The sequence below is a fragment of the Argentina silus genome (genome assembly GCF_951799395.1).
Source record: "Argentina silus genome assembly, chromosome: 6".
Lineage (NCBI taxonomy): Eukaryota > Metazoa > Chordata > Actinopteri > Argentiniformes > Argentinidae > Argentina > Argentina silus.
In genome coordinates, this window is record NC_139660.1 from 6,656,491 (window position 1) to 6,727,425 (window position 70,935).

Below are 70,935 nucleotides of genomic sequence, written 5' to 3' on the forward strand. Positions count from 1 at the left end.
TTTTCCATTTTCTGAAAAATTCTTATGAGACAGTGGCTGTGGTAAAAATCGTTCAGGAATTCCTAGACAGCCAACATGGAGTTGACTCTAGGGGAATGGATAGGTCCTCTCAGACTGTTTTAAAAACATACTGTACCTAGGGGCAACCGGGCGGACGCACACAAGAGCAAGACCCTTTGGTTCACCACTTTGTTTTTCTTTCCATTTCCAAAAAACATAATGTGCTAAGTTGTATAATTTCACACATTTCTCTAAGGCAGGCTATGTTTTTCTAAATCATTTAAGAAATTAACCACTCCACCCTCCACTGGTTTTCAGGTCCGCTTGAATAAACCAGACTGACTGTAAAGTGTTGCTGAAAGATGAAATGACATCACAGTGTTACAATGTTTATACAAATTACTCTTTCAGTGAAGGGTGCTTCCATTCATTCTCCAACGGCCCAATGGTAATGAGTGAATAAGGCTCTAGTCATATGTGTCATGTGTCTCAATGAGATCAAGCAACCTTTATTGTCAAATACAAACATAGCAAAAACACAAACATAGAAAATTGTTCAACCACTTTCCTCAATACTTCTCATTCCATGACTTCATACAAAAAAAAACAATATAATAACATATCATTTGTAGTGACACTGTTTGACAGCAGTTCACGGTCTTATATCTGCCCACTTTAGCAATATGATTCTATAAAATAATAGGGTACATAAAATCATACAGTACAGTACATATATCATACATACAGTTATGCATACATAGGAATATTTGGTATATTTAATGTCATAAATACAGTACATACAGATGGCTCCTTTCCTACAGCCTGAAAAGAGACAGGAGTACCATTGACTTGAAATAAGCACCGTCTGAGACATAGAACTCAATGTTGGATTTGACATGGCCTTTCTGAGACTTGTGTGTTATGTCTACATCCACAGCTCTGTAATCAACATTTAAAAGCTTAGTCTTAGGCTACCCTATAGTGTCCTATGCTGTATACACCTGACACCACTGCCCTAATGCATCATACAAAACACAACATAATAAATCATTTAAAAATTGGATAACCCATCCATTAAATACTTCCTGTAGCTAAATACATCATAGTGTACCATTGAGAACATCTGAATAGACCTTACAAGTGCTGAAGGAAAGCAGTTTCTACATTGATTTCAACAAAGAATATTGGTACATACATATTCACCTGTCTTCGTGACGATGGGCAGACGTACGTGGTGGCAGAAAATTGTCCCCTCAGTCGAAAGCTTTTTAGGTTAACTCCTGTGGAATCACGGTCACACATCAATGACAAACTACAGTAGCACATTCACTTTAACAGAATATTTTCAAACGAGCAATTCAACTGAAATATGTCCAGTCTACACTGAATCATATGTTTCTCTATGACTTACGCTGTGATCCTGCAGTTCCTTGCCTGGACGTAAGCCCCTGTGTATCTGATGTCACACCTCACTACGTTGTTTGAGAAGTCAGATTCCTGTACTTGCATAGTTGGGTTCACTGTTACCTGAGGTGTTGCATGAGAGAGGACGGGTCAGAGGTATGGTAGTAGTGTTCGACAAATTATAAACGCTGTGTTGGATTCATATCTGCTCTCCTAGTTCAAATAGCTAGTGCTACGCTACCTTGAGAATGTAATTTCCTGGTGGCACGTCCGTGATGTCAATCCACTGGCAGTCAATGTTGGCATTGTACGTATCGTAGCAACCAGGACCCAATCCCTGAATCAAACACATGTCAAAGCTGATGTACTGTGATATAACAACAATGATATAACTGTAAATTAAATATATGCCATTTAGCTGACGCTTTTATCCAAAGCGACTTACATTGCAGTGAGTGCATACATTTCAGTATATATGGTCCCAGCGGGAATCAAACCCCCAACCTAAGCATTGTTAGCGCCATGCTCTACCAATTGAGCCACAGAGGACCACAAAATAAAAGTAAATAAATAAAATCAATTTATTTATCCTTGAATCTATGTGTGTGCCGTGCCGGGTATAATAGATGCGATACGTAGATGACTGTATACAGTACTAACCTGTGTGTGTGCAGTGCAGGCAAAGCGCCGGCGTACTCCGGGGTCACAGCTGGTGTCCTCCAGACAGAAGCTAGCCTTGTGACCCTCCGCCACCTTCCTACCCGTAGTCACGTCCAGCAGGTCGTAGTTACTGAAGGCCTCCATGCTGTGGTAGTGTCTGAGAAAGAGAAACTATTTGGGTAAACTTTTACTATTCACTATGAATTGGATGAGATACAGTAAACAGGTAATAGAATAAGAATAACAGAGCTTGTACAGGTGAACAGTCACTATTCACTATTCACTACTGTAGGTGCTACTGCATCTGTGCACACATTCCATCTGTGGAAAATGGACCAGATTTATTTTGTGACAGATCTTATCTGGATGAGACAATTTGATGAATAAAGGTAAACATGTGTGTGTGTCAGTGTGTCTTACAGAGGGATTCCACCCCAGACTTCCCAGCTGTTGTGCTGTGACAGCAGCCAGACATACTGTACTGTAAGAGCTTTCTGGGGCATGAATGAACTCACTGGTGGCAGCTGTGCCACTCCCACTGGTGTCTGGGTTTCACGGGGAGGAAGTCTGCTGTTCCTTGGTTCTTCACCCTCTGAGGGAACCTCAGTAGAACCCTGTAGTCAATGTCTCTGACACCTGGTTGGTATGCTGACCTGGAAGGAATGACACATAAAAATAACATACATTATGACTGATAACTAGTTAACTAACTTATTTAGTTTTGTATTTAGGTAAATATTGTTATTGTTGTTGTTTCTTTATTTTTATTATTTACACTTCTTATTGCACTGTTGGAGGAGCCCAAGACTTAAGAATTTCATTGCCAGCGATTGCTCTGTAACTGTTGTGCATATGACAATAAAACCATCTTGAATCTTGAATCTTGAACTGTGTAACGGAGTCGTCCCCTGCTTATTTAGCCGTCGGCTTTATCATCCAGTGCACTGATGTTATGCAGAATACATGCATTGCCTTGTGAGATTGGGTTGCAGCCATCATATGCACAGAGGCGGCCATTTTAATGATCAATTCAATAACAACGCTTTCGAAGTCACTGGGGAGGAGGCTTTAGGCGTGTTTTCAACAGTTAAACTGTTCACCTCAGGAATCCACAGCCTTTCATTTAGAGCTTATTTTACTTGGCACAGCAGTGTGACCAGGAGAGAGAAACTAGGTTGTTTGCCAGGTTGTATGCTCTCCTCTCATAGTAGCGTAGCCTCCAAATGGACCAGTGCCAACTAAGGAAGTCTGGTCCGCACAAGCTGGTCTGACGTCTACGGATGGCTTTTCCATTTATCAAGTAAATAAATAAAATAAAAGCTAAAGATTTCCTATTTTCCATTTGGATGATGATGACATATTGACCTCATGATAACGTGTGGTTTGTTCTGCTGAACGTGATCGCATCATGGTTGGATAGTGAATGCACATAATGAAGCCACAGGTGGGCCTATGTAGACTATAGAGTACCTGGTCAGACAGTTCTCCTCTGCTGCACATCTTAGGGCATACATCTGCACATGCTGGATATAAGAGGCTGCTTGGATATAGTAGGGGTCAGGAACGAGGTCTGGAAGACCTGAGGAAGACACATCATCATAATCAATGTATATCTTAGTTGTATTTTTGTATTTTTGTTTTGATGTATATGTTTGCTTATTGTTCAATGTGCCTTCACTGAATATGTGTGTATTTTGTGGTTGAAAAACAATTAATCACAAAAATGTGTATGCATGAAGTTATCATAAAATAAGCCGTTGAAATATAGGCTCTCTAGTATCATTATCATTTCACCTACTCCCTTACCATTATGGAAGAATCTGGTGCCATAGCCTGTTCCAGGCGGTTGGCGCACGGGCGCCCTGGTTCTCCCACCTGGCGGGGCCATGTTATAGAACACAGAATTTCTGTGGTTCTTGTTGGGGTTCGTGGGATCATCCCCTATCATATTATTATTCACGATCCTAGTCTCCTGGGGCTGCCAGCTTGGGAAGTGTGTCTCCACGGCATTGTTAGAAAGCGCAGTGCGGGATACATTCGATTCTGGAATGACCCTGGGGGATGAGGGAATGGATTCTGCTGCTCGGGCAGTGTGGGTGTCATCCGAGCTAGCGTGCCGCTGGGTAGGTAGTCTGTTGTCCCTAGCTGTAGTTGCCTCGGTGGTTGCTTCAGGGCTCTCCAGTTGCATCTGACTCCTGCCGCGACCGTGCGTAAAATCATCGGATCTTGCCGGTGACGCGGTAGGCCTAATCTGTTGTGGAGCCGGCAATCTGCCGTCATCCCGAGCAGGATTCCGTCCACCTCTCGGGATTCCACTGCCTGAAAACTCCTGAAGAACCCTATTGTTAGATGAGGAACGGGTGCCTTCGGGTAGTCGGCGAGTGCCCGCTTGTCGCGCCACCGTCGTCTCTCTTGGAGGTGTGACGCGTGCCTGATTCCTCGCACTGGTGGATAGGGGGCCGGTGGCAAGCATGTAGTGACCACCATCGGAACCCAGGACAGAGGCATCCGATTCACTGCGTGCTCTGCCTTCAGAATACACTGCGCTCCGATCGAATGTGCTCCGCGAGTCCTGCAGATCCAATGCTCTCATTCTGGAGGATATGCTTGACACAGTAGGTGGATGCTGCCTGTTTAAATCCCTCTTTGTGGTCAGATATAGCTGAGTCTGCCTCCTCCTCTGTACCGGTGTGTGATATTCAGACCCCGTGCTGAATAAACTATACACCCGGCCGTTGTTCTCCCATTGAATTCGTTGCTTCCATGGTTCAACAGGCGCGCGTAAATGGTGCTGTCCAGTGCTTAAACGAACCAGAAGCTGAAGTAGACAGAAAAGTATAAAAGCAAACTTCTCCATTGCAAGACTCATGTGTATCTGAAGAACATAAAGCAAGAAAACATGAACTCCAAGTGATGGACTGCAGGTGATGTTTTGTACACAGACTTGATCTGTCATCCAGTTACGCACCACATCACCATAGTAAACGTTAGGTGAGGCTATAAGCTACTTGGAGGGTGGAAATGTAGGCGCTAACTTTCATAAGATTAGCTTGTCTACGCATGCACATACAGTCAGGAGCAAGGAACTTCTTTTAAGAGGATCGTGTTTGGTTTAACCGCTTCGTCACCATCGAGCTGCTTATACAATTATTTGTTCAGTATAAGTACATTTTACGCATAGGTGGTAACCCTCTCCAAGCGTATAGGTTTACGTTGAGTCTATTTGAACTGGCAAGATATTTATAGGTACGACATACTTTTATATGTTAGTGATTTAAAGTAAAACAATGGTTAATTTTATTGCAGTTCCTTTCTGGCCTATTCCATTTGTAATGACGCACTAAGAATAATTTGGAAACTTTCATTGCATCTGACTGATTTAGTCCAGCCATTTGGAAAATAATATAATCATTTCACAGAACACCTAAATATTACGGGAACAGTAAAATTGTCTAGTAATAGTAAAACATATGTCATAATAAGAGCTTTTTGCATAATGAGAATAAGCACACACGGGCAGGTGGCGCACGCTACCTCTGTGTGGCGCTCGAGACCCGTTTACATTAACGGCAAATGCCTACCTGGAAAAGCACACCGTCAGCCCTGCGTTACGTTGACCCAGACTGCTCCTCTGAAATAATATGGGGCATAGCATTACCGTAGGGAATAAGAATAGAGCTGCTTTATCGAGTTCTTAATATGTTTTTCTTAGCCTACTCTCGGGACCCTCGACAGTAACATCTGTTTGCCACATGATGGCGGTGGACCACTAAGTGAAGTAGCCTTCTTATGCAAAAGAAGGGTCCAAGATATCTCTAGGAGAGAGACGTACACTGCAGGTTAAGGTGAATTTAGCCCGTGAATAGACATAGACAAATTACCCCTCTGGCAGTTAACACAGACATGGACTCGTTGTTACATAAGTAAGTCCCCGAGTGAAACAGACCTGTACCACTCCATAGCTGCGATGATTTGACATAATGAGGTTCTTGGCTGCTGTCAACCCGGTTGAACTTTCCTGCATCATATCTGTTACAGAAAGTCATAGAATAGTTTGCAGCCAGTCTGCTCTAGTTGGCCCTCAGCCACAGTATGTGACAGTACAGTTATAGTATGTGTGTTTGTGTATACTGTATCTAGATGTTATGAATAGCAAGATGAAAAGCACAGTTTTAGCAGTACTGATATCATTCATTCATATCCTTATTGTATACCCCTATTTCTTTGTGGTGATTTTAGACCAGGGTTGTGAGCAAGAGGGCCCTGACATTGGACCTCTTTGGACAAAAAAACGTGCTCACCTTTACACAACTCTCCGTCTCTACTCTGCCAGAGGCTTTCAGGGACTGCAGGTACCAGGAGAAGAAGGCACGCAGACAGGAGTTTTAAAAAAAAATATTTTGTCTCTCTCTGTTTCCACTCATTACCTACGTGATGAAGAGGGTGCAGGAGTGGATGGAGAGAGAGAGAGAGAGAGAGAGAGAGAGGCCCTCACCTTTCCCCTGTTTCATCCCTCCCCCCTAGCTCTGATGTACTGTGCTCTGTGGCTGGACGTGAGGCTGGGAGGGTAGAGCTGCCAGTCAGCAGGCTACGGGCACTGCGCCAGTCATGCTGTGGATTAGAGAGGGTGACCATCTTTATAAAAGCCCCATATCTTCTCCTCCCCGACACTGCAAGAATCCCAGCTAAAAATAAACACACACAGCCTGCCTATGTCCACAAGCACTCAGAGCCTGTCAGCAATGTCAGAGAGGGGCGGCTGACTTCCAGGGGGCAGCCATTATGGGGCTGGTTGCACTGGCTGCAACCAGACCCATAGATACGACAGGCCAACTTGATGCATGTCAGCGGGTGGTAACCACGTAGGCTTTCCTACAGGTCCCTCTCACTGCCATGGCCCCCCTGTCAACACGTTTATTTAAGGTCACGAGCCTCAACATGGCACAGGTACTGTAGCATAGCAGACAGTGTTATAGTTCGTGTGTTTCTGGAAAAGCTGATGATCAGATCTAGGTTACTGTTATAGGCTGCGTGAGGACATTTTGTATTCCTCCCTTTCAGCAAGTCAAGCCAGGTCAAACATCATCATCATTAGTAAAGATACAGAAATGTCATCAAAACACAACATGATACATGGACATCATAATAACAAGTAAACACACAGAAAAATGTCATGAGAATTTGTAAACATACAGAAATAAACTGTTTAAACTCTAATGGCGATATTGTGGATCAATAAAGTGTTCTATAGATCATTGGACTGTAGTGCTGATGTGCTCCTCCTCGGTGAGCAGTGAAGAAATATGCTTTCAGTGTCCATGTAGCCTGGCCAGTAAGACATACCTGTACTATAACCATTGCTAGCTCACCATATGGTCTAGTGCACCAAGCCCAGTCCAGTCCACACAGCGAGCGACGTGTTCACCTGTCACAACTATCACTGCCACACCCCATTATCAACAGGTTACACAACGCTGTGACAAGACACTTGGCACACAATGCCATCAGTAAAAACAACACACGTCTACAGGTTGCAATGTTTTTATTGTTATTTACAAATGAAATCAGTGTTGTAGACAGTAACACATCATTCAGAAACCTGACAGATATGCAAATGCTGTAGGTTTGTGTGTTTCGCCAGAACCATAACAACACATCAACATATGCAACTGTACAGTAAGTTTGACTTGGTAATTTTTCCTGCTCAACCCTCAGCATTTCCACTAGAGAGACGACCTGTCTGGGGTTATTCCGGTTGCCTGGCAACAGCACCTCAAGTTTCACTTACGAGGACACCTCAGCTCCCTGACCCATTGTTACATCTGAGCAACATTCCTTTGGGCCAGTCACCCCAATATTCAGTAACCAAACACACACGCTAAGGAAAGCTATTCCATAGTATTAACATGTCACAAGCCCTACAGTATCTGTATACACTGTTAGCGTTTCACAGCCTTCTCTTTCTACAAATAGCCCCATGAAACAGGTTTATGCCTTGCCTTGCTAGTGTCAAGCCTACAAGCTCAACCAAATTTAATATACGGGGTGTTACTCCTGTCTATAAAAGGCTCATATCAAAGTGGATCACATCACTATTTAGTGTGATGTGACTGACTCATACCAGAATTAACACCTATATCCCTACTGTAAGCAGTTCCAATGACTGACATTGAATTGAACTAAATTATGATCATCTAACATTTAACTGACACAGTGGCTATAATTTCAGCTCCAAAGTGCCTACTTACTATCCATGATGGTGGATAGTATACACCAGTTATCCTAGTTCTTTCATGTCATTGCTCCACGAGGATCATGACCACCAATACCAACTACTTAATAACAGCATTCATCTTTTTATGGTCCTCTATGGCTCAGTTGGTAGAGAATGGCGCTAGCAACGCTTAGGTTGTGGGTTTGATTCCCACTGGGACCATACATACTGAAAAATATATGCACTCACTGCAATGTAAGTTGCTTTGGATAAAAGCATCAGCTAAATGGCATATGTATTATGTTTTACTAGGGAATCACACATACTTAAATACTCTGGATAACAACGCTCACGTACGAGGCTGTCAGTCACACTGCAGACACTGGAAACTAAAAAAGAAAGACTCGGACACACAAGTAACATTTAAGAATTCTTAAAATAGGGACAAACTAATTTAATTGGAAATGAGGAGTCTGGCAAGTTAAATGGTCCAAGTACATACTGTACTAACTAGTCAGTGCATTCACATACAGTAACAGAAACATATTTGACGAAGAGAAACACAAACACAGGAGGAAAACTTCAGGAAACATTCGGTCATAATATTTACAAACTTAAAAAACTTTTTTTTTTAAATCCTTAAAGAAAAAAAAAGAAAAAGTCTTCTTTCATTCTTGACGCTATTTACAACTCTATACAGGTCTGGAGATGGTGTTCCACTTGCTGCTATAGGAGACAAACAGGAAGTTCATGTTTAGATTATTTGCATTCTGCGTCCCAATTCTCTACTCTTTTCGCTAAAGTGTACACCCCATCATATTCAGCAAAGGACTGGTGTAAGCATGTGTTGGGGAAGGTTTCCACCACCTCTTACATCTTAAAGGTCCCTCCTAAAGACCTCTTCACCCCCACTACAAGTTTCTGTTATTAATAAAAAAATAAAAAATAAAAAATCCTTCTTCTAGCATTGTAACTGCTTATGGCCCCTGGTCTGAGCACTGATCACTTTATCTTATGATGAAATGTATTTGTTGTAAGTCCCTTTTGATAAAGGAGTCTGCTAAATGCCATAAATGTAAAAATGTAAATGTTACACCAGTCCATTCCTTTTCAAATCCAAGTGAGAGGAGAGCATACTCCAAAGAGAAGTGTAGATATAGAATTGGGATGCATTCATTGTTTAACATCATTACTCAAACAAAGCCATCACCTGTATCACCTCTCCTCTCAGTCCTCACCTATAAACGATTTAACAAGTTGTTCTGGATGTCCTCATACACCTTGTTGAAGATCTCTTCTTTAGACCTCAAACCATCCAGATAGCCTGTAACAGAAGTTACAGAACATTGGTCAAGGAATTGACCTAGAGGAGCTAAAACGATGTTTCCCCTGACACAGATCAAGCCAAGTTCTGGGCTAAATCACACATTCAGTAGAGCATCTCCACTGAAGATGCTTTTTAGTCTGGGGGAAGGCTTAACCAGTGTATGAAACCAGCCCAGTGTCTGCAAGTATAGATAACAGCAGCAGTTTGGTACATACTAATATCTGAGCAGCTGTCCTCCATCTCTCTCCTGTGCTTCAAGTACATGGGCCACACGTGACCGTCAAACAGACCAGGGGGGTCAGGGACCGTGTAATTTCTCGTACTAAAAAGAAATAACAGAATTAGCACACTTAGCACACACATTTTACGCATTTCTACATAGCCAAAATAGCCACAGTAGCCACCATACTTCAGCTATTATTGGGATTGCATGGTAGGTGCAGGGATCACACTGTAAAGATCTATAGGAAAACTAGGGGCATAGCTACGGATCAGAAACGTGTGGTGCATGCAAACACTAGTAAAGTGCTGTGGGAGATGACTGATGCCAGCTAAGGCCAATGGCTATGCGCCGTCCGTTTTCAATGCTCTTTCTATTGGCTTAGCGGCGGCCAAAATTGACATTTCGCTCATTTGGGCAGTGGGGTCTGGGAACGAGACTAATACTGTACATGACGTTCCCGGCTCACCTTCTCCTCCTTTTGCACTCCTCGTACGGAATGGAGATGTAGTAGCACTTGTTGTACACGTCCATAAGGGGCCTAGAAGGGGGAAATCGCACAAGGACAAGACAGGGTCACTTCTACGGAACCTCAACTCTAACATAGATACAGTTCTGAGGTTATTTACACAAGAACACGGTGACAAGTCTATATCTGCATTGAGCCTGCAGTCTTGGAGTCTTGTGGTGCTGATACCACAGAAGGACTCTGTGTCCAACCAATAGACAGCCTCATTAGAGAAACAGCCCCAAGTGCCTCATTCAGTCAACACCCTTTCCTTATCTCGGTCACCGCAGGACCAGCCAAGCTCTACTCACAGCAGACGTTCTGCTGCATGTTACTAGTGAGAAATGCAGGCTCTTGTACATACACAGGCCTACATGTAACATTACTGCCCCGGCCCCCCAAATATGGGTGGTCATACAATTCTCAGAATCTAAAGACTGCTTGCACCCTTTCCCATAACCACTTAAATCTGTATGACCTTTATAATGCAGCTTAGCTTAAGTACAACATTCTTAACCCTTTTAAATTAGCCAACATTCAGTTAGCTGGGCCCATTGCACCGAACGTTGCAGAAATATAGAAATACAGGGTGGAACCCTAACTCAAGGTCTGTGTAACTTGAATTTTAATTTACGCAAATGTCCTGTTGACATCAATGCATGATTTAAATTAATGAGTTATGCTTACAGATCTAGAGTTAGGATTCCACCCAGTTTATAGAGCAACAGACATTATTCCTTACTCTACCTTTAAGAGAGGCATGTCTGTTCTACACACTATATTTCAACCTGCAACCTCTATTTGAACGCTTGACAACGCTGTGAATACAGCCAATGTAACTCACTTGTAGTTGTAGAGGAGGAAGCCCTCTACGATCAAGATGTGGATCTGTTGCTCTGGATCAGCCACCTCCGTGGCAGGGGTCACGTTGACACCGTGGGAGCGGGCAAACTTCACAGGGTTCTCTGCCCAGCCTCGTACTGTGTTGGCCATGGCCTCCATGTCCATGGCTGTGATCACTGCACAGAACAGAGAGAGAGAGGGGGAAAAGCACAGCTTAGAAGACAAGGACACATACCTCTATATAAGGAAATGTGTTTACTGGGAATTGTGGTCTCGGGGCAGTAGGAGACTAAATATAAAATGAAGTCTCCTACAGGGAAGTCCAGTCTTACCATCCCACTGCCTAAAGCCGTCCTCACCGACTTCTATCTGATCGGGTTTCTGAAATAACAGTCACCAATAAAACATTGCTGCAACCTTAAGGCTATCTGTACACTCGCTGATCCCATTATAACATGCTGAACACAACAAGCCTTTGCCAAGCACACACAGATAGCTATGGTGAAGTATGCATGGACAACAGGGGGTGAAGTCATAGTGCCTGAGCCTCTAGACATTAAGTCAATAGGTTTTGCATGTGGTGAGACAGTGGTCTCTAGCCACTGCAATGTGTACTAAATGTATATACTGTAAAATGTATGTATGTATATTTATTATACATCTCTAGTAAAAACAGTCAATTCTGAACAAAAATGAATGATATTTATGGTTAGGTGAAGAAACATGGTAGCTAGAAGTCATGCATGATTATCAAGGTCATGTGAAACTCAGAAATGGACATGAGGGGGTTGTCAGGTAGGAGACAAGGAAGCTGTAGCCTACTTACTAGCATTGAGCCATGCAATACTAAACACAATCTTAACCATTCCAATGGCAATGTTACCTTACGTAAAGCTTACCTTGAAAAAGTCATCTTGATGCACAACACAACAATTTGGCAATGCCTTGATCAGGCTATTAGTCAAAGTGGTTTTCCCACCATTGGTCACCCTGAAAATAGAAAATAAGGCATATGATTTGGGACAAAAAACGATACAACCATATGAAATTCACAAGTTTATCATAATGTGGTGAAATAAGCTATACCATTGTTTATATAGCTTCTATAAATATTATACTAGATATGCAACTTGTTTAGTTGGCTAAAAGAATACTGAATGAGGTAGTGTTCAAATCATGTTTTTTTGTTTGTTTTGTTACAAATATATAGCTTTTGTTTAACGTGTACAAGCCACCAGGCTCAGTCAGTGTCACTTTGTCATTTCAAAACATTCTCCCTCCACTTTTCATGTGAAAGTGCGCGCTGCATTTTAAATCTCCCGCTCGGTGACAACAAACCACCCAGGGAGGCGATTTGCTCATCTTACAACCCAAGTCGCCGGTTAACCGTATACGCGCGGACAGTGACTAGATAACAGTAGTTAAAACAAATTATGTTACCGTTGCTTATTTGTCACGAGCTACATTCCCTATAAAACAAGGACTAGTCGTTAGCTAGCGACCTACTCTAGTAGGGTAAACGCAAAGCACGTGTTATTGTTTTGTATCATCTTGGTCCATGAAAAAGAGCCGCATGAAATCTAAATGATCTGTCATGTCGAGCTAGTTATGGTTACACAACGTTACCTTAGAACAAAATACATTTGTGAACAGGTTCAAATGTTGATAATTGTGGCTAGTCAAGATTAATTCGTAAACTTACCCGCCAATTCCTATTATGTATTTCATTTTGAGACAGCTTCAACTGAAGTGACAGCAAAACGTTGCTAGTGAATGATCACCACAACAAATAAACAATCCTTTCGTTCGTTTGTCCTGGCTAATGGCACCTGCAGAGCCCAGCTCCCTCTCTCGTTACTATTTCATTGATGAAGAGCGTGAGTCACTCAATTTATATCAAACTGTGACGTGCGTCATGCAGACGCTCGTGTGCCCCTCGTGGCAGAATTTACTCCAGTTCCTCAAGTTGTGTCCTTTTTACTGTGACCAATCACTGCCCCCAGAACTTACGATGGCTCCAATCAGCGTCGTTTATGCACGGACGTTTGCATTTTGGTGATGGTCCGCTTTTGCACCTGTACACGTCCATCAAAGAACAAAGTGACTGGTCCATCTGAACCTAAATAACCGGAATTTCATAATAAGGAAAAACCCATGACACTTTATTGAAACGTTGAGAGAGGAGATAGGAACATAACCTGTTGTAACAAAGTCAAGTTTGGCTTACTTTAGGCATATTTGTGTATCATCATCAACAACAAAGCCAGATATCAATCACATATATATCACATCTCTATGTGAGCCTTTTATGTCATACAATACATTTCGATAAGTTTTGTAATATTAACAAGACATTCCAATTTATATCAATCATCATCAAGATGGTATACAACAAAATATGAACTCAATTAAAACGTCGTATAATGTTTGGCAGGCCCTTGTCCTTGAAAATGAGTCTTTGAGAGGATCCTTGATGAATGATGTGTAATGTTATGATATGCTTCTTTCTGTATTGACAAGAGGAGAGGGGTAATTAAAAAGCATTAGGTATATACAGAAAGGCTCTACACACATCATGGATAATAAGCGTCATGTATTTAGATTTAGTATTCAGTATCCAGTATTCAATATTCATGTATTTTAAGTCAGTGTGCCAAGGACAGAGCAGCACAGTGACCCTGGTAAGGGTATAGGCAAGAATCACATTTCACTTGTAACACAGGCGCAATGACACAGTTCCAACAGGGGTTGACTCACGTGAGCCAAGGCAACGCTTTTAGTAGCTATCACAAACTATCTGTACTGCAGTAGTTGGATGCAATGATTCTCCAATTACACTAAAATTCAAATTACAGTATTCAGATTACAGTATTATTATTTATACAGTATTACAGTATGAAAAGTACAGTATTACAGTATATATATTCTGTCTAGAATAATTATTTAACAAGTGTTGTACAGTACACAGTCAACATCATATTTGATACCACCATGGACCATTACTATTGGTCAGTTCCATAGACCATCACTTCCCCATTACCACTCAGTAAAGGTATTCTTTAATGCACGTCATATATAAAGAGACTGCCATTGGTTTGTGAGTCAAGCCATTGACCTATCTCATTTCCTCCAGTGTTTATGAAGGCTATTCTTAATTTAGACCTGTGTTTATGACTGACCAGTTCTGTCTTTAATACAGCTGACGAGACTGTCAGGGACAGATGGCTCATGTGACTTAAGGTGTCAGAACAGTCATAGGGGTGTCATGACTGACATTATTAATAGCATCCTTTGAACCCCCCAGGATGGAGTTGCCCCTAAGGACTGATCTAGGATCTGCTTGTCAAACTCAAAAAAACTGATCCAAGATCAGTGCCTAGGGGCAACTTCCTTTGAACCACATCAAACACCTGTTAGGGAATTCCAGCTCCACTTCAATTCAGTGTGAACACCTGGACAATCTGGTTAGGCAAGTCAATTCTTCTTGACACTTGAATCCATGAATTTTGACTGAAGGACAAGCGATTACAGTATTTGTTCATTTGAATTTCCATACACGAAATGGATTATGCCTAAAAGAGATGTCTTTTACATGAGCTATGATGCTCAAAAATGAATGTGAACACAGGCAACAGACTGAGATTGCTGGGTGTAATTGTTTATTTTTCATATTTACATGGCAGAATCTACCATCACAATCTAAAGGAAATCAAAACTATATAGGTAACTTTCCCTATTTTGAACTTTGAATATGAGCAAACATTTTTGAAAAATAAGCTACATATATTCCCATAGACAAATGCCAACTGATCTCTCTCAGATCTTACAATAGAATAATGCAAATATTGTGCTTTTATTGACTGAGAGACAACAAAAACATGATTGAAAGCCATTATGGACACTCAAGGATTTCATCACATTGTTCAAACACCAGAAAGAGGATATTTCCTGAAACAAGATAATAACTTTAATTTACATCAATAATTTCCTTCAAAACTGAACCTTATAGGTGGCCTTATGGCAATGACAAGAAAAAGTTTCAGTCGTCAACTGAATGTTAAGAGGACAGACTTTCTCTCTGGTAGAATTAAGAGACTGCAGAGGACCTGCACCTGTGCCATATTCATCTTCTGACACCAACAATGAAAGGCAAATGCATACAGTGTATGACCTTACACAAATACTAAGATGGGTAAACATTTAGTGAGCATTTCTGAAGCCTGAATTTCTTTCTCTATCCTTTGAAGTTCTTTAACCTCTTGACTATAGTTGTTTGTACAATACTCCATTCATTAAAAGTTACTTTTATCATTATTATCTTATTTCTCAAGGCAGCGTTCAAAGTTTGATGGCACTAGTAATGTAAGCACTTCTGTAAATCATACTTGCTACAGATGTGATTGACCTACTGACATGTAACCAACAATGGATGACATTGTTCATAGTCATTATAACTCATTAAATAAGTAATAAGAGGATCCATCTGTGACATATTAGGAAGGCAATCTGCCCCCAAATATACAAAGATAAATTCATTGCTTACTATCTAATAACAATCATTTGACAAGTAAATTCAATAGTGCAAAACAATACATACAATACACTGGCAATACATGTATGTAATTCTTACAAAAATAAAAATTCTAACCCTACCTCCTCTCCTGCCACCATCCAGTAGGTGAAGAAGACTTAGGACAAAAATAATTGACCAGTAATATGACTGATCCATAATTCAATGGGACATTTTAAAGGTACTGTACACACATGCTGACAACATGTTGACATGCTTTGACTGTGCCAGAGTCCAACAACAAAGCATGATCCAAAAATGATAGCATTTCACGATCTGAAATGTGTAAAGTCTTGATCAATCAAATCACAACATTAAGTTTGCGCTACATTTTTATCTATCTAGCTGAAATAGTCTCGGCTAATTCCTCTTGACAAAACTGTCAAAACCAGCAAGTCCCTTACAGGCACATCAGAATGAATGAAGGTATTGTACATGGGGTGGCTGGACACTGACATAGTAAGGGATCAAAGCACTACATCGAATGATTCCTAAATGACTTTTGGTGTATGGTACTGGACTGTATCAAAAATGTTTCTACGACTCTCATGCAGCATAGCAACTAAAATAAGGCCTGTTCTGACAGAGATGTTTTGAGGCAAAAATGAAGCGCAAGTGAAGGCTCCTGATGTTTGGCCCAGCGTTTTAGTCTACATTTGAAGGGGCACAGTAAAGCAGTGAGAATGGGTAAGAAAAATGCATGGGGACCATCAAGCTCACAGCCCTGAGGTGCTGTTGTTTATGATGTCATCACAACACATTGATGCTGATGAGTTCCAGGTTGGCTTTTCTAAATCTCTCAAACCCCTTCCAGAGCCATACATACTGTACAGAACATAGTATACTGTTTATATGGCTCGGTTCCACTGTACCTCATAACTACTTTACACTGTGAAGTTGCTCTTAGTCACTGGGAAACGATTCACTTACCCTCCCCGAATCCTAACCTGAACCATTTGGGGGAGGAAACGCAAATCCTGATCCTAGATCTGTTTTAAGGGACAACTTCACCCTACTTGAAGCTAATATCTTCCACTCAGCTGACACCAGAGCTGGTAGGAAAGGACACCACCACCCACTAATGTCTGTATTCATACTGTACCATGTCCCCTCTGAGAGCCTCAAACACATACAACTACACCAGGTCTGATTACCTGCCAATGACAGCTTCCACCACATCTGCCCCTTCAGTCCTTCAGTGGAGGATACCCCACAACATTCATGTCAGTTTGTCTTACATTACATCTTTACTTATACAAACTACTCAGCCTGTCACACTGGTATTTGTATATACTATACTATATCTCTATTTCAAATAGATACACAGATGGTGGGACTGGGGGTAGTGTTTCAAAGTAAAGTAAGTAAGTTAGTACAGTTTCTAATTAACAGACAGTTCTGGTGTTCCAGTGAGGACTGTGCCTTCCTTGCCCTGGAATGCCCACTAGTGCAACATAAGACCGTTAGGGGAGGGGGCTTGAAGTGGAGGCAATTTAAATGGGGCGCTGGGGGGCACAGAGGGGCTGGGGTCAATTGGGTTGAAAAAAAACAAAAAACTTTTCTTCAGCTGGATATTGATAAATGAGGAAGTATTCTTATAGACATGTTGGCCATCATCTTGCTTCTTATAAAACATTGTTTTCATGCTCCAAACTTCCTTCAACCACTGCACAGAGGAAAAAAAAAGAGACAAAATATTGTTAATGTGTAGCTGCTGTAGGGGTTTGGAAATTATTGAAAATTAGATTAAAAACATCTTTGACTGGGTTGAAAGTCAGAAATGTATACATATCTTCAACCAAAAAAATGATCAGTTTATTCTAAGCCTGCCTTATTGAAAAATAAGGATGGCAACAGTTTGCGTGCTTGACCCCCCCTGACCTCTGCAACTCCCCTGATGATACAGTGGGACAGACACACACCTGTCACACACACCTCCATACCTCCTACACGTCATTAGTTTGGCTGCACTTAAGACACCTCTGTAATAACACTGTGGATTGGCAGGCTCTGATTCTCCAAGGGCTGAGCAGAGATTATGTAACAGGACTTCTAAATGGTAGTGGTTAAACATCTGTGTTTTATTTTTCTGGTAGTCTCACTAATTCACCAACTTCTCGTCCCCAGTGATTACTTCCTACGCCCCCAGAATTTCAATTTAGGGATAAGATTCTGGGTTACGAGACTGTGTTCATAGCTTTTGCAGGCGAATATGGGGAGGTTTCCCATTGGTTTCAAGCGTATAGTGCCACCCTGTGGTCAATATGAGAAAAGCAAAAATGGGTTTGTTTCTTTACCTTCAAATGGATCAGGAAAAACAGGCCTGTTTCACATTCCTTGCTCTGCAATCATTGATTTGGGCCTGCAAAAGAGATGAGTATGAATAATCAGGTTCTCCATAAGTGTCCCCATTCTTTACCCATCACCTATGTAAAAAGAAATATGGAAATTCCTTCACCTTGCCCTCTGATAGGCTAGGTGGACATAATTCCATTTTACATTGACCTATCCAATCGTTTCAGTGCCCAGGGTCTCAGGACCCATTTGGAATAAAGCTTATACAGGATGGATCCCTGCTGTACCTCTCTGCCTTGGCTGGCTCCTGTGGTTTTGGCTGCTGCTGCCGCTGATTCTGCTCCTGATGTCTCTGCTCCTGCTCCATCCTGCACACAGAGAAGAGGGGGAGAGTTTTGGATGAACAATCAATGAATTATTTAAATGTCTGCATGTACTGTACAGTGAAGTTTGTCTCTAGAGTTAGGGACTGACTGTCTTTTTCTACTTATGAACCAAAAGTATCTCATCTTGAACAAGTATGAAATGTAAGAGGATTCATTTTATGATTAATTCTCAAAAATGAAAGCGCAATTGTGATTTTTTTTACCTCTCTCTCTGAGCTTTAATCCTCTCCTCCTCAAATCTATAAAAAAAAGATAGAAGAATCCTTATTCTTATCCAAGTCCTTTTCAAGGAGATATGATTAGTATACCATTGCCAACAACATTATCATATCAATTCCCCTTTGAAAACCTTTGATATTCAAATGGTTTCTTCCTTGACTTCTACTGCTGCTCAGAATCTCCTCAAAGCATCAAAACCTATTCACTGGGGCAAGATTTATGAGCTTGGAAGTTTACATAATTCATTACTTTGCAAGTGTGACTAATGCAGTTTGTGCAAGTTAATGTGAATGATGTTGTTGGGAATCAGTTCTTCAACTCGGTTGCTCTTCTAGTGGTGAGAAGTACTTACTGCACCACACACTCGGGCACCTGCACATGCTCCATGGGTACTATCTCGGCCAGCTCATCCAGACTGTGGACATACTGGATCTTATTCATAAACTTCACACTGCAAATGACAACAGGAAAGCAAAAAACACAGTCAATTCTAGGTGTTATATTTACAATTGTCTGTCTTATTGGTAGGTTATACTGTATGTGTGTTATACAAGGTGTTATATGGTCTGTGTCTGGAGAGATAAGCAGGAGAAGACTGAGATAAGGTACAACATCAGTTACACTGGAAAGCACTTTAAGACTATTGTTATTATATAGTAGTGGTTTGTGTCTATGTGGCCACCTGATAAAGGGTCTGGAGATGGCCAGGACTGTTCTGATGAACCAGGTGGGGTGGGCGATGACCAGAGACTTCAGGTTCTTCCTCAGCCTGCAACCACAATAAGACATTGGGGACATCAGTGTGCAGATTAATAGAAAAAAGAAATGAGGCATAGACAAATGGTTGAGGTTTAAACCAAATCTTGACTTTGTAACAAACATGATATTAAATGTTTAACTTAAAGTTGAGAGTTACAGTTCGTTGTTGTTAAAGCTTATATGCTGTGAGTAAATCATGTAATAGAAAGATATTCCAGATTTTTTTTTTGCAATATCTGAATCCCCATTTGTCTTTGACAGTAAATAGCAGTGACAAGTCAATTACTTTCCATTCACTGTTGCTAAAAGCCAGTCAACATTTGCGTCATGCATGTCTTGAGTGCCCACAGTATAAACAATCACATTAGCCTCGCCGTCTACTCTGCAGCAGTTTGAGAGATATAAATAAATATCCTGATTATGTACACATCAATTTTCAAACCTCTGTCTGTCATTATCAAGTGTGGACATGTGGTATATACTGTATAAGTTGTACCTTCTGTAAATACTTGGGTGCATAATGAATTTCCCAACTGGGACAATAAAGCTTTAATTGAATTGAATTGAAGCCTTACCTCCTGTCAATCATCTGGTAGCACTTCTTCAGCCATCCTATGCCGGGCATCTTGCCCCGCGGTGTGGCTCCGTTCATGTAGATGATCAGATAGTCTTCAGCCACCAGCATCTCCAGACTACTGACCACATACCTGAGACAGGCGAGGATGTGTGTCAGAGAGAGGAATGGTAGGGAGAGGGTCTTTCTAAACTTAGTAATGATTATTTTTGATACATATCTTTAATGATAGCACATAATGTACTGTACATGAAACCCTAGTTTCAAACACCACACCGTTATAGTGACGTTCTGACTTGAATCTGCAATGCAGAAAGTTGCTATCTACAATTGATTCATTTCCTGCTTTGGTCTCTAATAAGCATCTGGACTACGAGCCGAGCATGGCTACTAACAGGAAGAGGTTCTCCATGATGTAGTGGTAGTCTGCACAGCTGCTGTCAGGCAGGTAGCAGGCCGAGAACACTATGATGGCATTCAGACCTTCGCCAAAGTAACCTGCGGGGGAGAGAGGAGAGAATGAAAACCCCTCAAACCTTTGCCACATCCTGAAAAAGCCTCAGTGTGGGTGACCACTGCCCTAAATCAATGATGTACAGTGCAGTAATATAAATATAAACCCCTAAAGTACAGTCACTACACAGGACACCATTGTCTGGATACTGACCCCCGTGGGTGATGACGCGGAGGTACGGTCTGATGACCTGCATGTCGATGCGGTGCTCTTGCTCCCCGATGATCACCGTTCTCCACAGGCGTCCGTTACCGCCTGTCCCCTCCCCTCCGTCCTCTCCCTCTCCTGAGCCGTCACCTGGCCCCGCTTTGGCTGAGGCCACCGGCGTGTCGTCTGAACAGAAAATACAGATTTTGTGGTGTTTTTTTAACTTAATATGTTACTACTGTATGCTGTGTTTCACTGCCATCACACAAAGTTAAGCCTCCTCATCATTTTGAAATCAAACACTGGTGCTGGCTGAAACCTAATGTATCAGTGAGCCATAAGGAGTAGGCCTAGATCTAGGTGCTGATCTTGAGTCCGTTTTTCATTTTTCCCCTCTATAGTTAAAAATATAATATTTGCTAAGGGTAAGCTGATTATGGATCAGCGCCTACCTGTAGCTGCAACATCCCTCCACAGTGTGTGTGTGTGTGTGTGTGTGTGTGTGTGTGTGTGTGTGTGTGTGTGTGTGTGTGTGTGTGTGTGTGTGTGTCTGTGTGTGTCTGTGTGTGTCTGTGTGTGTATACTCCTGCTGACCTTCCCACTCCAGGTCGTTGCCATTGGTGATGAACTCCAGAGAATCTGTCTCGTCGGGGGTCTCGATGTCGTCCACGTTGATGTCCAGGTCATCAGGTGTATCCAGAAAGTCGTCTGACAGCAGAGAACCCTCGCTGTGGTCCAGGGACAGGTTCATCTCCGGGGCAATTAGTGTACGCCTCTTCCGGTGGGTGGAGCTTCCTCCGCTCCCTCCACCTCCACCGGGGCTCACATTCAGGGAATTGGGTGGAGCTGCACCAGAGGAGGGGAGACACGTTAGTCACATGTGGTGTTCACTAGCCTGGTCACCCCAGATCTGCTTGAGCAGCAAGGTTATCTCCTACTGTCATTTGGCATGACAGCGAGAGGCAGAAGGAGTTGGCTACACAGCACAAACAGATCTGGGGAAACAGGCTAGACAGTGTTCACATACCCAACACATTTAACAGACACAGGACTTGAGGAGAACGGGGATTTCCATATACACATACCATGGAGATACATGTGCTAAACTGTATATCTGTTAGTATTGCATTGCTATATACTATATGTGTGTATAAACTATGTGTGTATATATGTATTTCCTATGGTATACATATACTCACAGGCTCTGTCATCAGTGAGACCACAGGAAGACTCCATGTCTCCGTCCTCTGGTAGTGGTCTGAAAACAATGGTAAACATACTGTATCTGTGAGGGCCCCTATACAATAGCATGACAGGGTAGTGACAAGATAGTAAACCATTACACTTTGGATTAGTTTCCCCAGATTAAAAAATAGTCCTAGATTACAAACCAATATCTAGTCCAGGAGTAGTCCCATGCTTAATCTGTGCCTGGGAATCCAACCAAATAAATCCCAATCTTCACCAAATAACAGTCAGTATTGGAACAACACATTATTATCTCATCACTCTGAGCCAGTACAAAATTAACACATGCCACCCGTCAAGGCAGTGGGGTTGTCACCGAGCTGGTTCCACATGACAAAGAGAGCAGAGAGAGAAGGATGGATAGCAATTAGCATCTCTCCGGGGAGCTCTTTAGATTATAGAGCTGCCATAGTGTGAAGAGGCTGTGGAGAGGATGGCAGAGCTAGGGGCATCACACAGACCCTCCTTCTGCTGTATAGGAAAGTGGAGACACGGTAGTGAATACTCCCTTTATGCAGGGTGTAATTTCTTCTGCCACCTTGTAACGTGTAACAAGCAGGAAGGAGGAGAAGGAGGAGGAGGACACAGGAGATCATGCTGGGAGGTGAGGAAAAGAGGGGATGGAGGGAGGAGGGGATATGAACAACAGCCAAAAACCAAGAGGCACGGGGGGAAACAACGCACACAACACAACTGAGCATCCCTGCCTAAGCCTTCCTTTCATCCTTCCATCCTTCCATCCTTCCATCCTTCCTTCCAGGGGAGGAGAGTCTATAACCCAGGCTTCCTGGTTCAACAGCACAGGTCATAACAAATGACACCAGTGCACAGCAAGGGGCAGTGATGAACGATCCATTCGTTCTTCAGGGAATCTGAATCCTACTGCTATCACTGCTGGGAAGCTGCCATTGTTCAATAAACCATCGTCATTACAATGACACCCATAAAGAATAAAGGAAATAGGATGCCTTTCCTTTCAAAGGGTATGACTATCCTTTTGTCATGTCAAACAGCCATGACATATTCTTGTTATGATGACGAGGGTTAAAATATCTAATCATTCGAGAGCTAATGCTTACCTTATGGAAAAAGGAGGAGGATGAATTCAAAGACGATGCTAGTAATTGTTTGACTTCACACCCCTGGATCCTATAATCATATGCATTCCTCTTTTCTCAGCTGATGATATGGAGCCTCGTGCACATTATCTGTCAGAGTCTAGCCTAGTGATACATATGCTGCTTCTCAGCTCCTCTCCCTCTAAGCCTGACCTGCCACCATTTTCTTGGTGATGCTGTGTTGTTGACTGGTGGCTGCGTCACATGACGTGTACCATAACCATATATGGAGAGAGCTGCACCTGCTCCCAGTGCCTGCCTCCCTCAGACAGAGAGAGAGAGAAGCAGCCTCTGACGTCAGAGATCTCTCTCTCTCTCTCCCTCTCTCTCTCTCTCTCCCTCCCTCCTTCTCTAGCCCTTCTCTCTGTGTCTGTCATCTCTCACACGTCTCTCTCTAACATTGTGTCTACTCTCCCTCTCTTTTCTTTCTCTCTTTCTTTCTCTCTTTCTCTCTCTTACTCTCTCTCCATCTTTATCTCTCTTTTTCTCTCTCTGTTTATCAATCCCTCCAAACATTTCCTACAGATCAATGATCTCATTTCCATCTCATCTCATAGTAAAAATTCAGAGAAATATCACCCTTAAATCAAGACCTTTTGGTAATTCTTAAGGCCATTTGCCATGGAGGCCATTATCCCTTTCATTAAAAAAACATTACCGATTAAATGTCTCTGAACGTTTGCTCCACTTGATAGCTGCACTCTATATTACAGGTTAATGTGAATACAATAGGAATTCCCCAGGTCCGATTTAGGCCACCTGAGACTATTCCACTGGGAAAGGCTATTTGCTCATTATGCTTGAGACAAACACACGTTTGGTTGAGTACAACCAACACCTAAACACCAACCATCGTTGGCTAGTAATAAGTACTGTACCACTGATCCCTCATACTTCTTCAAAGGCCAGTTATTAAAACTGGTCAGATTTCAACCTGAGAAGGAGGCTGTTAACTATCTGGTTGTATGGGTAGGACAGATCTCCTCTATCAACACACTCTAATGGTGTGGGCACGTATTGGAAGTTTGAAGGGGAATATGAATGTCTCTTTTAGGTTGGCATGGGGAAGATAATATAATAATATATGCCATTTAGCTGACGCTTTTATCCAAAGCGACTTACATTGCATACATTTTTCAGTATATATGGTCCCAGCAGGAATTGAACCCATAATCTAAGCGTTGTTAGCGCCATGCTCTACCAACTGAGCCACAGATGACCACAGAGGACCAGATAATGATGAAGGATTACCATAAAGGACAGAGAGACGATGAAGATAAAGGGACTCTGACCTGGGAAAGTCTTCATCCTGCCACTCATCTTTGACTTCCATGTTGTCCATTCGTAGTGTCGCCTCTGTGGTGCCCATCCCATGGAGGGCAGGGGAGGGGGCTTGGGCACAAAGAATAACACATTTTAATCATAGTAATCTCCTTTCTCAAAACAACCAAGCGGACTGTTCATTCTGAATGATGGGCAGACGGCAAAATTCATACAGAATAAACATGATTCGATGGATCAAAGCAAAACTCTCCATAAAGGTCTGATAAATGACACCAAAATGGCAAAGAAATCCCATTTGGTAAAAGTCAGAAGGTCAATTACATAGTCATAACACAGATGTGTAGGTCTCTCCTGCAAAAGAGATATCATCTCAATAAGACCAACCTGGACAATAAGGATTAGATGAAAAATGTAAGAGCATTATAATTATGCAAGAGAACAATGGCATGGAGTGAAAAAGTCACTGTCATTGTGAGTGTTTTATTTCATTCTATTATATTTCTATTTCATTAATGTGTTTCATCATTTGACATAGAGAGCCTGAATCCAGGTCACAAGGCTCTCAATCCACATGGGTGCCATGTGAGTGCCATGTGACTCAGGTCCCCTTTCAGCTTCCCTCAAAGTCAACCTCGATGGAGGATATTTCCTGGAGGGAATTCAAGGTCTAGGAGAAACCAGTTCTTAATCCCTCCTCATCAGACTCTAATCCTCGGGTCAGTTGTCACCTTTCTGATGTGCTCACATTCAGGCCGATCCTCTTTTTTACCGGCACTTAAAGAGACCATGTTTCAGACCGATGATACTGACTCCACTGGCTGCGTTCTATTGGCTATGTGCTGTGATCTATAATCTGTGATTGTACTGCGACGCAACTGTATGTAAACCAAATCCATACTATAGTCAGTTTATTGATGTATTTGTCATATGGTTTAAGTTGTCAATAAAACAGTAGATATTTCTGTACTATGAACTGCACATGGACAGTTGGCCCTCTATGGACTGCAGATACAACAGAAGCATAATTACCATCACCCACTCGACTAAGCATGAGGATGATTATGCTCATACTCTTATATAGCAACAACTCAGACTCAGTATATTCTGCCTCACAACATCTGAATTCAACTCATTGAACTGAAGTCCTCCTCTCACCGTACCTCCTCATTCATGTGGAAAAATCAAGAAAGCTTGCGGTCTACTGAGTGGTTTAGGTTCCCCGGGTCAGAGATGGGATGTATTTTTAGAAACAGATGCACCGAAATGCATCTGCACCGAGAAGATGTCAGAATGATACAAGGCATAGGGGTACATTAGAAGGTATGACACCATCACATCTGTATGTGAGGCAGACCATCACCACACAATACAATGGAAAGGCACAACCATTGTAATCTAATCCTGAATATTGATTGAATACTACACATATTGGGTATGGGTACACACACACACACACACACACACACACACACACACACACACACACACACACACACAGTGAAAAGAATAAGAATGCAACGGTGTCTGGTCTGAGACCGTCACTCACGTGGGCAGTAAGAGATCCCTTGAATCTCTTCCGTCCGTCCTTCCCCGGGCGTCCTCCCTCCTTACTCGCTGATGCAAAGATTGGACAAGCACAAATTATAATCCTTCAGACCAGAGTCAAAGGTGATGCATGGGACGAGCCTCCCCCTTTCTCTCTCTGTCTCTCTCTCTCCGTGTTTCCAATGTCAACCAGAGGCAGCAGCAGCAGGTGTCTGAAGACAGGGGGCAGCTCTGTTCTGTTAACCCCCCCTGGCCCCCACCCCTCCACCTTCGTCGGGGAAGGAGATGGTGCGAGAGTCCCCCTAAACAACCCTTTAATTGGAATTCATCTGGGCTGGTATCAAGATGACTCTTTCTGCTTGCCTACTCTGCATGTTGACATATCTAGATACTAAATCCTGTTTTTGAGAATCTCTCTTTCTACCACCCCATAATAGCCAGGGCATCAGCTCCAATTCCTCTTCATACAGTACACAGTCTGTTCAACACTGTGTGGTTCTACTACCCTTTCAGCATATTCAGGCTTGTTCCTTTATCAGCATCCCAGGCAGGTCATCAACAGTAGACAGGAATTCCCTTATTTGTCCTGTCTGCCTGTTTATCCTTTAAACATCATGTAAATAACCATCTCTCCCTTTGTGTCTTTACTCCATAAGCTGCTGTCTGTGTGGTGTGAATGGTCCTCTTTGCCCACTGTTCCCTGGCAACAACATCTCTCTCTCTCTCTCCCTCTTTCTATCTTTTACTCTCACACATCTCCCCCTCCCCTACCCTACTCTACACACACACACACACACACACACACACACACACACACACACACACACAGTGACTTACCCATTCAGTCTTACTTCAGTTCCCCTCCAATCATATCCCTCTCATCCATTTCTCACCACACATTATGCTCCACCCCTCCATCATCCCCTCCTTTTCTCCCCCTTTTCTGCCCAGCTGCAGCCTGCAGGACTTCCCCGCCATCAAGCATTCTTGCTTGCTTCTTGCACATTCTGGCTGGTGGCAGGCGGCCAGCGGTGGGATACACCAGAAGATCTTTTATTGTGACACTTATCTGATGATACACGCCACTTGTTCCGATGCATTAAGATTGGTGGCAGGTAGAGCCTAACTGATGTTTTATAATTGTACCTGCATAACACTTCATGTAATTTCTTTGTCCAATATCCTCTTCATGCTAACCCCCAATGCATTTCTGACGAGGAGTGGACCACATTTGCATAATGACTATAACTGTACAATTGAATTGAGAAGATGATACAATTACACTCTGATTTTCACGCTGTTACATTTACAGTGGCATTTAACAACAAAAAAAGTATACTTGTGTATAATTTCCGACAGGGCAACATTGGTCTGTTCAACGAAACACACTGTATCGGCGCCTGGAGAGTTAAATATCGAAGCGTGCGCGCGAATGCTAGATGACGGACACGTGACAGCTAGCGGATCGGTCTTGCCTGTACAGTAGATGGCAAGATGGCTGCAAGCAATTATTATGGGTTCACGCATGGAGCCGGTCCGCAGTACAGGTAATGCAACTGATACCGGGTATTGGTCAACATGCACTTATTTGAAATCAATGCTCGATGTAGTTATGCAACGAGTGTACATCATCCAACCACCTTGCTGGTGCGATATGGTTAGAGGGCCCCGATAGTGCTCAGGATAAGCTAGTTAGGCTAGGTAGCCAGCCGGAGTCTTGCCCGGCTAGCATTTACTTCGTACTTGGTGTAGAATTAAACCCTATAAAACTGTCACATTAGGAGGAACGCATGATTAGGTGGCTTTTTATGTTGCAAGATAGCCAGCTGAACCTCGAAGACAGAGAACGCTCGATTTAGCAAAAAAAGGAGTTCCTTATGCAGACTGTCTCGAGCCTGCTGCTGCTGTCACATATTTTGATCAAAACGAATTTGTGGTAACTTCGTTGTCCGCTTTGCGATCGGAGCCGCTTCTTTTCCAGTTCGATACAGTTAAAGCTTTATGTCTCCTGTGGTTGTTGGTTGCCGTGTCAGAACCTTTAGCGGTGTCACTCATCCAGGTAGAATGTCAAATGAACTTGACAGTGACGCTGTCTGATTACATCAAACCGGCTAGTATTTGACAAATCAACTGCCGCATATCAAATACATGTTTGCATAAAACAAGATTAAGTTATCATTATCACGACAACATTTTAAGCATCGACTACTAGACACAAGCACATTACATCTGCCCACTAGCACATACATAGGTTGAGCGATTTGACAGCTATGTTTTGACAGTTGTGAATGTCTATGTGGATTCACAGCACCAGATAAATGTACATTTCACATTTAAGTCATTTAGCAGACGCTATTATCCAAAGCGACTTACAATAAGTAAATCGGATGTAGCAATGGCAAAGCTGATGATGCAGATGATCACAATGATGTTACCATGATACAGTCTGTCTAAGCACTGGGCTTTTATGGGATTGGCCGACTGATAGCTGCCACTCACTCAACTCTCCTGAATATACAAGACAGTAGCCTGAGCTCCCGGCCTTTCTTCTCACCCTGTCTTTCTTCTCACTTGGACGTTTGGCAACTTGAGACTAACAAGACAGAGACCATTTCAGCTACGGTTATTTTGACATTTCATAGCTTGTACTCATGTGTCACTGTGGAGTTATCACTGAAGGAGTGTCACTTCATGGCTGAAATAGATAAGTCACTCCATCAGGAAACCAAGGACTACTACTATGTGGTTTCATCAATCAGATTCTTTGATGATTCTCAGATTCTATTCTAACCGTAACTCATAACCAGTGTCGTACATAGTGAGTGATGTACACTATTGTCCAGGTTTATTTTTTATGCTTGTCTTCTCTGTTTGACCTTAAATTGTAGCCCAGCTGTCCTTGTCCCTTCTGACACAAGGGCTTTGTAATTCCAGACAGAGATGCTGACACAGATGGTTTTTGTATTCCTGATGCTGTGACTGCTGTCCATTTGCATCCCGAAGAATACTAATCATTTGGCCATGCATTCGCAAGGTCATCGTTTTGGTATTGCATATTCTGCAGAAAATAGATTTTAACTTTGAGTAGCCTGCTGTGGTCTGTGCAGTAGGCTAATTGTCACAGTGTATTGCATTCTTATTTCAGTGCTCTTGTAATTTATGGGACATGCACAAGGCTGCAACAGACGGTGGTGGTGGTGGTGGTGCTGCTGCTGGTGTTGTTGTTGTTTTTAATGGTGTTTTTATTTTTTTCTTGGTTTCAGTTTTCTGATGAACTAGGTATAAAGGTACTGGTAGCTTGATAAAGGCTGGCACTATCTGTACGGAAAAAAAAAAGGGCAGTGTGGGCTTTAGGCAAATCATGTTTAATCTTTTATGATAAAGCCTAGGTCTCTCTCCACACAGCCATAGTTTAGTTTCTGCTGCATATATCTTACAGTGCAGCATGTTATCCTTGAGGTATAATGAATAAGGCCAGGCATACATCCAAAATATGAGGACATGCTAAGATGTCTTGGTTTCCACAAGCACCGTGGCACACCGTTGCCTTGCCAAAAAATGCAGTTCTCCTTAGTAGGCGTCATTGTTTGGCAAGGCATCACAATCGATTTAGTGTTGTTTGATGCGAAAACAGTCATATACGAGGATATAGTCTAAATTCACTACTTTTCCCCACTAACCCAAAGCTTCACTTGGTTTATTGAAGCATCCTCCTTTTCCCCTGTACCTCACTTCTCCCTCTGTCCTGTCTCTCTCCCCTCCAGCACCCAGCCTCCCCCGGCCTACTCCCACCCCACCACAGCCAGCTACAGTGTCCAGCCTGCTACTGCCGTAGCCCATGCAGTGACAGCTTCCTACGCTCCTGCCCCCGCCCAGGCAGCCAGACCTGTGGCCTCTGCTCCATACCCAGCCTACCAGACCCACCCTGCCCCCCCAGACTACGGATACAGGCAGCCGGACCCCACGCCCCAGCCCACAGCCACCCCACAGCCGTACCAGGTATACACAGAAACGGTCAGTCCCATTTACTCTCTTGCTTACTAGCATCCTATTGCATGCATTGAATACTAGCCTACTCATGATATGCTCGTCTGTTGACTACTGTATGTAAAAGCAAGCGCTTTTGGTTGTCATATACTGCACCATAGCAAAACAAACTGTTTTTGTCAAGATAAAGATGGTTACCTTTGCCCAATTCCTACCTTGTGTATGCATCTTTGTTGCATTTGAGTTTCATGCTGCATTGCATTACTGTTATACAGCTATGCGGCTGCTATACTACATCATTTGCATTTACTCTTGATAACCCTCCTTCCAGGATAACTACAGTTACGGACGCCCCCCAGCTGTCACTAGTTATGAGAATAAGCAATACTACCAGACCAGCATAGCCCCAGCCCAGCGGACACCAACAGAAGCTTACTACCAGACAGGTACGTTTAGACATTTATTCTCACACGTAGGATTGTGAGATTATTATTATTATTATTATTATACAAGTTCCACCGAATGGTTTGATCCTTTTTTCATACTGTAAACTGGTTTTAAAGGAATAGTTCACCCAAATGCCAAGATTACTGACTTGTTTCCATACTATCCCAGTAATGTTGTTTAACACTATTCATGGGAACGGACAGTTGTGCCAGATCATTTGGCTGTAGTACATTTTATTGTCCACGCAAGGAATATTCGATATCCTGCATCCCCAGCCAGCAGTCTCTGTGATGGTCTCTCTCTCTCTCTCTCTTTTTCTCTCTCTCTCTCTCTATTTCTCTCTCTCTCTCTCTCTCTCTATTTCTCTCTCTCTAGTAGGTGTGAAGAGTGGCTACAGCCCTGCAGTCAGCACCGTGTACAGCCAGCCCCCCCCACCACAGAGACAAGTCACAGCCTTAAAGCCCCTGGCCCCTGCCAGCTCTGTGTCCACCAGCTACAACATCTACCCGGTATCTACCAGCGTCCAGCAGCCCCCCACCCCCATCTCCATCTCCTCTTACACGCCCCCCTGCTCCTCCTTCAACTCCACAGCTGCCACTTCCTACTCGGGTAAGACTAAGACACAGAGAGGGAGGGAGGGAGGGAGTTTATCCTCCACTGAGCTTTCAGTACTCCACATTTAGCCTTAAGGATCAACCCTAGTGTAATTCAAGTACAGCTTGCATATTTTGTCAGTGTATATGTGTTTTAACAGTATCTCCTCTTCTGCTCTCTCCCCCCCCCCCCCCCCCCTCTTTCTCTCACCTCTCTCCCCCATCTTCCCTTTCCCTCACATCTCTCTTATCTCTCTCCCATCCCCCACCCACAGGCATCAGCTACTCCAGCTATGATTCGAGCGGGTACACCTCCACACCATCCTACTACCAGCCGGCCCAGCTGCCTCCCCCCCAGCCCCAGCCTCCCCCCCAGCAGCCCCAGCCTCCCCTCCAACCTCCCCCCAAGCAGCTCACCAGCTCGTCCTGGAGTAACGCGGGCAGCAACATGGTCACGGCCCCAGCGGTCAATGCCTATAAGAAGCCCATGTTCCACCAGAGCAAGCTCCAGAAACCCAAAGGCCCCCCCAAGCAGCCCCAGCTCCACTACTGTGACATCTGCAAGATCAGCTGTGCTGGACCACAGGTAGGACCCAACACTGTTAGTTTTTTCCCTATGGCCCCCGACTTGAAACCTAATGGGCTTTGATTGGCTTTGATAGAGAAGGCTGATGTCAGTTGCCCTGGAGAACGCCTGAAAGGAAAAGTTGAGGATATACTGGTCGACATTTGGCAAAAGAATGAACCTATACTTTGTAAATAGAATGCAAATTTGAATTAAAATGTAAAACGCCTCAGATTGTACACATTGTAGGACTAGTTTAGAACCATCTAGCCATTGTTTAATTGCCGATACATTCCCTCGGAACTGGTTGGAGACTATATAAGACACTGGTTGGATTCTATCCACTGACCTGGTTAAATCCTTGTTTTCACAGACGTACCGAGAGCATCTAGAGGGCCAGAAGCACAAGAAGAAGGAGGCAGCCCTGAAGTCTGGTATTCAGGCGGGGAGCAGTAACGGGCCGAGGGGGGTCCAGACCCAGCTACGCTGTGAGCTCTGTGACGTCTCTTGTACCGGGGTAGACGCCTACGCTGCTCACATCAGAGGAGCCAAGCACCAGAAGGTTCGCACAACTGCACTCACTGCATATCAAATGAAATCAAGCAACTTGGTGTCTGGTTAGAGGATATCATAAGGCAGCTGTCTTAGAAACTGTTCATGCTGATTAGCCTCATTTGGGATCTTAGGCCTGAAGGGCATATGTGTTTGGTGTTTTCTTTGATATCCCTCCTCCCCACTCCACCCCTCCCTAACCTCACAAATGTGATGTGGTATTTGTTCTCTCTTTTGAAATGATGTTTTCTCTTTTTTTTCTCTTTTTTCTTTATGTCACAGGTTGTGAAGCTCCATACAAAGCTTGGTAAACCTATCCCTTCTACTGAGCCTGTTCTAGTGAACTCTGCTCCAGTTTACACAACTTCAACAGCTGGGAAGCCTGCCCCTGTCTCCGTCACCACACCAACTGCCCCGGTAGCACCTTCCAAGCCTGCAGTTGTAAACGCCGTCAAGCCCTCTGTAGCACCCGTCAAGAAGCCAGTCCCACCCAAAATAACCATCGTTGGTAAATCTTCTCCTAACAACAACCACTACTTGGCATGATCAACTTTTGGATTGTACAGTATATGTTGAAGCTATTCTGAAACTTCTGCTCTGTCAAACCGATTTGGGCAATTTCCTGGACTCAATAGATCCCTTTTACTGAAGTATTAGGCTTAATCTGTGTCTGGAACACTGGCCTGTAATTATACATTTTAGTTTCAAACAACATTATATCGTGTTGCTCATACTGACGTTTGGTCCGTCTCCCCTTCAGCCAACAAGCCTGCCACGCCCCCTGTTACAGTAGCCAAGGCGGAGGAGGCCAAGAGCGAGCCAGCCAGTGAGGATGAGGATGGTGATGGAGCGGGTGGGAAGGGGGACGTCCAGCCTGTGGGACACGACTATGTAGAGGAGGTAGGAGGACACTTCCTGTGACTGAAGGCGTTGCATCTCAGTCGTGTTAACGTCTCCTCTCACTAATGTGAGCCCGGTGTCAGAGGGCAGTTGTTTCAATGTTTTCAACAACAACAACAGACAACAGTCTGTAATATCTTAGATTCTAATCTACTTGGGTGGTATCCCTGTTGTTCCTCAGGTACGTAACGACGATGGGAAGGTGATTCGTTTCCACTGTAAACTCTGTGAGTGCAGCTTCAATGACCCCAATGCTAAAGACATGCACCTGAAGGGACGAAGGCATCGACTGCAGTACAAGGTAAGAAAATACATCATATGCAGCTAGGCCTTTGGAAAGATGCTTCTAGAGCTGGCTGCCACTGTATTACAACATAAGAAATAATAGTCACTGCTCAACTATTGCCACTAGATGGCAGACTCTCTCAAGGCAGCACGATGACCCGGCTCACTGTTTTGCTCACCCATTGAAATGTGTCTATAACACATTCATAGGCACCTGCCTATAACACAGTCAACTCCTCCTTGACGTTGTTACTCTCCCTCCCGTCATGTAGAAGAAGGTGAACCCTGAGTTGCCGGTGGAGATCAAGCCCAGTAACCGAGCCAGGAAGCTGCAGGAGGGCAAACTAAGGAAACAGAAACAGAAGGCTGTCCTGAAGAGACAGAGAGATGACGAGCAGCGCTGGCACATGGAGATGAGGTCAGACTCAGCAGGGCTCGGGTTACACACTCATCTACACACTCAGCTGGCCCTCCTCAAATCCTGACCTTCACAGGGATGAGACGCCGAGCTGACTGTAGACTAGGTTAGATGTGTCTGTGGCAACTTCATCCCACTCCATAGGGCTAAACTGTCACATGGAGATGAGGTCAGAGTCAGATGCAAGGTTCAAGTTGCCCCTACGCAGTGGAGATTCACCACAAGGGGCTTCCCATGCCTTCGTCAATGGAGTGTGTTCCTTTAATGGCAGTTCCCTTTTTCCTCGTCTTTCCCCCCTGATATGCCTGTCACTCACATGATCTCTTCATAGAAGCAAAATGTCAGTTTGTTTCAGTCATTTGGCTATTTATTTATTTATCTACCTCAACCTAAAAGTGTGCTGTGTAATATCTCCTATGTCAGGCGCTATGAGGAGGACATGTACTGGAGGAGAATGGAGGAGGAGCAGCTGTACTGGGGCGAGCAGAGGCGCAGGATGGCCCCCCCTCCACTCATGAGCCGGCCTGGCATGCCAGTGCCCCCCCTACTGGTGAGTGGAGTCATTTAACATTTGCAAACAGGCACCCCGTCAGGTTTTGGTCATACACAGTTATGTACTAAATGTACCTGTTATCATTCGTGAACAGTAAAGCAACCATTTATTGATAGCGATCCTGATCACTTGAAAAGAAAAACAAATTGAAAGTCATCTCGACACCAGAAACCAGAAATCCATCTCTTTTATCTATGTATAGGTCTCTCTCTCTGTCTAGTTCTCAGAGAGGGCCCGGTTTAATTCAGCTCTTCTGCCCTAAGCCTGTGCGTCGTCCAGACTCTCCTGACGACCGCCACATCATGGCCAAACACTCCACCATCTACCCCGTGGAAGAGGAGCTGCAGGCCGTGCAGAGGATAGTCTCTCACTCAGAGAGAGCCCTCAAACTGGTGTCGGACTCACTACTGGAGATAGAGACACCAGCTGCTGCTGCTGCTGCTGCTGCTGCTGCTGCTGCCGCCGCCACTGCTGATGCTGCAACAACTACCACTACCACTACTACTACTGATGAGGCAGAGGAGAAAGGGTCAGCTGTATGCATGTCTGTTGTGCTCTGTCCTCTATTTGTCTATCTCTCTCTCATTCTTTTTCTCTCTGTCTGTCTGTCTGTCTGTCTTACTCTCACTCTTTCACTCTGTCTATCTTTCTCTCTCTTGTTCTCATGGAATCAAATCAGTGGTATTCAAGAGTACTAAAGCCTGATGCCTCTCTCTCTCTCCCTCTCCCTCTCCCTCTCCCTCCCCCTTTCTCTTCCCTCTCTCTTCCCTAGGGCTGAATCCCAGGCACGGATGTTGAAGGGGGTGATGAGGGTGGGTATCCTGGCCAAGGGGCTGCTGTTACATGGGGATAAGAACGTAGAACTCATCCTGCTTGCTGCCAAGAAGCCCACCGTCTCTCTGCTCAAGAACATTGCCAAGGAGTTGCCCAAGGAACTAGCGGTAAGAAGTCTATTCATTTCTCTGTCATGGAAGCACTATGCAAGCAGCCTTGTGACTGCTTCTGTAAGTACCATTTGATTTGGGGATCCACTGTGTGTGAGAGAGAGGTGGGGGATTTTTAAATTGCAGTTGGATTCCACTCCAGACATTTTAAACACAACCTTTTTGAGGAACTGTTAATGTTCACACAAAACAAAAGGAGACCTTTTCCCATCGTATCTGTTGGGCAAGATGTCACATTGTCACATAGATGCAATGCTGAAAAATGGGGAAATATGTAGTTTTCATTGTCAAAAACCACCCTAGATGACTTGAATCACAAGAGGCACCTGGTGGTTGAAGTGTGTGAAATCAGAATAAACAGTGAAATGGGAACTTTCCTTTTGATTGTGTTAATAATTCAGATTCAGATGTATTTGAAGAGTATTTAATTGATCAAAGATACTGTACTTCAGAGATCTTAATCACTAAGACGGTGAGATACAACTCCGTTCCTCTCCTTTGGTAAAAACACAACCTACAAGGTACAGTAGGGCTATTCAAGGGATAGAGAATTTACACCAAATAAAACATGTAGATTTATATGTGGGGTGTTCCAATTCCTTCCTCCTTCCTCTGCTGTGCCTGTGTTTTATCAGAAGTGCTTTTGACTGATCTTTAGATCCGCTGCCTGGTTATGACACCTGAACCCTACAGAGCGAGACTGGGGCAATTGCTAAAAACTCACTTAGTTCCTTTTGAGAATATGTGTAACAGTGGTAAAACTGTTAACGGTTATGCCCATGCTCTTCTCCACTGGCTCCTTATTCTACCTAGGGGGCTTTGTAATCTGTGAAATACAGTTATTGTGAAATAATTTGAATATCTGGTGGGGTCACAGACAGTTGACATTATTACCCCATTGCCCCCGAAAGCTATTTCACCCCTACCCCCCCCCCCCCCCCCCCCAACCCCCAGTCCAAAAGACAACCCCTCCTCCTCTGTAGTGAGTAATCCACAGTGTCCTTTTAACCGGCAGACATTTTTTGAAGATCAGTATGAGGTGCAGGCTCACCCTGAGGAAGCCACCATCGTGATATTTTCGAGCAAGGAGCCCAAAATGCAGGTGACCATCTCTCTCACCTCGCCGCGGATGAGGGAGGACTCTGCCCCTGAGAAGGAGGAGCAGGCTGAGAAAGGTTAGAGAAGCCAAAGCTTTCAGTCCAAATGCACTGTGTCACCTGACCCCCAGTCTTAACTCAACAACCCCTGAAAGGAGAAAAAAAAGAAACAAAATGGGACTTTTAACCAAGCCCAGTTGACTTCATCCAAATAGAACAATACTTGTGTTTTTTTCCTGTCCCTTAGCCCCCACGAAATGAAGTAAAACTAATGGACTAGCCCAGTGATCCTCACTCCTGGTCCTGAAGAGCCACTGTACAACAGGTTTTTGTTCCAATTCAGCAGTGACACCTGATTCAGCTAATCAAGGTTGTGATGATCAGTTGATTAGTTCAATCGGGTGTGATGGCATTAGGCTGGAACAAAAACATGGACCCACTGCTGCTCTCCAGGAACAGGATTGTGTATCACTGGACTAGCCCATTAATTTGTTTCTATTTTAATTTAAACCCATTTTTTGCAGTCCCAGTAGGCCCCCTGGTTTTACTTTTCTTTGGTCCAACATGGGAATCTAAAGCAGGGCTCTCCGACCTTTCTGTGCCAATAGGGTGTGTGTATTGATGGACATATGCTCAGACACTGTAGGCCTTGTGAAACCATAGAAACAATTGAAGTAATGAGCAATGTTCAGATGATGCCCAGGGATGAGTGCACACTTACATGATCAATATTAAAACCTTTCACAGTATTATTTGAGATGTTCTTTTTTTGACATTGAACTCAATGTAGGCTGTATCAATGTCTACTAGTCATCATTTGATTGGTCAGTAGTTGATAAAGAAGTGCTATAAAGTCTTACAACTTGCCCGACCCTCCTCATCTCTCATCCCTGCTAACTGAAATGGCATTATCATTATTGACTGACAAGGTGTCGGAGTGTAATTCTATCTCCACACAGTGGTCTCTATAATTGAATAAGTAACAATCGATAAATGAATTATACCTATTGTCGTGCAGGCCACGTTCAGAACCATTGTGAGATGTAAACACTCCTTCACCTACAATGTGAGCCGATCAGCATTTCCTATTTCTGTATGTCCTACTTGGAAAACTTGCTAAAATATTTTCCATTGTATTCTGTTTGGGTTTGTTGATCAGTGTCCCTCTGTATCAGCAGACCTAGGCAACGTGATATACTTTCAATGTATTTCCCCTGTAACAGAGCTCTTGGAAGATGGGAAAGCCCCAGGCCTTTTCTGTGTAAATATATTTCGCTTTCAATTACTGCAGTGGTACACACTGGATAGTCAAGAAGTCATAACGGTTTTGTCATAACGGTTTGTTCTTGAATGTTGCTATGTGAATCCACTGTCGACAGACATGACAAAGGATGGATACGTGTTGAGAATATCATCATAGTCCTAATTCAGGCGTAGAGAACAACATACTGTATATTTTTTATTTTCTCTGTTACTGAAGGTGTGGCTGAGAAGGACCCTCCTGACGTTCTGAACAAGAGGAAGTGCCTGGAATACCTCGCTGCTCTGAGACATGCCAAATGGTTCCAGGTAAACACAGAAATGACCGGTACAAACGCCGAGTTGCCCACCCTAAAGTACAGCACCTATTTGTCTAAGGAATGGGGTGTGGAGTCTTTGTAAACATACTCCATTTAACAAACAATGGAATGGGATTAGACAACAAGACTCACCCCTGAGTGCCTACTTGCCCAAAGAATGGGATGCGGAATCCTCATGAACAAACTCCACTAACAAACAATAGAATAGAATTAGAACACAAATGTTTTTATTTGTCTAAATGGACGATCCTCAATCCTGCTCAAACTTCGCACCTTCCCGAGGGTCACGGGAGACATGCAGTTGATAAAACCTATTTGTGTAACACACTACTGTAACAAGTGTGCGTATTTGCGATGTCTTCAGGCGCGTGCCAACGGTCTGCAGTCCTGTGTGATCATCATCAGGTTACTGAGGGATCTGTGCCAACGTGTGCCTACCTGGGGCAAGATGCCAGGCTGGGTGAGGAGCCGCTCAGTCATTTTAAAAAAAAAATACTTTTATTGTCATGTTGTGTAATAGTAATGGGTTACATTTTTCAAGTCATCCACCCAAGTGTGTGTGTGTGTGTGTGTGTGTGCGTGTGTGTGTGTTTGTGTGTATACTGAAGTATCTTGTGCCCCCCTCCCCTCCAAGGCCATGGAGCTGCTGGTTGAGAAGGCCATCAGCAGTGCCACAGGGCCCCTCAGCCCAGGAGAGGCCATGCGTAGGGTCCTAGAGTGCATCGCCACTGGCATACTGCTGCCAGGTGAGAGAGAGAGAGAGAGATTGTTTAACTAAAGAGGTCCATGTGGATATGAACTGTAACAGCAGGTTTGCTATTTTGGTAATGTTGGGGTCCAGAAAAAGGAGACGATCAAGAGTTTTGGGCAGTCAAACACAGCCGGAAGGCGTAACTAACTTTTTCAGAGCAGTACACACAGTTTTATTCGACTTTGTCCTTGGTGCAGACCATCTGTTGTTTTGGGTGATGGGCAATACATTTTCCACAGGGTAGGTGTAGGCTTCGACGAAACAAGACCGTTTTGGAGGCCATATTGGGGACTGACTCATGACCCAGAGACATTTTTAGGACGCTCAAGGCACAACCAGAGGGGTTCAAATGCATTCTTAACAGTAACATCTGACCTCAACAACAAAGCAATCCCAACACAACCATCATAGCCTCAGACCATGACCACCCACTCCACCTCTGTTTCAAAAGACCTGTTGCAAAAGACCCCCTCTGGTGGCAGGTACCGGTGCTTTTTCTGTCAGAAAGCCTGATTCAGCAGAAGGTTCATCCCCATAGACACCCTCAACAGCTGAATGGACTGTCTGTCCTTGGAGGACAATACAATCTAATCTAAATGTGTTCCTCTCTCTACTTAGATGGGCCTGGTCTGCTGGACCCCTGTGAGAAAGACCAAACTGATGCTCTAGGGAGCATGACCAAACAAGCCAGGGAAGATATTACTGCCAGCGCACAGGTATTTTGGTCACTGCACACAGACTCATTGTGGGATTTGTTATGTTATTATTACACTGTTAAAAGTTTGAGGGGACAGTTCCACCACCTATAGAATCCCAATTTAACGGCTGCTTATAATACTTACAGTACTATGATAACAATCCATTTGTGTTTACCTACCAACCAATCATTTTGAGTGAATGTGTTTTGGTTTGAATTCCACTGACCCCCCCCACCCCCACCCCCCACCCCTTTCTTGGCTCCCAGCATGCCCTGCGGCTGCTCGCGTTCCGTCAGATCCACAAGGTTCTGGGGATGGAATCCCTGCCAGCATCCAAGGCCAGTGCTCGAAACCGCAAGCGGAGACGGGATGGGAGCGACACAGGGGAAGGAGAGGGGGAGGGAAAGAAGGACAAGAAGGAGGAAACAGAGGACGCTTGACCTTCCCCCAGAGTAGAGTGTAGTTGTAGTCTATACTGATACACATCCTTTACATTTATCATTTAAAAAATAATCTATACTGTACATCTATATGAAAATAACTGACATAGTTGTATCATTTCTGCCTCTTCTACAGAGAGGAGGGAATGAGGGAAGATGAATATTCTTTACTGTAACTCTTTCCCACACTGTACTGTCATGTACTGTAAATGTACATCAAGGTGGAGGCAGCTATATGACATCTTCATACACAGCTGGGCAACGTACCACTGACAGACGCAGTATAATTGAGAACAGACTTAAAGTTTTACAAAGACTGCCCTCATTGGCTCTTCCCGATATGTGCCCTCCCTTGAGGTACTTTCATGTGGGAGAGAGTCAACAATGGAACAATGGAGATTTGATGTTTGTTGTTTGTTTGTTTGTCTGTCAGGGGAAGTCGTTCCACTGTGTATGATGATGTCATATTGTTGCGTCTACCTTTTACAAGTGTTCTGAAAATTGGCTTTAACGTCAGAGGTTTAAGGGAGCTAACGATTGCATCATTCCATATCCAGAATATTTGCCCACAAGCTACTGAAACCTCCCCCCATTTGACAGTACTTGTACCAGCCACTGTTACTTACCATTGTCTTCTACAGTAGGTACTGTAAGTACTCTTGACAAAGATGCCTACATTTTAATGAAGCACTTTCAGCTTTTTCTTTTTTTTTTTTTTTCCTCCCCTGTCAGCTTTTCTTATTGAAGGAAGGTTTTAATCCCTGCTGCACAGGCCAGTTCAAGTGTTTGTGATATACTCCTCTGTAGGAGTTACTAACGTAGGTGCATGTACTGACATGTGTAAAGGGGAAAAAGACGGCTTCTGCTCATCGGTCTAGAGTGAAGACATTTTATTGAGAGGGTATGAAGTCAAAAACAAAGAAAGAAAGTTTCAAAAACGTACTGTTCATTGTGCCTAAAGGTAATGACAAATTGATCAGGTGTGATGTCTATGAAAAGAAACTTGGGGGGGGGGGGGGGGGGGGGAACGTTACACTTTGAAAAGCACTCTCCATGTGGTCTAGAAAAGTACTGCTTTTAAAAGATGCCCATGAAATTGTCAGATACCTGAGAAGTGAAATTCTACTTTATCTGATTTCACCACATTTTTAAAGCTTTTGAGGAAATAAATCACTGGGTAGTGTATAACATGTTTTGTCTCAAAGAGAGGAGTTACGGAAAGCTCTTGTGTTGCACAGTCTAGCATGCTTAGAGAATGAAGCACTTATAAAATGACAATGATGTTGTTATATGCAGCCATATTTTTATCATTTCAACTTTGCCTATTCACAATCTGTTTTTTGGACTGTTGTAAGTGAGTGAGTGAGAAAAATGTAGAATTATGGACTATCTAGTATCTACTGACATGATCAAGGGTTTAGGTAAGTCTTGGACTTTCTTCCTTGTGCCTGCATTGTTTTTGTGTATACTGTAAGAGATTTAATAGCTATCGACTGAAGGTTCGGAAAGGGGAACATTTTAATAAAATGATACTGAATCATGCAATATTTTAAAGATCTGAATATCCATAATGATGTATGATGAAGAGCTAAGGAGAAATGCACAGATTTTTGTAAGAAGCTTGTGCTTTTTATTTCACGTTGATTTTATTTACAAAGGTCATCTTCACAAACCCATTGTTTTGTTTTTAATTTAGGAGGATTGTTTACTTTGTATTGTTAAATGGAGTGTGAACGTTGCTGTTATATTATTTGAATGTCTTTGTAGTGGCGCCTAAAACCAAGGATCAATATTAAAGACTTTAAAACCGTTTTTCTGAAGACGTGTGTTATTATTGATTGGTAACCACAGTCACACACCGTTTTTATGTCAATACATCTTGTGATGTAGCGTTGGTCATATGCGAGGGCTACCATAAAAGAGCAACTTGAGTAATAAACCCTCCCGCATATTGCATATTCATAACTGCATAAGGGAAATGGCACCAAATTGGTTCAGAATATCTCCACAGTGACGCGTGCTCATCGACTCCTACTCGAGGACGCGACTTCCGATGTTGTGGTCAAGACAATGTATTTTACTATGAGAGAAGGAAGCCTTTACCTCATTCTCTCTCTCTACCCGTGTATGCTTTGTTAAATCTTCACCGCTAATAATAACCGACGGGAGAATAATACGGTAGGCTACTACACCCTCCGCACCCGCCGAGAAACTGGAATGGTAAGAAAAGTCAAGATGTTCAGTGACATTTTAGACAAATGCGCTCCAGCTTATGAGACAACCTGTGCTTCGTTAAGGAAATGTATGTTATTCTAGCGCCTGCTGTAGGCTATACTTACAATATACTCGCCAGCCCTCTCTGTCCTTGGATCATTCAGGACACCTCATTGCTGAGCCACAGGTACCAAACTGCGTCTGAAGCTGCTACCTTGACTGCTTTACTGCATTGCTACCTGACATTGTTGAGGAATTCCAGACAATGTAATATTGTGATATTGTGATATATATTGATGAATGTAGCCCACTTGTTGTGACTACTGTAACCTAGATGAGGTGTAGGATAGGCCATACAGTTCATTTCGATTTTTGCAGACAATGTATTTCTCTGGTCTAGATCATAGTATTGTGTTCTAAGTGATCCCAAAGGACTACATCCCAAAGGTGTTTTATTGGATTCAGATCCGATGACTGGGAAGGCCACTGAAGAACACTAAACTCACTGTCATGTTCATGAAACCAGTTTGAGACGACTTTTGCTTTGTGACATGGTGCATTATCATGCTGGAAGTAGCCATTAGAAGATGGATAAATTGTGGCCATGAAGGGATGCACATGGTCAGCAACAATACTCAGATAGGCTGTGGCATTCAAGCGATGATTGATTGGTATTAACGGGCTCAAAGTGTGCCAAGAAAACATTCCCCACACCATTACACCACCTCCACCATGAGAAGGTGTACAGGTGTTCCTAATAAAGTCTTTATATATATATATACTTTTTTTTCTTTAGATGTTGTTGACATTTGCTCTCATTGAACAGGTGTGTGAACAGGTGTGTGTGCCCCTCATGATTTTACGTCCACCCAGACTTACTCTGTAGGATGGCAACGGTACGTTTCCACTGTATTTTACAACACTCTGAAATGGTCATGTACTGCTATTTAAGATAAAATACAAGCTACTTTTTTATCATTAAACTGGGTTGTTCATAGTAAAGAGTACCCAAACCCTACCATTAAGGGCTGGTTTCATCGACAAGGCTTAAGCCTAGTCCCTAATTCATACTTTCAATGGCAAATTGCCACCGAGGATGCTTTTTAGCCTTGTCTGTGAAACCGGCCCCAAGAGTGTCAAGCATTTAATCATATCTGATGAAACACTGACTACGTCTACTCTTCTAAATGTTATTTTGATATGGATCACAGGAAAATTACTCATTAGTCAGGATGACTCATAGTTTAAGACCAGATGACGTTGTCAGTGTTGAAGCTCCATCATGGTCTTTAACTTCCCTTCCCTTCCCTTCTACTCTACTGTTCCTCTTCTAGAAGAGCTGGATGCCTGGCACACAGTGTGTGGCCAAGAGTAACCACAACAAGCCCAAGGCTGGGGAGCTGGCCTATCGAAAAGGAGACATCCTCACTATCATGGAGACAGAAATGGTACAATGATTATGTTCCAATATCCACACTAACATGCAGTACATACTGCAGAATGAAGCAATGTATTGGCTATGCGTTCTACAGTAAGTGGTATGTTATGTATGTTATGTAGTATGTGTTGACATTCAAACATAGACAATGATTTATACTCTGTTTTGGCAGCAATGCAGGTTTAAGAGCTTCTTATGTCAAGGGGTTTATCGTGTTATGGAACATGAATTTACATTAGCCTACTTGAAATAATGAAGCAAACTGCTGTTTTTGTACTGTGCTTACAAAACAGCACTGTTAGGACTCTTTTCACAGTTGCTGTACTGTATGATAGCAGTTGATCATTGAACAAAAATTAAATGTATTTGAGTTGTATAGAAGGTTATTTTATGTTGTTTTCTAGGGGAAGGGGCATTACAAGGCTAGACAAAATACGACAGGGGAGGAAGGCGTCATTTCAGCCACCAATGTCCGAGAGCGAGGGGCCATTCGTATAGACCCCAGTCTCAGCCTGATGCCGTAGGTCTTTTCAAGGCTATGTATATGTCTACTTTTCTGTCTGTTTCCTTTTTCAACAATCAGACCACGTTCACTTCCTATTTTCTCATCTATGGCAGGGGTGTCACCTATAGCAGGGGTGCCATGTTCACTTCCTATTTTCTCTTCTATGGCAGGGGTGTCAAACTAATTTTCACATCAGCATCATGGTTGCCCTCAAAGGATCGGTTGTAACTGTAAGACTGTATACAAATAACTGTCTGCATTTGATTATTATTTATTCAAGTGTACAAATATTGTACATGCATTTACATAAATGTAAAAATATATGTAAGCACATTGCACTGTTATTATAACATAAATCCCTTTAATTTATCAGGTTAAGAAACCCACATTACTCCATCAATCAAAGATCAAACTTTTCAAGTGAATAACAAAGACAAATATGACTAAACAAGTTATTACAAATCAACTTTTTTTTTTATTGTACTCCTTCATCACCGACACTGCCTCGTAACACAGAAGACATATCGGTTTTCTCCTTGAAGCAAAAACATGTATTCGCCTTCCCACCTTTCATTAAATTGCCTTCCCTCTGCATCGACTTTTCTCTTCTTGGACATTTTGGGATTATTTGTAGATCTTTTTCATATCCATCACCGGTTTAGTCAAACGCCGATGTGCGATCTAGCGGCAGGATCCCGTCATTTCGCGGGTCACAAATTTGACATGCATTGTGGGAGATGTAGTTTATGGTCACTGTACGCCAGGCATGTCCAAAGTCCGGCCCGCGGGCCAATCACGGCCCGCGGTCAGATTTCACACGGCCCGCAGCTTCGGTTTTATAATGTATTCTTTATGGCCCGCTAGGACTGTCAAACAGAATAAATAAATCATAAAAGGTTCAAAATGCAATTTCTCCTTTCACCGCATGGTGAACTCTAACTATATGGCTATGTGACCTTGCTGTGAACACTTCTCGCTAGTTTCTGCCATGGCGCCAGTAAATAAAAAGAGGAAAGTTGACAGTGAGAGCCGACGCTTCCAGGAGAGATGGGAATTACAATATTTTTTATTTATAGCAATTGTGTTTGTCTAATTTGTCAAGAGACTGTTACCATGTTTAAGGAATTCAATGTAAAGAGACACTACCAGACAAAACATGCTAACGCATACGACAAGCCAACAGGGAGTTAGCGCGCTGAAAAAGTGAAGCAACTCCACGCTGCTTTGGCCTCAGAACAGCGACTCTTCACGCGGGCCTGTGAGTCAAATGAAAACGTCACCAAAGCAGCTACGAAGTGGCCATGTTAATCACAAATATGGCAAACCTTTCACAGAGGGTACGTTTATCAAAGACTGTCATGAAAATGGTGGAGAACATTTGCCCCGAGAAGAAGCAAGAATTTGCTAATGTTTGCCTGGCTCGTAACACTGTGGCACGGAGAATAGAGGACATATCATCAGATATTCAGAGACAATTGGGGGACAGGGGAGTGACTTTTGATTATTTTTCATTAGCCTGCGATAAAAGCACAGATGCATCTGACACTGCGTAGCTACTGATTTTTTTGAGAGGAGTTGACGATGACATGAACATAACAGAGGAGCTGCGTGACCTCCAAAGCCTTAAAGGCCAAACAGTAAAGTTAGTGGGATTATTACCGATGGTGCGCCTGCCATGGTTGGTGAACGAAGTGGATTGTCCACATTGATCTGCAACAAAGTCAGCGAAGAAGGAGGTAGCGCTATTATACTCCACTGTATAATTCACCAGCAGGCTCTCTGCGCAAAACATCTCAAATTTGATCATGTTATAAAACCCGTGGTCAAGGCAATCAATTCTATTCGCTTACCTGTTTCAGTTACCTGTTTCTTGGTCAATCTGAAATTCTGAGTGTTTTGAATGGTAACATCTGCCACTATTAACAGTGAAAGCCAAAAGCACAGTTATAAATATATGCACTTGGACTTATAGTCCAAGTGCATATAGTTATAACTGTATTCAACTTTTGAATAGGTTTGCCTGCTGGTGTTATGTACCTGTAGATGTGACACAAAATATTACTTTCTGAATGATCTTGTGAAAGACAAGAGCAAGAGTCATATGTTTTAAATTTTAATATTAACAGACTTTGCATTACTCATAATAAGTCATGTTTAAAATGAACATGAGGTTAAGATTTTTATCAACTAAATGGAAGTTTAAGGTATTCCATACAGTTTGTTCTATGTTATCTGACTCCAGATGTGAAAGAAAGGCAGAATTCTTTTTTTTTTTTTTTTGATTTGTTCACGCCTGAGTGGCTTACATTTGGTTCCATTGCAATTAAAAAAAAAAAGATAATTGTGACAATGAAAATAAAATTGTTATAGAACAGTGCATTTGTATGTAACTTTTATTGTTAAAAAAAAATTGGCCCCCGGGCATCTTCACATTATCAAATCTGGCCCTCTTTAAAAAAAGGTTTGGACACCCCTGCTGGACGCTGTAAAGCAGCGTATACTTTTATTTTAAGACAATAATGTACTTTTTAAGCTCTCGCGGGCCACATAAAATGACGTGGTGGGCCTTGAGTTTGACACATGGTATACTTTATGCATTCAAGTTCAAGTTTTTCATTTTCCTTTTTGTTAACCATTAATTGACATCCACACCACAAGTGTTCTTGAGTATGATGTTGACATTTCCTGTATGAGTATGATACAGCAGTAACAGTACGGCACACATATAGCACAATAACCGAGATAGAGAATATGCCCATATGTGATGATTTGTGAAACACAAATTATGCCAAATCCTGGACTAAATTACGCTTTCAATGAAGACTCTGCAAATTATTTTTTAGTCTTGGATTAGACTTAATCCAGGTCTGGGAGACTAACCCTAACAGTACTACAATATGTCTAATTCTATGATCTCTGTGTGTAGCTGGTTCCATGGGAAGATCTCGGGCCCAGAGGCCGTGTCAAAGATGCGACCCATGGAGGACGGGCTGTTCCTGGTGCGTGAGTCCATCCGTCACCCCGGTGACTACGTCCTGTGTGTCAGCTTCTCCAGGGAAGTCATCCACTATAGAGTCATCTACAAAGACAACAAATTGACCATCGACAACACCCAGTACTTCTACAACCTCATTGACATGATAGAGGTGAGACGGGGACAGAGAAATACACTCACCAACCACTTTATTTGGAACACTATACTAATACTGGGTAGGGCCTCCCTTTGCTCTCAAAACAGCTTCAATCCTTCAATCCACAAGATTATTATCATGCTGGACGTAGCCATTAGAAGATGGGTAAATTGTGTCCATGAAGGGATGCACATGGTCAGCAACAATACTCAAATAGGCTGTGGCATTCATTCAAGCGACGATTGATTGGTATTAACGGGCCTAAAGTGTGCCAAGAAAACATTACCCATACCATTACACCACCTCCACCATGAGAAGGTGTACAGGTGTTCCTAATAAAGTGTTCAGTGAGTGTACATATTGCGAAATACCATTATGTATTTGAACTCTCGGATGATATAAGCTAATCAAAGTGATGCAATAAAGGTATTCACAATCGGATGGAGATACTGTATACTTATCATCAGTAGGTTTTCTGTTGAGGAGAGCAACTGAGAATAGAAACTATTGAGGATAAGAATATACGATTTCCACATACAAAAACACTAAAAGCTGAAATTCACTGTCAGCTATATACTGTGAAGTAATACAAGTAGGAAACCTCTCTGTGGTAAAAGGATCACTTTGAACTCAATTTGAACCCACCAAGGTACATAGTGTGACATTACAAATACATGCCACTTTTTACAGTTAGAAAGGAAGGTTTATCTGTCCCAGGCTTTCCAGAGGCTATTGAGCTACTGAGAGCACCAGGGCCATGGGGTTTGGAGATAGAAGGGACTAAACACTAAATATCTCTCTCTCCTCCCTTATCTATGTATTACAGACATCATTAGGCCTGACTCGGATCGCTGACTAACTCCAGTGAGGAAACTCACAGAGAGTCATGTGGTAATCTATTAACAGACAGTGGTAGACAGCTGATTCCTACAGAGTCTGACAGCTAAGTGCAAGGCAGAGTGTGTCAGTGTACAATCTTGACTGTGTGTCTGTGATAGTCATGAGCTAGTCACAAATGCGTTACAAAGAGCTGCAGTGTTTCCATTATCTAACTCGTTGATGCTGATGACGCTGCTAGACTCTCGGTGGGGCAAGTGCAAGTAGTACTTTGTAGTAGTACTGTGTTATGTTGATGTCCAAAAGTGTTGATGAGAGCATAGTTCATCCACCCTGAGAGAGTAGACTATTCTGAAATCCTAAAAGAAAGAACACATGATAGCCTATGCCTGAACAAAGAACATTACTTTGTATCAGTACAAACAATTATCATATGATCATATGTGTTGATGTTGTGAGATTGTCACCCAGAGTCACAAGATCCTTCACTTGTCATGTGTCTTTAGTTTTACTCCAAGAACAAGGGAGCTATTGCTACAACTCTTCTGAAGCCCAAAGAGAAAGAAGGAACTAAGTCAGCTGAGTTAGAGCTGTCTAAATGTAAGTAACCACATCATTTTATTGGCTTCCTTTAGGCTAACATATTTTATATGGTGAGACTTCCTTTGAAACATGTTGTAATGTCTCTGTGTGTGTGTGTGTGTGTGTGTGTGTGTGTGTGTGTCGGGGTGTGTGTCGGGGTGTGTGTCGGGGTGTGTGTCGGGGTGTGTGTCGGGGTGTGTGTGGTGTGTGTGTGGTGTGTGTGTCTGTCTGTCTGTGTGTGTGTGTGTGTGTGTGTGTGTGTGTGTGTGTGTGTGTGTGTGTGTTCACACGTGTGTCACAGCGGGATGGCTGTTGGACATCAGGAAGCTGACTCTGGGAGAGAGTATAGGAGAGGGGGAGTTTGGAGGTGAGGCTTAGAAACATCATTCAACAAACTGACATATCCCCCCCAGACAATTGGTTGGTTGGTACTGTACAACCATGAAGAAATGTAATTGTTTTTAAGACTTCGCATATTACATATATCTTGAGAAATCCTATTCTAGATGTTACAGGTGCAACTGACTGTCCATGTCTCTTCCTGTCCCTCTAGTGGTGTATGGAGGGGACTACATGGGCCAGAAGGTGGCGGTAAAGAACATCAAATGTGATGTCACTGCACAGGCCTTCCTGCAGGAGACCACAGTCATGACGTGAGTCTGAGCCCATGGGGTGAATCCTAATACTCTAAAGTGGATTCCTCTCCTTGTCTAGCTTTGCTTCACCTACAGTACACCCATCTGTGTATACTAAATACATTTATGATTTAAAGTTTCATCATTATAAAACAAAAAAGTGATTGATTGTGTAATTATCATTTTATTGTTTAATATCTACTGCTAAATACCTGACCAGGTCATTACAGTACCTGGTCATTTCTGTACCATGGAATAAAGTGCTATTGTTGTTGATGTGGACTCTCTCCATAGGAAACTCCAGCACAAGAACCTGGTGCGATTGTTGGGGGTGATCCTACACGATGGACTTCATATAGTCACAGAACTCATGGCCAAGGTACTTCAGCTCTATGTCCCATAGTTGTGGCAGGAGTATGGTCCAGGCGAGGCATGTTTGATACCATTCCCTATTCCATTCCATGCATTACAATGAGCCCATCCTCTGATTTCTACCCCCACCAGCCTCCCCTGGTATGATTGAATCAGTCGTCATCATGAAGACGACTGAACATATTATTTATATTATTATATTATAAGTATAAGTAAAAGGGTGTTCCTTGTCATCTGTGTGTTGCAGGGTAACTTGGTTAACTTCCTACGGACAAGGGGACGTTCCGTCATCGGCACTGGCCAGCTATTCCGTTTTGCTCTGTGAGTCCCCAAAAGTACACACTTTGATATTTCTTGTCCCTTACATTCATTCCATACATGGAAATGTGTACTTAATATAATTACTACACACAGCTAAGCAAACACAGTCACAGTACAATTGCACTGGCACACATTGAGTTCCCTTTGTCAGCCTCAAAATCCTTCTTCTAGTCTTTTATGAGGAAAATAAATGACAGCCATGACTTCATTAGAAACAATGCGTATGTTTGTTTCTAACGTGGCGCGTGTTGTTTCTGCAGAGATGTGTGTGAGGGGATGGAGTACCTTGAGTCGATGAAACTGGTCCACAGAGACCTGGCTGCACGTAACATCCTGGTCTCGAATGAGGGTGTCGCTAAGATCAGTGACTTTGGCCTCACCAAGCTGGACTGTAAGACCTCAGACAACGTCAATCTGCCAGTGAAATGGACCGCTCCCGAGGCCCTGAAGAAAGAGGTGTGATGTTTACCCATAAAGCTTTACATTTATGGGGCTTTATACTGTATGTTTACAGTAGTAGATGATATGGATTTTATGTTATGCTTGATGTGGGCCAGTGTGGCTTACACATTTAACATCACTCACCAAGTCATCATTAATTGTTACAGAGAAATGCAGTGGCATTATATTAACAGCCTTGAAACGGAGATATCATGAAGCTGGATGACAAATTGTGTTATTTTGTGGTTATTTTGTGGTTGTTTCTGGTTGTCCTGTAGAAATTCTCCACGAGGTCAGACGTTTGGAGTTACGGAGTTCTCCTCTGGGAGACATTCTCTTACGGTCGACAGCCCTACCCCAAAATGGTGAGTTCAGACTCCTCTAGGATGTGAAAGTGTAACGGTAGATGAAATAAAAATGTCCAAAATGTAATCAGGGTGCTTGGCTGTGGCTCAGTTGGTACAGCATGGCGCTAACAACGCTTAGGTTGGGGGTTTGATTCCCACTGGGACCATATATACTGAAAAATGTATGCACTCACTGCAATGTAAGTCGCTTTGGATGAAAGCATATTGCATACATATATATATATATATATATAAAATAAAAGTAGAAAGAATTAGAGAGGAGCCAGAACTCATTTGATCCAGTGAGGTCTGACCCAGTGACCCCTGTGTCATAGCATGTCTAACCCTGTACACCAAACGCCAATGTTCCCCTATTAATACAGTATTACACCATGTTACAATATTGTATGTAAGAGTATGTAACAGTATTAACGATGTTACTTTAGTCTGACTTAAGGAGGGCTGTCTACAGACTTATGGAAGGGCAGGTCCTAACAACGATGAAGGGGGGGTGGGGGGGGGGGGGGACTTAAGCCACAGCTGGTAGTGGTCATCCCCCCTTAAACTACCGGTTATCCAGCTAACGTCACACCTTTATCCCCTGGTAGACAGACTACCTCTTGAAATGTTAGTTGGGGCGAGGTGAGTGCGTCAAGACAGAGATTTGCCCTAGATAGATACCACTTTCACCTGGCCTTAACCTTATTAGGCAGAGCTGAGGACAGACGGTCGGGGGGGGGGGGAAATAAATATGATATTGACTGATATCATTGTCATGATGTGTGTTTGTGAAGAAGCACACCTTGCTCTGAAAGAGCTTATATTGGTCTTCCTCTTATTACATCGTATCGCTAGTATTGGAGGAGTCTTTGTCACAGCTGTATTAGGGTTCTGGAATGATAAAAACGGTCAAATACAGTACAAACAGTTGAAACCTAAGGCCTAGTATTGAAACTCCTGACCTCTATATCCTAACTCCTCAACTCCTACCTCCTCAACTCCTAACTCCTCAACTCTATATATAAACGACCCACTTGATCACCTTTATCCACATAGTATCTGTTTTTAGGGAGTCTCAGTTAGTCACTACGCAGGTATGGAAACCAGAGAAATCAAAGCAATGGCATTAAGCAGGTAATAATGACTGGGATAAACCTGGATTAGCGCTTGTAGGCCTCATTTCTAAGGCAACAGCCCCTGTTGGCGGTGAGCCAAAAATAGGTAACGTAGGAAAGTTTGGGGGTTAGGCTATGGATAAGTGTGTGTGTGTGTGTGTGTTGGGGGTGGGGGTGGGGGGGAAGAGAGTGTGTGCACGTATAGGGGAAGAGATTATAGTATTTACAGCTCCCCTTGTGACACACACTATCTCCCTGTCAATCCCTTATACCTGCCTACCCCAGCCCTGTCTCTGCCTGTCTGTAGGTCAAGGACATGGCCGTCCTGCCCCCTGAGGATCAGGTAGAATTACTTAAAGGTGAAGCATGTAGTTTTGGCGCTTTGCTGCCCTCTGTGGCCACGCTGAAACTTGTTAAACGTAAATATGCTACATTTTCTAATAGCGGCAAATATTTGAATATCCTTGTAAACAAACAAAATGTGAAAATGGTACCTGAAGGCCAGTGCTCTACCTTGACACCAGATTTTAGAAAGCGCTTTTCTGTGTCTGTTCTTTGTCATGAATTCTCATTTCTGGATCGATCCGATTTATCATGGCCATTTCGCACTTTTTTAGAACTAAAATCTACATACTGGACCTTTAAAGAACCCCCATTCTGGGCTGAATCCTAGAGATCTATGTGAGTAATTTTCACAGAAATCTGTCATTGTGATCAATTTATCACTCGTCCCTACCCAGAGTGTGTGCACGTAAAGTGGAAGAGATTATAGTACTTACAGCTCCCCTTGTGACACACACTATCTCCCTGTCAATCCCTTATACCTGCCTACCCCAGCCCTGTCTCTGCCTGTCTGTAGGTCAAGGACATGGCCGTCCTGCCCCCTGAGGATCAGGTAGAATTACTTAAAGGTGAAGCATGTAGTTTTGGCGCTTTGCTGCCCTCTGTGGCCACGCTGAAACTTGTTAAACGTAAATATGCTTGATTGATCCGATTTATCATGGCCATTTAACACTATTTTAAAACTAATATCTACATACTTGACCTTTAAAGAACCCCCATTCTGGGCTGAATCCTAGAGTGATCAATTTATCACCTGTTCTTTCTTTTTACTCTCTCTTTCTCTATCTCTCTCTCACTCTCTCTCATTCTCTCTCTTTCTCTCTCTCTATTGCCCCCATCTCTACCCCCACTACCAGTCTGTGAATGAGGTGAAGGAGAAGGTGGTCCTGGGCTATCGTATGGAGGCTCCTGAGGAATGCCCCCCTGGTGTTTACATTCTCATGAGGGGCTGCTGGGACAGTGAGCCCAGGAAGAGACCCTCCTTCCACAAGCTGATGGAGAAGCTGGAGAGAGAGCTAACCAAACAGAGCCTTGGTCCTGGTCTTGGCCCTGGACCTGGTGCAGGGTACTGACCTGTACTTAGCAGACCTGGGTCGGAAGAGTACTGTAGGCCAGCGGAAGGGGGAAAGTTCAGGATCAACCAACATTGGCCTGGCCTGAATGCTGAGTCCTGGACTAGGCTGGATCCATTGTTGGTGGTGGGTCACAATGGATTTGGATTGGATTTATATATTGTAGAACTGTTCCTGGTGCTCAAAGTACATAGTATGCAGTGCATTTAAAGTACATAGTATGGGGGGAAACTCACCTCATCCACTACTGATACTGTATGCACTGTAGCATCCACCTGGAATAGACCACCTGGAATAGACTATTGGATGGTTCTGCAACAATTGGGTTGTTCTGGGAACATGTAACCACATCCATATGGGATAGGGATCCAGCCCATCAACGAACACAACGAGCTAACTCTTATTGTTCTTGGGTGCAGTTAGGACCAGTGAACTGCAATGAAGCCACTCAACGGAACCAAGAGAACTAATGTTCAACAGTTTCAATTCATCTTGAAGCTTCATATGTTTGATTTTAAAGCACATGGCTTTGATAGGCTAAATTATTTAAACTTCAACCTAAAGAATGTAAGTTCATGTTGTGCCATCAAGGATGCAGGATATCATAAGGCACAACACCGTTGTTGATTATTAATGTCACTTTCTAATTTAATGAACTATTGTAAAATGACTCCTTCTACTGTTTTTATGTGCAGTGCTGTGTAACATGCAGGGTATCCGCTCAGCTTCCCATATCTCAGAAGTCCTCTGTCTATAACATTTATTATACTGTACCAGGTAAGTCTCACTGAGCCTCTTTTACAGGAAAAAAAACCTGGTCGAAAAGGGGGCATGGTATCTGTGACAAAAATATGGTCATGTGAAAGAAAAAGGGAGGCGGAGGGAGAGAGAGGGAGAGGAACAGTATGGTAGAGAGAGAGAGAGGGGGAGGGAGAGGGGGAGTAGATGGAGAGAGTGTGGTGTAGAGAGGCGGGAGGGAGGGAGGGAGATGGAGAGCGGAAAAATGCTTATCCAGGATTAAATCTCAGATCCCCCATATCTGCTTGTTTCAGAGTGTAATTGTCCAGCAATATGCCCCGCGACTCAGAGCTTAATATGTGAAATCTTGAATGTTATTGCTGATATAAGTAAGGAATTACAAAGCCGACAGCAGTTTGTCTGTGTACAGTCTCTTAGGAGCTACAGGGGATTGGAGATGGACATATAACTATGTTGTCTTCCGTTCATTTGCTGCAGATGTAAACTTACAGCAGGCCCATTTCTCCCCTCTCAGTCAGAGGGACTCATTAGGTCTGACTGTGTGGTGTGGAGAGAGTATGTGGTGGCATTTTGATTCGATTTTAAATGCTGAAAATAAAGTGAGGACTAGAAAGCAAATGTAGATTTTTTTTGCTATTTATGTCACTGTACTCTTCTTCCCTTAGGTTGTTGTGGGATCGTCTAAGTGGAGGTTTTTATGAGATCATCTTATCATCTACAGTAGCTTACTTTAAGTCCTGGGACAAAGGACATCACAGCTAAGGCCTCAGGTTTCAGATCAAAGGGCAAAAGTGTATTAACTGTAGCCAAGCTGTGACCAATGTAAAGCTGCAGGCTGCTGAAATGACATCTCTGTCAGACAAAAAACATAACTCAATGTGCTCAAAAGGTTGTCAGAATGGACGGTAACAAATAATAATGTACATCTGTGAAGGCGAGAAAAATTCTGCATCCTGGATTTACAAATGGCGTACACAGATTTATATTTCTGAAGAAAACAAAAGAAAACAGGTTCCTCTCTCTGTCTTCCAACAGCTCTGAATAACTCAACCCAGATTAAAAGGGCCAGAGTTTATTTTTTGGGATTGTCACGTTACAAGCCAAATTAAAGATGTCATTGGGTTTAAGTCTTTGTAAGCCTGGTATTTGTCTTTCGCCCATGGGGATGGACCCCAGATTGACTCTCTTGATCCCCTCCCCTCCTGTTACCATAGCACATGTTTTGGATCTGCTTTGTGCCCCTAAATCTCCAAATAGGACGTATTGTAATATTCCCAAAAATAATTTCTGAAGAATCAACTGGAAAATGTTGAACATATTAAAAGATTTGAGCATTTGCCTTCTTTGTGGTGAAAGACAGATTATTGGAGAAGGAATTGTACGATTGTTTCGGAAATCTCTCTCAGCCCTGGCGGATCCTCTGATTGTGGATCTTCTAACTGATCCCCAGTAATGTCAAGAGGAGGGTTTCTGCCTTCTGTGCCCAAGCGTGCGATCATAACCATGCATGCAATTACAGGAGGCTGTCCTTAGAATACTGTGTCTAAGACCACTGCTGGTAGCCAACCTTCCTCTAAGTGAGCCCCAGTAATGTCAAGAGTAGGGTTTCTGCCTTCTGTGCCCAAGCATGCGATCATAACCATGCATGCAATTACAAGAGGCTGTCCCTAGAATACTGTGTCTAAGACCACAGCTGGTCTTCAAGCTTTCTCCTACAGAGCTCCTGTTTAGCAATCAACCAGGCTAGAGTCAGATCTACACCTAGACCCATGCATGCATACGATGTCATTCTCGTGGAACTTTTGGTACCAACATGGTGCCCATGAAAATTAAAAAAAACTCAAATAGAGTTTTCCCAACTCTGTACGTCTATGGCTCTGGTCCCGCCCTGTCTTTTACCTGTCACCAGACCACAACCTTCCAGCAAGGTTACAAGTTCACTGCATTCCAAGTATTGTCAACTGGGCCAGAAAACAATGTTGGCCAATAATTGGTTGAGTGGACTGCGCCACAGATAATGTGGCCAAGATTTTGTTGGGACAGCAGAAGACAAGAAGGTAAAGTTGGCCGACAACGTCACTGCTTAGTGGACTGGGCCATAACTACTGTTTGGCCAACATTGGGCAAATCTCTTCTATGCCTGCTAATACAGTACATCCTTTCTGCCTGCCAGGAGAGTCTTATACTGGCCAGAGAACAGCCAGCAGGCCACAGCCAGAGCGCCACCACGCTCATTATTGGATGAGTAATTAAGCATGCCCAGTTATCAAGACTCCTATAATCCAGGCTTATACTGCTAAAACGGAGACTGCACTTTTGACACTTTCTAAGCTGCTCTAAAATCTTTTTGATCTGCCTCCTCTTTTTGGATCAAACTGAGTGAGATAGCATGGGCGACTTCCTCTACAGAGTAGGGCTTAGGAAAGGTAATGCGATATTGTCACTCGGTTAAGGGTTTCCGACCATCGCAGATAAACATGATTAAGGGGGTCTACAGCAGCATTCTTCTTGTTGAAGGAATTCAGGTGCTATATATGATATATATGATATTGTTGATATATTATCATTTTTTACAAATATTAAATTATTTATGATATCGATGATACATATAATATGATACTGCATATAAGATGTGATATTGTTGAGTGAGGAACAAAAAGAAAAGAACTGCATATTTATTTTATTTTCATCTTCATCAGAATGGCAAAACATAAACCAGGGGGTCATCCAAGAGTCATTTTAATCAGGTGTCAAGTACACTCACTCACTCAGATAAGAATCTAATCCCAAACTACTCAGATCTAATCCCAAATGTTATCGATTCAAACTGTAGCTTCTGAATCTTGGGCACACTAACACAGTAGCACTGCTTACCCAGTGGGGGCTGAGGAAAACAAGTCAAGGGCCAGCCAGGTTCTGTAAACTCACCCACAGGCGTTGGTGGTGCTTGCCTGACACAGAGAGACTATTGGCATGAATGGTTGATGGGTGTCGCAGTAGGAGAGGGATGGAGCAGGAGAGGGAGGGAGGAACACAGGGGAGGTTTGATTTTGGAGTGACCTGTTTCTTTCAAGAGTATTGGACACAGGGTAGTCCTATTGTAGAAGAGTCTGTAGAGTAGCCACTACCCTGTCTCTTAGCCACCTGCCTAGTGTACCAGCAGCCTTCCCATATGCATCGTACAGAAGAGCCTGGGGATGAGGGGATGTAATAGGGCCCAAACACACACTGGGGCACTGATTCTGCTGCCTTACAGTTTTAACAAGATTACACCAAATTAAATTATTCCTGTTAGGCCTAGTTCTCCTTTACTTATTCTCAGATGCGTCCAGTTTGCTTTGAGGGAAAGGGAAACCTCTTATTCTCACAAGAATAATATCTTATGCTGAGGTGATTAGGCCTTACACCGCAATAACATACACTACCCACTTACTGTACTGTAATTACCCTCTACATTCCATCAGAGCATGTGGACAAGGCCTGTGCCACTGCATGGCTCTCCATAAAGAAATTATCTAGTATGAATCAATTACTCAAAATGTATTTGCATAAAGCATAAAAAAAACCTGGAAAAAGACACCTTGGGAGGAACCAGGCTCTAAGGATCAGTCTGGATGGGCCCCACACCGTGTTCTTCTCAGGTTTCTCTCATTTCATTACAATCCTGGGCTGAATCTCAGAAGTCTCTCCTCGATACCTTGTGTTCTCTATACTCGCCTCCTTCTCAAAATGCACTGGAGATAATCGGAGTTTACTCCCTTAGGACCTTCTCCTCCAATGTGTTTTGAGAAGAAGGCGAGAAGAAAGGAATCAAGGAGACTTGAGATTCGGCCGTGGTTGTCTGATGAGTTCGAGCAAGGAGAGAGTGGGTGAGGAGAGAGGACATAATAAATCCAAGTAGAGACATTTGAGATTTGGCCGTGGTTGTCTGATGGGTTCCTTCTGGATGGGCCTTATGGCCTAGGATTACACACACAGCCCCCTGGAGAGATTAGACAAGGCCAGATCAGAAGACACACTCTCACACTCAACACACGTGTGTGCGTACACACACACACACACACACACACACACATACAGATCAAAATCATGACAAGAGCTACCCTCTACCTCCTAATCTCCCACAGCATAAAATGGGTCATCGGAGATGGGCTTACGTTTTCAACATGCTGTATTATTTTATTTGTATATTAATTTATCATTCCTTTGTATGCCTTTTGTCTTTTTTCATTCATGTCAAATCATAAAAAAAGCATTCTCTCTATATGAGTTCAATGGCTAGGACCTTTTACCTGTTGTTACATACAATAGTCATTAGCTAATGACATGGTATATGTGAGGTTGAGGTTTGTATTAAATCAAATAAAGATGTGAGGTTTGTGTTAAATCAAATAAAGTGGAATAAGGAACAATCATTGTAACAGGATGGGAAAACATGAGTTCATGTTGGGAGTAACAGGATATAAGGAGACACACCAGTAGTCAGTCTGCTAATTAAGAGACACGCCTGTAGCCATTGATCAAGCAGAGGGGAACTGGATAAAACCCCTGTGTTTTGTGTAGTTGGGTCTTGCGGAGCTGAGCGGAAAGAGCTATTCTGCTGGAAGCGCCCGAACTAGAACTAGACCCTTGGTTGAGAGGGGAGCGGCCAAAATCCCCTCTGTTTGTTTTGTGTTTCGCCGACTGAGCTCTGAGCCCTGTGGACTGACCCATACCTACTATGGGAGGAAGCCATGAGGAAGCAGGCCGTACCGGACAGACGAACTGAAGACTCTGATCAACGAGCGCTACATGGAGCCTTATGTCTGCCCAGTAAGGAACGTGGTTTTGCCTGTGAATGTGCCTGTGTTTCCCTACTGTGTCTTGCTGCTTGCCTATGTTGAATTCCACCATTGTCAGCACAGTTCTCGAGGTCGGCGTTGGAGGCGGGGCCATCAAGGACGTCACCCAGTGGGAGCGCTGGATGAAGCAGTCGTTCTGCAAGCAAGGCCAGAGGTGGGAAGATTGTACTCACCATACCAGACCAGAGGCAGGAGCGTGCTGAGCCCAACTAGAGACTTTTTTGGGGGGATACAGTTCTCGTCGGGCCCTGGGGATCAAGAACTTGGACCCATTTACTTTATGTTGTGTTGTCTGTCTCTCCCCGTTAACCTCATAGTAGGCCTAACCAAAGGTCCCTTTAGAGGGGCTGGTAGTAGGGCCAAAGGGTGGGTCTGAAATTAAGGGGTGACATGTGCTTCACAAGTGATTGCAGTGCCTTCCTTTTTCACCATTGAGTTGGCGTGAGATTTGCAGTGCCTTTACCAGTATTAGTTTGCAGTGATACTTTGCAAGGCGTCTGCTGAATGCCGTAAATGTAAATGGAGTTTAATGGAGTAAGAGGACTAGGAGAGCTGGGTTGAGAGGGTAGGGTAAGAGGGGGGCCAAGACAGCTGGGGCAAGAGGGCAGTAGAACAGAGGGTCATGGGAGGGTAAGCGGCCAAGTGGCTCACTGGGAAGGTCAAAGGAAGTCTGAGAGGCGTACCTAATCAACAGATTAAATGCCAAAGTACGTCACTGTTTTCCAGGGCACCCTATGCCAACTGACGTTAAGACTGTCAGATTAAGTGGTTGGAACAGGTTGTCTCTCTCCCGTCCATTCTGTGCTTCTGGCCCATATAGGCTCACCGCTCTGATTACCACCTTTGTGGGGTCAGGTACTATAGGATTGCAGAACAAGCAGTAGGCAAAACCCCTAGCAGACATGCTACTATTAGCTTACATGGCCTGATGCCATGTGGTGCCAAAAATCTATATCCCACATTTGAATGCAAATAAATTACAGTGTAACATTTATTGCACACACACAACGACTTTTTACAGGATTTAAGTATAGTTCTGTGTTGTTAACAGTTCCTCTTTCTGAGTTTCCTATTTTTATAATGCAACAGACCATGCATCAGTGTCATTAGCCGTCTAAATGGAGAGGTGTGATACACCTCTAGACAATAATCCTTGGTTTTGCATGTTGCACATGCTCTGGTGCCAAAATTCAAATCTATACTTAGATGGTGATGTACTGTAAGGCTGTACATGTATTTCGAAAAGCACAAAATAATGGGGAGATGTTGCAGTATGAGGGCTGTTTCAGATAGGTATACCTATATATCTATGATTACCGTAATATGTGGTAATGTTACACACACAATGTTGAATGACGTTTTATCAGTTCACAGGAGGGACAACATGCCCTCTAAGAGGATAACCTTTGCCCTCAGATTCGACTGAATGCCAACTTGATGACAAACCCCTAGGCACATTGTAAATGAGATCTTGACATATCTAATTACTATAACTTCAACATTGTGGTAATGTTTTGTGGCAATGATCAGCATGAAGGTAAATTGGGGTGGGGGGGGATGTTTACAACTCTTCCACTAAGTCCAGTTTAGCCACTGGCTGCTGGCACTGGGACCGCTGGAACATGTGGAGAGGTCATCTACACCTCCTCTCTATCTCTATACCATCTATATCTGCGACAATGTATAGATTCTAAGGCTGTAATAGAATCTAACAGATTAATCAACGTATCAATTTTGAATCAGATTTCTAAATTGCAAGGCGAAAAGCCAAAAATATCACATTTCCACAATAGATGGTTGGAAGCGAGGTAGCGGCAGAGTTCTTTTCCCACTTAAGGGGGTGGCAGTTAAAAAATAAAGAGGACATTTGGGATGAATTGGACACTTTGGAAATAGATGAATGACCATGTTCCATTCCATGCAGTACTTATTGAGAAAGGAAGGAACGAGGAAGGGTATAGAGGAGAGAGGCGAAAGGACGAGTGAAGAAATGGACATGAACATTCTAGCAAGAAACTTGGAATAATGTTTTGATTTGACTTCAATGTTGTTCATCACCTCATAACCTGTGGTTCATATCCTAGGTGCGTGCTCTACTGTACTGTACATGGGCAGTTGGTGAGATGACTGAGTTTGCCTCCTGCCTGGAGGAGGGTGAAGGGATGGCTGGGAGAGGGGTTGGTGAGAGATGAGAGGGGGCAGGGGGGCGTTGGTGTGGGGAGGGGGAGCTGTGTCGATGGCTCCAAGCTGGTTGGGAGCTCAGAGTCAAGCACTGGGGGGCTGAGCTGGAGAGATTTCAGGGAAAAAGACTAAACGTGTGTTAGGCTAAACCATGATGAGAGGGATTGGGGTGAAGGGTGGTGGGGTTAGGGGCATCACGTGCACTTCCCCCCTCCTCATCTTACACCATTAACCCCCTCCCTCCCCCCTCCGACTCCCCTCCATTCTCCCCCCTCCATCCCCCCTGCTCTCCATCCCCCCATCTCCTCCTTGGTAAGCTGACACAGCGCGTTTAAGCGTTAGCCGCTTTTTCTCTAATAGGATCAGGGGGACTTACATTGTCATCTGATAAAACTAAGCAGCTTGATAACTGCGCTGCTCCTTCTTAACCAATTTGTACTCTATTAGGATAATGAGGAAACAGCGGTAATGACCGGAAATGTAGTAGAATGATACAACAATTCAGACCGCCCCCCCCGGCAAACACACACACTGCACCCCCACAACCACTATAAATTCCCCCTGAGCCTGCTTGTTTCAGTAGAGGAAGTGAGAGTAATTTCCTACTAAACTGCTCACTCTACTTACCACTCTTTCTGTTTCCTGTTAATGGGTAAAGTGCGTAGCACGCCGATCCAGTGATTTCCATACCGTCCTCTTTGCTCCTGAACTGGACCCAGTCGAGGTGACCATGCCTGGGCACATGCGAGGAGCACACTCAACCTCCACCCCACAACTTAAGCTCTGTCAGGGCACCTGCAGAGGGGCTTTCTGGAAGGTGTCATTTCACTAAGACAATTAAAGAATTAGCATGATAGTTGAGGGGGGGGGGCTTTGGAAAGTGAAGAGGGGGCTTTGTGGCACCAAGATCATTAACATCCATTGTAGGATATGGACCTAAAGAGGGCCTTCTCTGGTAATGCTCTGCCAGGCCGGTACTGCAGCCGTCTGCAGTGGTTTGTTTTGAGGTATTTTTTCCTTAAGTCTCCTCTTCAGCACATGAAATTCATGTTCAATTCGATTGAAATCTGGAGATTGACTTGGCCAGTCAAGAACTTTCCACTTTATGGCCCTGAAAAACTCCCTAGTTGCTATAATAATATCTTTGGGGCCATTGACTTGCTGTATGATGAAGCTCCGTCCAATGAATTTGGAGGCATTTGCTGGCACTTGAGCAGACGAGATGTATCTGTACACTTAAGAATTAATTCTGCTGCTGCCGTCAGCAGTTACATCATCATTGAAGACAAGTTAACCAGTTCCAGCGGCAGACATGCATACCCAAACCATAATACGATCTCCACCATGTTTCACAGATGAGATGGTGTGCTGTGGATCTTGGACAGCAGTTCCTTTTTTTGTCTATGTAGTGTCAGATGGGTGTCTTCTTGTAGAAGTCAGCCAGGAGGCCACCTACGCTTGGTGCTTTATTTGAAGTTTTAATAAAGTCTATCATATCTCTTCAGAGTCTCGTTTAATCCTTTTCTGATAGCTGGGGTAGATTCAAGCTAGCCAGAAAGAGTTCTAGTTTTTGTTTTTGTCTCGCGTGGCTTGAGGTATAGAAGCTTTTACAAATTTTACATTTTAGTCATTTTAGTCAGAGTTGGAGAGGTCTGAGGAGGAGGAGCCCAGGTGTAATCTAATATAATCAAAATTTGTGATCTAGCATGTTAATCTGCTGACCATATACATTAACAGTAGCATTGTCACCCTTTTTGATTTCCATATAGCCCTCTTGGCCTCTAATCTGGGCCCAGACAAGGTGACCATGCCTGGGCACAGGTGAGGAGCAGATCCCCAGCTAACCTCAGACCTTTTACCATCTGTACTTCTGTAGAAGTCTTAGAGGATCCTAGACCTGTTCTAGAAGGAATGCTTTATGTTGACTGAGCTCAACAGAGCCCGGGGAGCTATGTGAAGTCTATAGAACTAAAGGTGAGCTTTTAGGTAATCTCCCCTTGGATGACCCACAGTATGTTGACTTTCCAAACGTCAACATGCACAGTAGCTGATGTTTCTTCTAGGAACAGGTTTAGGATCATCATCTATCTGTCAGATTCACTTTTCCTTCTTCAAGGATGCATTATGTGTCATATATAGACTGTACAGGATCTCCATATCACTCTCTTAAACCGCTAACTGTTTGAAAATAAGGGAAAGTGTCAAGCAAATATTTGTAGACAAAACAAATGTGCAGATGCTAGCAGCACAACAATGACACCCCTTATATTTGATGTAGAATACAGACATCATCAGCTATGACCAACTCTGTATAGTGTTGTTCATACAGTATACCAGGCAAATATAGCAAATGCATACATTAACACATACATTCAGTATACATGTGCTCCATGCTGGGACTTCATAGTATAACTTTACATTAAACTGCACCTATACCTGTGTAGTAACTGCAATTATATGAACATGCTATTACATTACATCATCGACTTCCACTCCCCCCCTCCCCCACCCCACCCTGTCACACACATACACACACACACACACACACACACACACACACACACACACACACACCATTTCACAGCCTCTAGCCTCTTTGCCTCTTAGCCTCGCACAGCCTACATAATTTATTGTTTTATTGTTCTATTTTGTACATTTGTTTTTGCTATTTTGTTAATATTTTGCTATTTTGTAATTTTTTTGTTAATATTTTGCTTATATATAGTTTTTTATGTTCCATGCACCAACCTCACCAAGTCAATTTCCTGTATGTGCAAATATACTTGGCCAAATAAAATAATTCTGATTCTGATTCACATTACCTCAATGATAGCATGAAGCCAAGTAAAGCTAATTTCCCCCTTATCCTGCTTTATAAGGATGACAACATTGTCAACAGGGGGACCGATTTTTTTCATTGTTGTACCCAAACTCCCTTCTAATTCCTCAAGTTGGACTGGCTGAAATAAATGAACAGAGCATCTTAAACTTATCTTTTAATTTCTCCTGAGAAGTCCTTAGCCTCATTAGAAAGACGGTTGATCTCTGTGACACTTACCTCCCTACGCCCAGCCATGTCTTCACTGTGGCCCTGCACTGCACACTCACTTAAAGCTGCAGCGTCATCTGAAATACCATGGGAGACAGAAACATGGGGGCAGAGTAGCAGAAGTTAGGCTATTCTACTCAAATGGGAAATAGTTGGGCTTTGATACTAGTTTCCAATTGAGTTGTTACACACTACTGTGTGATCTCCTTGATATAATTGAAACAAACACAGAGAAACTGGGTAAACATTGCATAACATTAAGTAATCTGTTTAATTTGATCTCTTTGATGATCAGTAATTTAATCTATGTGGCTTGATTATAACACGTAATGTGTTCTTGTAACAATTAGTTAAAGCCAATTGGTAAAAGTAGGGTTAAATACCTAATGCACAGTTAAACAAGCTTCAGATCACTAGTCTTGAATTGATCTGACCCACTAATTGTTTATTTCCTCTTGACTTGGAACGATTTTGACTGTAAAAGTGTTTCTTTTTTACATTTTCATGTTTTTAACATTAACAATGAAATAAACACAGTATGAATCTCTGTGTTCTATATGGTTATGCTGCTGGACATGTTTACTGTAAGTGTTAATTGAATAATTACAGTCGTTTTCCACAGTAATTAATTAGTGTTGGGTCATTGCCTGATATTGAACTTGCCAGTATTCTCAAGAGGTAGGTTTAACATCATCCTTACTGGTAATTAAGGATGGTAATTAAGTGGTAATGTCACTTGTTATTCCTTTCGAAACATAGTTGGAAATATTGGGCGGAATTGCGTTGTTTTTAACAACAACAAAAGCATTCGAATCATATTGAATGAATACGCTTCTTTTTTTTTAATCAGTGTTTTATTAGTGTTTCATCAATTTGATCAGTGATCAATAGGGTAAAACACAGGTGTTTCTAGCAGTGTAGACACTGAGGCACAATCTCCCCTTATCAAATGTGATGTTTTTAGGACATTCTTTTGTATTTTCGAATTCAAATAAAAGCGTCTTAAAATGTTAACAATTGTTACAAAACATTTTTTAAATCCCTCAACTTCATTACTGCTTCAGGTCTTCAAATGCCTCTCTCTCCACTCCCATGTAAGTTATCACTACACAGAGTTGTATGTAGTCTTTCACTGGAGTAATGAGGGGATTAGCGAAAACTTTCAGTCAGTCCTTTGTCTCTAAAACAATAGTTGTTTGAAAGAAAGTCTTGTCCTGGCTTCGTTAGCTCCGGCCTCCTCCTGCGGTCCGAATGTAAGCTACATTTAGAACAATTACTTGACCAGAAAACAACTGTCAATCATTCTTAAAGGGGAAGGATTGCAATTATTAAACCTTTTTAATCCCCTCGTTTTATTTCCATTACCGCTGCCTACCTCTTCTCTCCCTGTGCTTTGGAGAGGCGTTCAACAAAACTACATTTATAATTAAAGCTTGTTTTCTGGACATACCTTTGTTTGCGTTTTTGTCGGCGTAGAATAACATATGGATTGTAAACTATAGGGGAGGATGCAAAAGTGGACTGAGTGGAATTTGCACAAAGCTTTGTAGTGTGCATGGCATGACGGGGGCGTGAGCTGCCTCAGGAGTTGAAGTACACTGCTGGGAGAAACAGGTGGAATATTGACAGTCGTACAACTTCAAACGCAAAGCACGTCGTCTTCTGAGAGGTAGGTCCAAAACCTATTCTTCATCCACTTTTCTTTGATATGTACCGTTTTCTAACCGTTGACATTGTGTTGATTTATCTCGGATTAGACAGTCATTTATGATGCATATTTCTGTGTCTTCTTAAAATCTTTGAGCAACCGGTCCGCAACATGTTCCTTGATTTCCATGGTTGGGGATTATTTTAGTGTAGATCTAAATAAACTTTCAATGTAGATCGTTATTTTTAAGGCATTGACATGCCAAAAAGGCATTAGAAGGACTTTGCATTGTGCATCACTACAATTGGGAAATAACTGACGGTTCAGTCAGCTCCAAACCATGTGATCTCCAACACCAGTCAATCATGTATGCACATATAATTGGTCAATTTCACATTTGTTATGTTTAATCTCGTTTGTGTAAATTTTCAGTCGAATGATCTCTACTTGTATTAAACACGTTTTTTGTTATTATTACTTTTCACTATTCGTGTTTCAAGCATTATACCAAGATTTGCTCAGGGCTCAATTAATGTTTTTCTATGAAATTCAACATGCCTGAGCTTCAAGCTGTCAGTTTTATTTTATAGAAACCTGTTTACCTGACAACAGACATGTAGTGGCATTAGATATATTTTAATATATTCCCATATATTAAACAATTATAAAGTGGGTTAGACCATTTGTATCACATATGTCATGCATTTATGTTTTATTTCAGATGAGATGAGCCTCATTTAGGATGATATTGCACATGTTGTTTGAAAACTTCACATACAGTACAGTTTGTTATATTATGCTTAATAGAGGGTCACACCAGTACAAACATTACACATATGTTAGTACTGGTAAGCAGCTATTTGATCCATTTATTTTGACATTAGTAAAGTTAAGTATGTCAACAGGTCTATCAATCTCATTGCACTCAATATGCTCTATAATGAGTTTATGTAATATAATAAATTGGCTCTGGCTTTGCTGATCCGCTTTTGCATAATTGAATAATATGTCTCATTAGAAGATATTACTCTGTGTACCGTGAAATCCATACAGTAGCCTATTTCTAATAGAAAACACGGGTATATGCCTTAAGCTATTGTTTGGATTTTTAAAATAATTTATTTTTGGAATATTGCAGATATTGAATATATGAATATATATGAAAATATTCTTACAGTATTATTATTAGTCGTTGTTTTACTGTAGTTTCTGTAGTTTTAAGTAATAGTGAGTTTTTTTATAGTGTTACAACTCAACAACATTTGAATTATATTACTGATAACTGCTACTGATAACTGCTACAAATATAATTTGTATACAATTGAGGAAGTCTTATGTGGAGAGATACTAGGCTTTAGAGACTGTCTCCTCATCATGTAATGACTCTGACTCTGACTGTTTTACAGGTGCATAGAGAGTTTGTGGAGGAGTTCACCAAAAGACAAACACAACCTCGGGATCTCCTCTTGTATTAGGACAAGTCATCTTTTCCCTGCTGGAGGATAGTGTTAGCGTCCGAGCGTTCGAATGCATTTGTCACTGGATACCATGAGCATGGTGGATGACGGCTGTCTCTCGCCCAGTAACTTCCACGAGATGGTGAAGGGAGGGGGGGCAGCGGTGGGCGGCCGCGTCCACAGCATTGATGTCATCCTGGGCTTCAGTAAGGACCAAGACCCCCTGCTCAACCCTGTGGGGGCGGGAGGGCCGGGGCCCCACAAAGTAGGCGTGGAGAGCCTGGGAGACCCTGGGAAGCAGGATGCGTCACACCCCTACGGGCACCTCTCCTCTCTGAGGGACAGCACAGAGCAACAGCCCTACCATGGTGAGTCTCTCAGGCTGGATTCATTACTTTACCATGTTGAGTTAGTCTCCCACATAGCTGCAGTATACCTACAGCACTTGGTTCACCAATGAGAGACAGTAGAAAGAAACATATCAACAACATTCTTTGTTCCTGGTTCCTGGCGATACACAGGGGTATTGTTCTAGCCCAGTACTAACACACCTGATTCAACTAATCAAATGAAAGCCTTCAGACCCTGTGGGTGCATAGGGTCAGGACTGAAGAGTGAGGTTAACTATGCCACTGTACATCACTGAGGAAATCTCTCTGGAAATACAGTACCCTTTATGGGTAACGCATCACACTTATACACTCATACCTGTATTAGAATCATTATTACGACTTTGCTGGCAAGTTAATGTGTTAATATCAAATTAATGTGTTCATCAGTAGTGACTTATGAATATTCCTCATATTACCCACCCTTACCCTGTAAATGTTATTCACATTTTTTCATCTTAAGGTATCTGAATAATTATCACTGGATTACATAGGAGATGGGTGGGTTGTTAAGAGCTTTACTTAACCCAAAGTCATTAGGGCTAAATTATTTCCATTGCATCAGGGCTGCGCAAGGTAGTGTAGCCATGACCTCAATTCCTTTATTGGTTGTACAGTGTGGGTTGTTCGTGTATCAGAGGGAGGGTCACATTCAGGGACATCTACTGTCATAAAATACTTTCCCCAAGTGCTGTATTTGAGTAAAATACAGTAGCAAAATACATTTGTACAATTATATGTATTGCACTGTAAATATGGAGCATGTACTAATTTGTGGATTTATTTTGTAGTTTAAACCAGGGAGGTGTACTGTACATGGTGAGCTGGGGCTTGTAGATACTATGTGGGCATACTCTGATTGAGAGATAAATCTCCAAACAAGACAGTGCAGGGGTTCGCCCCCAATCCCATCCCCTTGTGGAATTCAATTAATCTTCCCATAAACATAGAGGAGATTGTAATTATAATTGCAATTGTTATTTTATATCTGCATCAAGTGTATCGTCTTTAATCTGTGGTGTTCGTTCTGACATCTGGGGTGTGGCGGGTGGGTGCGTAAGGAATGGGTCTGGTGGGGGTAAGGTTGCACAAAAATATAATGTTTTTTTATTATAATAAATATAAAACATAATATGTTGAATTCATGAATAGAAAATACACATACACGGTATTCAAAGACATCATTCTGATGATTGATAATAACAATAGATGTGTGTGATCATAATAAACACTCAGTGATCGCAGTGGGAATGGCTTGCGTTGGCTTGAGACACTTGAGCATCAGCACAAATGAAAATGAACACATTAACAACCAACACATAACAACCAACTTGTTAGCCATCACCTCTGTTCCTTCTAAATGGGCACTTCTCAGTGCATTGCGTCACTCTGAGCCTCCACATTGAGTTGTGCTGGTGGACTGTAAACATGGAGATGTCTTCAGACTGCTGGTTCTGACAGGCAGGCTGACAGGCAGAGAGCTGGGCACTGAACCCAACCTGACCTCTGCATTGTGCTAGCCTGGGCTTTGTCATAGACTGTTAATGAGAGGTTAATCAACCCACCCCAAAATCCTGCTCCTGTTTGGTCATTTGAAAGTCCCCAGACTCTTCTGTCCTGTTTCTCTCTCTGAAGCACTGGTTAAGTCATGGAGAATAGTTTATATTGTAGTGTTTTTCAAATGGTGGGTGGGGAGAGACCCACTAGTTGGTTGCGATGGGTCAATACTGGGTCTAGGTTTTGGACTGGGCACATTGGGATTGTACAGGGAGGTTTTGGGTTTCACTCATTGATCTAGTATTTGACCAAGATAATCAAACCCCCAATACACTCTGTCGATATCCATCCAGGTGTTGTGTGGGTATTGTAGCTATGAAGATCGATGAAAAAAAAAAAAAAGAATTTCACTCACAATATCTACCCTAACTGTATTACTCTTACAATACATAATGTTAAGGTTCAATTACAGGATTAATAAGAGAGTCATGTTATTATTACAAAGTAATATTTGATATTTTCCATATTTTTCATTCAGTATTAGTCTGTCATTTTTTAAATGTCCTTAGTTCTGTGTTTAGTTCTATATCCAGCACTAGCGCTGATGTCAACACTGTAAATGAGTCGAGAGGGCAACTGATTAAATGACTAATTATCGTCTTTGTATCATCTTTGTACCTAAATTAATTAAATTAATTTTCATTATTAATTATAAGACTAATTTGAAAGCCACATTTATGGTGTTACGGCTTTAGTTTGTGGCGTTAAGGCTGTCGTTCTTTTCCTTGTAATGTTGACTGTATTTCCTAATCATGGCAGTGATAGTGATACACATCAAGGCCCTTCTGTAGGTAGATTAGGGCTTACGTCCATGAAGGCTATGGTAGGGTATTAACAGGGTGCATCTGTTTCTCTATGCATTAGAGTGAGTGAGGGACACCTGCAGTGAAAGCCTCAGAGACTCAGTATGGATCCTACCAGAGCACAAGGACAGTCTACGTAGTCTTAAGACAGCAAGTGTACAGTACATGTGTCCAATTCTTAATGCTCTTTCATTGCAAAGACACTGACCAAGCCAGACACTTGGATGAAAATAACAAAACAGACTTTAGATTTAGATGCTTTTAATTTTCACATTTGGTGGAGAAACACATTGGAACGACAATCAGCATAGCTTTGGATGCATGCCTTTTTGGGATAATAAATAACACTTATTAAATTCTTAACCCGGTATACAGTGATAGACTTTGAGTATGGTGTGATAAATGATACCATGGTGCAAAGCGTAAATGAGTCCCACAACATTTAACTACAGTATGTAGGCTACTGACAACGTTTTTTTTTAGCTTTGACTATAACATATATTACTTATTTGTACCTAACCTAGATTCACATCTGATATCAGCATTCCATAATATTGACTGGGACCTAGGACATCCTCAATATCTTTTCAGCTGGTTTTATCTCTGTCACAGTGAGATACCAGCTTATACCCCCACATAATCCTCATCAACCTCTTAAGGGGTGTTTTGGAGCGTCATGTCGGAGTACAGTGTGGGGGACAGTAGCGTGCTTCATGGTCTACTGTGGCCTATTGTTGTAGGTGTCAAAGCAATGTGTGCTCTACTGGAAAGCTGTCAGTACAGAGTGCAAGTTAAGGGGGTGTGGATCTCATTAGAATTTCCAACGTTTTCTGCTTTTGTCCTCCCCTACTTCTTTAAACAGCTTAATCAACTTAACATCTTTGGGAATTTCATTTTCTAATTTATTTTGCCCATTCACTCATGATTAGATATGCCTCCTCCCGCCCCTGTTGTGGGACATTGACACTATAGACAGCTAGCCCAGACAGACGTTGATTTAAAAGAATAGCCTACTCTCTGCCAACTGATAATTGGTTATCCTGAAGTAACCTAACGTAGCCTAACGTAGCAGCAGGCAAGCACGTTAAGGACAGCTAATTGAACAATACACAACAGCTTACTTTGATTAGACAGGTAAAGTCAAACACGCTAATGTAGCCTGTTTGGTTGAATTAAAAGGATCCAAAGCAACTTCATAATTGGCAAAAGCCCATCTGTTTACAGAATGAACAGTGAATATCTGCCAGCATTCA

The 70,935-nt window shown here is 42.7% G+C and overlaps 6 protein-coding genes across 12 annotated transcripts in view; 3 read left to right on the plus strand and 3 right to left on the minus strand.

Annotated features, from left to right (window-relative positions):
• Positions 1-1,141: 1,141 nt before the first annotated feature.
• On the minus strand, positions 1,142-3,588 carry loxl5a (lysyl oxidase-like 5a). Its single transcript, XM_083672280.1, has 6 exons — positions 3,535-3,588; positions 2,580-2,717; positions 2,065-2,221; positions 1,646-1,741; positions 1,412-1,527; positions 1,142-1,280 (listed from the first exon to the last, which is right to left on the minus strand). The coding sequence occupies exons 1-6, from the start codon at positions 3,576-3,578 to the stop codon at positions 1,274-1,276; spliced, it is 558 nt and encodes a 185-aa protein (XP_083528406.1). The 5' UTR covers positions 3,579-3,588; the 3' UTR covers positions 1,142-1,273.
• Positions 3,589-7,591: 4,003 nt separating this feature from the next.
• On the minus strand, positions 7,592-13,024 carry mibp (muscle-specific beta 1 integrin binding protein). Of its 4 annotated transcripts, none has more exons than XM_083671038.1 (8): positions 12,879-13,024; positions 12,076-12,166; positions 11,509-11,557; positions 11,178-11,352; positions 10,295-10,366; positions 9,821-9,927; positions 9,517-9,602; positions 7,592-9,001 (listed from the first exon to the last, which is right to left on the minus strand). In XM_083671038.1, exons 1-7 carry the CDS (start codon positions 12,902-12,904, stop codon positions 9,517-9,519), a joined length of 606 nt encoding a protein of 201 aa, XP_083527164.1. In that variant the 5' UTR covers positions 12,905-13,024; the 3' UTR covers positions 7,592-9,001. The 4 variants fall into 4 exon arrangements, with proteins under 4 accessions (XP_083527164.1, XP_083527163.1, XP_083527165.1 ...); XM_083671037.1 differs by having other exon boundaries at positions 7,592-9,004; XM_083671039.1 differs by having other exon boundaries at positions 9,489-9,602.
• Positions 13,025-18,626: 5,602 nt separating this feature from the next.
• Positions 18,627-24,375, minus strand: atcaya (ATCAY kinesin light chain interacting caytaxin a; the record flags this gene model as incomplete). Its single annotated transcript, XM_083671197.1, has 9 exons — positions 18,627-18,666; positions 18,999-19,097; positions 19,329-19,415; positions 19,981-20,112; positions 20,375-20,477; positions 20,647-20,826; positions 21,235-21,486; positions 21,840-21,898; positions 24,299-24,375. 9 exons carry the CDS (start codon positions 24,373-24,375, stop codon positions 18,627-18,629), a joined length of 1,029 nt encoding a protein of 342 aa, XP_083527323.1.
• A 2,946-nt stretch (positions 24,376-27,321) lies between these two features.
• zfr2 (zinc finger RNA binding protein 2) lies at positions 27,322-40,652 on the plus strand. Of its 2 annotated transcripts, none has more exons than XM_083671785.1 (19): positions 27,322-27,382; positions 29,600-29,849; positions 30,154-30,268; positions 30,645-30,878; positions 31,138-31,448; positions 31,801-31,989; positions 32,262-32,487; positions 32,740-32,879; positions 33,061-33,180; positions 33,437-33,582; positions 34,006-34,132; positions 34,399-34,664; positions 34,908-35,076; positions 36,095-36,254; positions 37,657-37,745; positions 38,121-38,216; positions 38,391-38,502; positions 39,126-39,223; positions 39,472-40,652. In XM_083671785.1, exons 1-19 carry the CDS (start codon positions 27,330-27,332, stop codon positions 39,643-39,645), a joined length of 3,075 nt encoding a protein of 1,024 aa, XP_083527911.1. In that variant the 5' UTR covers positions 27,322-27,329; the 3' UTR covers positions 39,646-40,652. The 2 variants fall into 2 exon arrangements, with proteins under 2 accessions (XP_083527911.1, XP_083527912.1); XM_083671786.1 differs by having other exon boundaries at positions 30,648-30,878.
• A 1,146-nt stretch (positions 40,653-41,798) lies between these two features.
• matk (megakaryocyte-associated tyrosine kinase) lies at positions 41,799-55,386 on the plus strand. 3 transcript variants are annotated; one of them, XM_083672103.1, is made up of 14 exons: positions 41,799-41,865; positions 42,698-42,755; positions 43,194-43,307; positions 43,702-43,817; positions 46,729-46,948; positions 48,277-48,370; positions 48,654-48,719; positions 48,906-49,005; positions 49,282-49,366; positions 49,607-49,680; positions 49,941-50,136; positions 50,400-50,486; positions 52,783-55,211; positions 55,361-55,386. In XM_083672103.1, exons 2-13 carry the CDS (start codon positions 42,747-42,749, stop codon positions 52,996-52,998), a joined length of 1,377 nt encoding a protein of 458 aa, XP_083528229.1. In that variant the 5' UTR covers positions 41,799-41,865; positions 42,698-42,746; the 3' UTR covers positions 52,999-55,211; positions 55,361-55,386. The 3 variants fall into 3 exon arrangements, with proteins under 3 accessions (XP_083528229.1, XP_083528231.1, XP_083528230.1); XM_083672105.1 differs by having other exon boundaries at positions 46,729-46,801; XM_083672104.1 differs by lacking the exon at positions 41,799-41,865 and adding an exon at positions 42,015-42,046.
• Positions 55,387-67,003: 11,617 nt separating this feature from the next.
• rx1 (retinal homeobox gene 1) overlaps positions 67,004-70,935 on the plus strand; it is a gene marked incomplete at both ends in the record, with an annotated part of 5,564 nt that continues 1,632 nt past the window's right edge. Inside the window, one exon of the mRNA XM_083671750.1 lies at positions 67,004-67,301. Coding sequence (XP_083527876.1) covers positions 67,004-67,301 — 298 coding nt within the window. The remainder of the gene's footprint in view (positions 67,302-70,935) is intronic.

Excerpts from the sequence above, each read along its gene's own strand:
- loxl5a (XM_083672280.1), bottom strand. The coding sequence starts at position 3,578 with ATGTATGCCCTAAGATGTGCAGCAGAGGAGAACTGTCTGACCAG. Across the intron at positions 2,718-3,534 it reads GAGGAGAACTGTCTGACCAG|GTCAGCATACCAACCAGGTG; the intron begins GTACTCTATAGT and ends CATTCCTTCCAG. Across the intron at positions 1,528-1,645 it reads CAGGAAATTACATTCTCAAG|GTAACAGTGAACCCAACTAT; the intron begins GTAGCGTAGCAC and ends GCAACACCTCAG.
- mibp (XM_083671038.1), bottom strand. The coding sequence starts at position 12,904 with ATGAAATACATAATAGGAATTGGCGG. Across the intron at positions 12,167-12,878 it reads TACATAATAGGAATTGGCGG|GGTGACCAATGGTGGGAAAA; the intron begins GTAAGTTTACGA and ends TTCTATTTTCAG. Across the intron at positions 11,558-12,075 it reads ATCAAGATGACTTTTTCAAG|AAACCCGATCAGATAGAAGT; the intron begins GTAAGCTTTACG and ends CTGTTATTTCAG.
- zfr2 (XM_083671785.1), top strand. The coding sequence starts at position 27,330 with ATGGCTGCAAGCAATTATTATGGGTTCACGCATGGAGCCGGTCCGCAG. Across the intron at positions 30,879-31,137 it reads AGCTGCCACTTCCTACTCGG|GCATCAGCTACTCCAGCTAT; the intron begins GTAAGACTAAGA and ends CCCCACCCACAG. Across the intron at positions 31,990-32,261 it reads GAGGAGCCAAGCACCAGAAG|GTTGTGAAGCTCCATACAAA; the intron begins GTTCGCACAACT and ends TTTATGTCACAG.
- matk (XM_083672103.1), top strand. Across the intron at positions 46,949-48,276 it reads ACCTCATTGACATGATAGAG|TTTTACTCCAAGAACAAGGG; the intron begins GTGAGACGGGGA and ends ATGTGTCTTTAG. Across the intron at positions 49,006-49,281 it reads CAGGAGACCACAGTCATGAC|GAAACTCCAGCACAAGAACC; the intron begins GTGAGTCTGAGC and ends CTCTCTCCATAG.